The sequence below is a fragment of the Nicotiana sylvestris genome, chromosome 11 (genome assembly GCF_000393655.2).
Source record: "Nicotiana sylvestris chromosome 11, ASM39365v2, whole genome shotgun sequence".
Classification (NCBI taxonomy): Eukaryota; Viridiplantae; Streptophyta; class Magnoliopsida; order Solanales; family Solanaceae; genus Nicotiana; species Nicotiana sylvestris.
The window spans coordinates 125,280,233-125,351,644 of record NC_091067.1 but is presented as its reverse complement, the minus strand read 5'-3'; the positions used below and the strand labels follow the sequence as shown (position 1 = coordinate 125,351,644).

General features: G+C 39.1%; 4 protein-coding genes across 9 annotated transcripts; 2 read left to right on the top strand and 2 right to left on the bottom strand.

The window, feature by feature from the left end:
* Nucleotides 1-32,742: 32,742 nt before the first annotated feature.
* Nucleotides 32,743-33,204, bottom strand: LOC104243089 (uncharacterized). The gene has a single exon (XM_009798235.1). It carries the CDS (start codon nt 33,202-33,204, stop codon nt 32,743-32,745), a length of 462 nt encoding a protein of 153 aa, XP_009796537.1.
* A 4,101-nt stretch (nt 33,205-37,305) lies between these two features.
* On the top strand, nt 37,306-47,239 carry LOC104243087 (DNA repair protein RAD5A). 6 transcript variants are annotated; one of them, XM_070162569.1, is made up of 21 exons: nt 37,307-37,972; nt 38,947-39,080; nt 39,193-39,322; nt 39,518-39,571; nt 39,721-39,870; nt 39,949-40,100; nt 40,174-40,258; nt 40,345-40,617; nt 40,786-40,932; nt 41,067-41,222; nt 42,724-42,791; nt 43,410-43,532; nt 43,660-43,759; nt 43,848-43,960; nt 44,811-45,083; nt 45,173-45,373; nt 45,759-45,852; nt 45,937-46,008; nt 46,276-46,374; nt 46,566-46,719; nt 46,820-47,239. In XM_070162569.1, exons 1-20 carry the CDS (start codon nt 37,466-37,468, stop codon nt 46,686-46,688), a joined length of 3,054 nt encoding a protein of 1,017 aa, XP_070018670.1. In that variant the 5' UTR covers nt 37,307-37,465; the 3' UTR covers nt 46,689-46,719; nt 46,820-47,239. The 6 variants fall into 6 exon arrangements, with proteins under 6 accessions (XP_070018671.1, XP_009796535.1, XP_009796536.1 ...); XM_070162570.1 differs by having other exon boundaries at nt 37,306-37,972; nt 45,762-45,852; nt 46,566-47,239; XM_009798231.2 differs by having other exon boundaries at nt 46,566-47,239.
* A 12,216-nt stretch (nt 47,240-59,455) lies between these two features.
* Nucleotides 59,456-66,103, bottom strand: LOC104243085 (GABA transporter 1). The gene is made up of 7 exons (XM_009798229.2): nt 65,843-66,103; nt 63,804-64,034; nt 62,349-62,446; nt 61,621-61,807; nt 61,397-61,527; nt 61,069-61,302; nt 59,456-59,917 (listed from the first exon to the last, which is right to left on the bottom strand). Exons 1-7 carry the CDS (start codon nt 65,943-65,945, stop codon nt 59,537-59,539), a joined length of 1,365 nt encoding a protein of 454 aa, XP_009796531.1. The 5' UTR covers nt 65,946-66,103; the 3' UTR covers nt 59,456-59,536.
* Nucleotides 66,104-68,156: 2,053 nt separating this feature from the next.
* On the top strand, nt 68,157-70,116 carry LOC138881615 (uncharacterized). The gene is made up of 4 exons (XM_070161853.1): nt 68,157-68,291; nt 68,381-68,424; nt 68,615-69,212; nt 69,517-70,116. The coding sequence occupies exons 1-4, from the start codon at nt 68,157-68,159 to the stop codon at nt 70,114-70,116; spliced, it is 1,377 nt and encodes a 458-aa protein (XP_070017954.1).
* Nucleotides 70,117-71,412: the final 1,296 nt, after the last annotated feature.

The following is a 71,412-nucleotide window of genomic DNA, read 5'->3' as shown; positions in this document are numbered from 1 at the left end:
GAGGTGGAGAATGTGATGACCCAAAGGGCCATCACCTATTTTCTTACCCATTATGTGCTTCTGAGGCCTTGAAAACCTCATTTAGAGTCACTTCGATTTGCGTAAACAGTCCGGCTGTGTAGCCGAAAAGCTTAAATATGAAATTCTGTGAAAAATGCTAAGTTTTGATATTAAAATCAATAAAATTTGACTTCGGTAAATATTTTGGGTAAACTGACCTGGACCCGCGATTTGACGGTCTCGGAGGGTCCGTAGGAAAATATGGGACTTGGGCGTATGCCCGGAATCAGATTCCGAGGTCCCAAGCCCGAGAAATGAATTTTTGAGTAAAATTGTTTTCTGAAATTGTTAAGGAAAATTGAAATGAAAATTGATTAGAACGTGTTGGTATCGGGCCCGTATTTTGGTTTCGGCGCCCGACATAGGTCTGATATGTGATTTAAGAGGTTTCTGTAAAGTTTGGTTAAAATGGGACGTCGTTTGACGTGTTTCGGGCTTGAATTCCTAAATTTGAACTTGATGAAGTTTTTGAAAATTTCATTGATCTTGAGGTTTAATTCGATGTTCATGATGTTATTTTGGCGATTTGATTACACGAATATGTTCGTAGAATATTTTTGAGGTTGTGTATATACTTGGGTTAGAGTTTCGATGGCTCGGGTGAGTTTCGAGTAGGTTCCGGGATGCCTTAGGCTTAAAAAGATCAGATGTTGCAGGTTCAGGAAATATTGCAGGTCTCTGAACCCCCTTGCGCGGTCCGCGAGAAATCGCGTGCAGCCGCGGTCGCCTTTGAGCGGTCCGCGGTGGATGCTCTGCGGCCGCGGTCGGCTTTTTGCGGTCCGCACGGGGCTATGATCTGCAGGTCTTTAGGGAGGCCTGTGCGGCCGCGGTCCTTTTTGTGCGGTCCGCACAGGGAGTTTCAGAGGGGTATAAATTCACGTGGATTTCAGTTATTTTTACCCTTTTCAAACCCCCAAAATGTAAGAGGCAAATTTCTAAACAACTTTTCTTCTCCAAAACGATTGGTAAGTGATTTCTAACTCATTTTCTTCACTTCTTAACATCTTTTAACATGATTGCAACTTCAAATCAAAGATTTTCATGGGGAAATTGGGTGTTTTGGGTAGAACCTAGGTTTTCTAAAATTGGGGATTTGGACCTCAATTTGAGGTCCGATTTCAAAACAAACCATATATTTGGATTTGTGGGGGAATGAGTAACCGGGTTTTGGTCCGAACCTCGAGTTTCGACCACGTGGGCCCGAGGGCATTTTTTACCTTTTTGGGTAAAACCTTGTAAAACTTATTTTCATGCATTGAGGTTGACTCATTTAGCATTTATTGATGTAATTAAGTAACTTATGACTAGATTCGAGCGGATTGGTGGTGGAATCAAGAGGTAAAGCTATAATTGAGACTTGAGTGGTGTTCAAGGCATCGAGGTAAGTGTTTGGTCTAACCTTAGCTTGAGGGATTAGGAGTGGAGTCATATTTGCTACTTCCTTCTTGTTGAGTATGACATATTGGCATGGTGACGAGTATCTATACGTTGGTGTCGAGCATGACCGTGAGTCTTAAATTGAAAGTGGTTGTGTCCTTAAATGACATTTCAGATGCTTTAATTAATGATCTTCTATATTGCGCAAAGAATTGTTCTATCCTCGCAGATCTTATTTATGTTTGAGCATTGTCATTATTTGGGCTGAGTACAAGCTAAGTTAAGATTGGTTATAGCTGATTCTCCCTTGTCGGGATGATTGTTTCGATATCTTTGTTCCCTTGCCGAGAAACTATTATATTGCTTTTGTTCCCTCGCCAGGAGTTTATTATATCGCTTATGTTCCCTTGCCGGGATTTCTTGTAATTGTGTAATAAAATGGGAGCGGGTGGTACGCCTACCACAAGATATTATGAAATGGGAGCGGGTGGTACGCCTACCACAAGATATTATGAAATGGGAGCGGGTGGTACGCCTACCACGAGAATGATGAAATGGGAGCGGGTGGTACGCCTACCACGAGATATGAGAAATGGGATCGGGTTGCACGCGTGCAACAAGATGAAACTGAAAGTGAAAGTTGCCTTTATTTCTTCATTTGTGATAGAAGTTATATTGCTAGCTTCCTTATTATTCCCTGTTATTTTCTTTTAGCTGCTATCACGGAAGCATGTTTCCATTCCCCAACTTTAACTGCTTATTACTTGTTTACTTTTCCGCCATATATTGTATAACTGCATAGGTTATCTGGAGTCTAGTCCTAGCCTCGTCACTACCTCGCCGGGGTTAGGCTAGACACTTACCAGCACATGGGGTCGGTTGTGCTGATGCTACACTCTGTGCTCTTTTGCACAGATCCAGATCTTGGACAGCAACAGTAACGCGGGAGCCAACCTTCAGTCCAGTGAGATACCAAGGTAGCCTTGCAGGCGTCCGCAGGCTCGGCGTCTCCTCTATCTTTTATTTCAGTCTGTTATCTCATGTACTTGAGACAAACAGTTTATATTTTCTTTCAAATAGTTGTATTTAGTACTCTTAGAAGTTCGTAAGTAATGTGACACCAGTTCTTGGGTAGAGGCATATGTTGATTCTCGCATTATTGTTTCGTCTTCTTTAATTTGAGTCTTCCGCATAATTATTTAATTTTGTTGCTTTCATGTTATCACTAATAATTGTTAAAAGAAGTAATTGTTAATGAAGTAAGCAGTTAAGGATTGGCTTGCCTAGCTCACATTAGTAGGCGTCATCACGACTCTCGAGGGTGGAAAATCTGGGTCGTGACACTGCCGAGAGTGGCTCCCAGAGTTTTACCAAATCAAGGATACGCCAGTGCTATTGTTCCTACCCGAATTTGGGCGGGGAACTTTCAAATCACAAATGTTATGTTGACCTTGCTCGAGCAAAGAGGGTATTTCACGGGCGCCTCCGATCAAAATTCCTACAAGCACTTGAAGGGGTTCGTGAATACATGCTGGGGTAGCAAACAGACAAACGTGTCCGAGGATGCGTTGAGATTGAGGCTTTTCCCGTTCTCTCTTTGGGGTAAAGCATTGGATTGGTTAGAAAGGCTCCCCAATCATTCTATTACAATATGGGATGAATTGGCGGACAAATTTATTGCCAAGTTCTTTTCTCCAAGTCATATGGCGGCTCTTCGGGATGAAATTCTAGCCTTCAAGCAAGAGCCAACGGAACCTTTGCACGAGATATGGGAAAGATATAGAACAATGGTGAAAGAGTGCCCTAATAACGACATGACTGAGGCTATGATTCAACAAACCTTTTATCGAAGCATCAACATCACGAATCAATGCATTGTGAACCAATTGGCCGGAGGGAACTTTATGAAACTTTCTTACCAAGAGGCATGTGATGTACTTGATGACATGGCCGACACCTCTTAGGCATGGCAAAGTCGAGCAAATGTGCCCCAAGGTGACCCCACGGTCATCCATTTGCACAAGGAATTGCATGATCATGGCCAAGCTATTGCCGAGCTTACAACAACTATGAACCAATTGGCAAGGGCGCAATTGCAACAAGTCCAAAACCTGCGCCAAGTCAATGCAATGGAAGGTGTTTCTATTTTGAAAAGGAGGCAAAGAGGGAAACAACCCTAAGGTAATTGTGAACAATATGACAACAACAATGATGGTGGTGGTTATTCAAATGAGTGCTATGATGATCAAAGCGAAGAGGTCCAATATGTCAATAACTACCAAGGGAATAGAGGCAACTCTTCGAATCAACAATGGCGTGCTCAAGGAAATTGGGGCAATCAACAACAAGGTGGAGGTAATTGGAATAACAACAATCAACAACAAGGTGGTGGCAATTGGAATAATAACAACCAAAACAATAATTGGGGTAATCAAAGCAACCAAGGGAATTGGAATGGTAATAACAATAATTGGGGCAACAACAACAATCAAGGCGGATGGAACAACAACGAAAACCAAGGCAACAGGGGGATGGGCTTTCAAAGGCCCCCAATGTATCAACAACCGAGCAATCCACCCTCTTTCCCCTCTCAAGGTTGTAGTTCTTCTGGAGGTGATATGGGAAGAATTGGAAGCATGTTTGAGCAAGTGATGAAAAAGAACCAAGATTCCAATGCCCAATTGGCTTCTCATAATACATCTATCCAGAACTTGGAGGTGCAATTAGGCCAAATCTCTCAAACGTTGAATACCTGTCCCAAAGGTGCTCTACCAAGTTATACGGTAGTGAACCCGAAGGGTGGGAATAATAATTATGTGATGGCGGTTACAACAAGAAGTGGGAGAGGCGGTGATGTGAATGCCTCAAAGAAAAAACAAGTTGTGGATGAAGATGTTGAGTTGCGGGATAATGATGTACCTTTAATTGTTTATGATGTGGTTAATCAAAATGTGAACAATGATGTGCGGATTGATATTGATGATGAAACCGAGGTAGAGACTCAAGATGTCGTGAACCCGTCTAGGAAACACGCGATTAACATCCCGAGTAAGTTGTACCAAAGGCCAAGGAACCTTTGCCTAGGCCACATCCATCTTATCCTCAACGGTTAGCAAAGCAAAAGAGTGGCAGTCAATTCAAAAAGTTCATTGACATGATGAAGAGCCTCACAATCAATGTGCCTTTGGTGGAGGCACTTGAGAAAATGCCGGGGTATGCTAAGTTCATGAAAGATTTGGTAACAAAGAAGAGGTCGATGGAGTGTGAAACAATTAAAATGACTCATCAAGTGAGTGCCATAGTGCATTCAATGGCACCCAAGCTTGAGGATCCCGGAGCTTTTACTATCCCTTGTACTATCGGAAGTGCGAATTTTGCCAAGGCCCTTTGTGACTGGGGGGCTAGCATAAATTTGATGTCGTACTCGGTCTTCAAGACTTTGGGAATTAGACAACCTCGACCTACCTCAATGAAACTTCAAATGGCGGATCGATCAATGAAGCGACCTTTGGGCATAATTGATGATGTACTTGTCCGAGTGGATAAGTTTATATTGCCGTCCGACTTTGTCATATTGGATTGTGTGGACTTTGAAGTGCCTATTATTCTTGGTAGACCTTTCCTAGCTACGGGGAAGGCATTGGTTGATGTTGAAGCGGGTGAGCTGACTTTCCGAGTGGGGGATAAGAAGGTGGTATTCCATGTTTGCAAATCAATGAAACAACCTAATAGCACGGAGGTGTGTTCATTTGTGGACATTGTCACAGCTGTGATAGTGGATGACACAAGTTCCATGATCCATGTTGAAGATCCCCTTGAGGTCGTGCTTCTTAATATGGATGTCAATGATGATGCTAGTAGAGTGGAGTGCGTGAATGCATTGCACGGTATGGGTTCATATCCATATGAGCCTAGGAAGCTATCTTTGGATCTTGAAAACCGCAAAACTCCACCAACAAAGCCATTGATTGAGGAGCCACCGGTGTTGGAGTTGAAGCCACTTCCTCTACACCTCATGTATGAATTCTTGGGTTCAAATTCTACTTTACCTGTTATTCTTTCGTCTTGCTTAACTAACATGCAGGTTGACGCCACTTTGGTGGTACTTCAAAAGCGGAAAAAGGCGATTGGATGGACATTGGCCGACATTCGGGGTATAAGCCCCGCATTTTACATGCATAAAATCATTTTGGAGGAGGATGCAAGGCCTTCCTTGGAGCATCAAAGAAGACTAAATGAGGCGATGCAAGAGGTGGTGAAGAAAGAGGTTATCAAGTGGCTAGATGCTAGGGTGGTTTATCCTATTTCTGACAGTTCGTGGACTTCTCCGGTGCAATGTGTGCCGAAGAAGGGTGGTATGAACGTGGTGACCAATGACAACAATGAGCTCATTCCTACTAGAACGGTCATCGGGTGGAGAGTTTGTATGGATTACCGAAAGCTGAACAATGTGACTAGAAAAGATCATTTCTCATTGCCATTCCTTGACCAAATGCTTGATTGTCTTGCGGGTCGGGCATTCTATTGCTTTCTGGATGGTTACTCGGGGTACAATCAAATTCTAATTGCCCCAGAGGACCAAGAGAAGACCACATTTACATGTCCTTATGGCACATTCGCTTTCTCTAGAATGTCATTTGGATTGTGTAATGCTCCGGCGACCTTCCAACGTTGCATGATGGCTATTTTCACCGACATGGTGGAGGATATCTTGGAGGTCTTCATGGATGACTTCAGCGTAGTTGGGGATTCTTTTGAGGAGTGCTTGGTAAACTTGGATAGAGTGTTGAGCCGATGTGAAGACACCAACTTTGTTCTCAATTGGGAAAAGTGCCATTTTATGGTAGAAGAAGGTATAGTATTGGGTCACAAGATCTCGAAGCGAGGAAGTGAAGTTGATAAGGCCAAAATTGAGGTTATTTCGAGGCTCCCTCCCCCTACTTCTATCAAAGGGGGTGAGGAGTTTCCTTGGGCACGCGGGTTTTTATCGGAGGTTCATAAAAGATTTTTCTAAAGTGGTATACCCTTTGTGCAAGTTGCTCGAGAAAGATGCAAAGTTCTTGTTCGATGAGAGTTGTATGCAAGCATTTGAGCTACTCAAGCTCAAGTTGACTTCTACCCCCATCATCACCGCACCAAATTGGAGCTTACCTTTCGAGCTCATGTGTGATGCTAGTGACATTGCGGTTAGGGCTGTTTTGGGCCAAAGAATCAACAAGATGTTTCATCCGGTGTACTACGCAAGCAAGACCATGAATGAGGCTCAAAGAAACTATACAGTCACCAAGAAATAATTGTTGGCTATTTTGTTTGCTATGGAAAAGTTTCGACCTTACCTTATGGGGGACAAAGTTATAGTGCACACCGATCATGCTGCCCTTAGGTATTTGATGACCAAGAAAGACTCCAAGGCGAGATTGATGAGATGGGTGTTACTTCTTCAAAGAGTTTGATATAGAAATTATTGACCGGAAAGGTAGTGAGAATCAAGTGGCGGACCACTTGTCCCATTTGGAGGAGGAGGGGAGTCCTTATGATGGCCTTGAGATCAATGATTCATTTTCCGACGAACAACTCCTTGCGGTGTCAATGAAGGATATGCCATGGTTTGCCGATGTTGCCAATTACTTTGTGACCAGAATAATCTCGTGTGAGCTCTCTTCTAACCAAAGGAAGAAGCTCAATCGGGATAGTTTGGATTTATATTGGGATGAGCCATACTTGTTCAAGATTTGCACAGATGGTGTGATTCGTAGATGTGTCTCGGAGGAAGAACAATTGAGTATCCTATAGGCTTGCCATACTTCACCTTATGGTGGCCACCATGGTGGGGTGAGGACTGCCTCGAAGGTTCTTACTTGTGGATTCTATTGGCCCACCTTGTTCAAAGATGCGGGTGATTTGGTGAAGAGATGTGATGAGTGCCAAAGAGCGGGCAGAATTTCAAAAAGGGATGAGATGCCCCTCAATACGATTCTTGAAGTGGATATCTTTGATGTTTGGGGCATCGATTTCATGGGTCCATTTGTTAGCTCTTGTGGGAATACTTACATTCTCGTGGCGGTTGATTATGTCTCAAAGTGGGTTGAAGCCGTGGCTTTGCCTAATAATGAAGCCCGGAGTGTTGTTGCATTTCTTAAAAAGAACATCTTCACAAGGTTTGGCACTTCTCGTGCTATCATTAGTGATGGGGGGTCTCACTTTTGCAACAAGGCTTTCGACACGTTGCTTTCTAAGTACGATGTCAATCATAAGGTTTCGACCCCCTATCATCCTCAAGCTAGTGGCCAGGTGGAAGTCTCCAACAGAAAAATTAAGAGTATTTTGTCTAAAATTGTCAATGCTAATAGGACCGATTGGTCGAAAATGTTGGATGACGCTCTTTGGGCTTATCGGATGGCTTACAAAACTCCGATTGGTATGTCTCCGTATCGGTTGGTATTTGGGAAAGCTTGCCATCTTCCGGTGGAATTAGAGCACAAGGCCATGTGGGCCTTGAGGAAGTTGAACTTAGAATGGGATGTTGCGGCAAATCTTTGGGTTGAACAACTTAATGAGCTCAATGAGTTTAGATTCCATGCCTACTCCAGCTCGTCCTTGTACAAGGACAAAATGAAGTACCTTCATGACAAATATGCTCGGGGTAAGGAGTTCAAGGTTGGAGATAAGGTTCTCTTGTTCAATTCCCGGTTACGTCTGTTTCCGGGTAAGCTCAAGTCAAAGTGGAGTGGGCCTTTTGAAGTTGTGTTCGTGACCCCATTTGGTGCTCTTGATCTAAGGAACAAGAACGGTGAAGTATTCTGAGTCAATGGACATCAGGTCAAATATTATCTTGGGAAATTTGATGATAGCCACGTGGTGGCACTTCTCCATCTAAAGTGATGTGCTGGTAACATGCGTCGTGCCGCGACGTTAAATCAGGCGCTGCTTGGGAGGCAACCCATGTCTTTTTCTTTTTGTTGTTTTTTGTGTTTTCTTGGTAGTGTAGGTTTGATTTTTGAGCTAACTGATTGTGAGATGTTGCAGGGATTGAGTTGATACAGTGCAAAGTAGTTTGAAAAAATTTGAACCGTCTCTGAAGATCGCCAGTGCAGCCATATTGCACTTTGTGCGGTCCGCACTGGTGATGGTCAAAAGTAGTGCTCCCTAAAATTTGCCACCACGGCCGCATTCCATTTAGTGCAGTCCGCGGTGGACCTCCGCGGTTGCGGTCTGGTTTGTGCGGACCGCGGAGGTTGCCTACTCAAGCTACATTTGAACAAACCCAGCGCGGTCCGCGGTCAGTTTTGTACGACCCGCGCTGGTAGGTAAGACTGGGTCCTACATCATGTTCTATAAATAGAGATCAGGGGTCACCATTTACACTTTTCGAAATTTTAACACTTAGAGACCTAAAAGCTATTGTTCATACCCTCTTGTGACCATAATTCTTGCTTAGACTGACTAATTGCATTTCATCTTCACATATGGTAATATTTCACTCATTCCTTGTTCGTTTAATTGATTAATTTTGTTTTTATTTTATTACAATTAGACTGTAACTTCTTTTTCGTCCTGTTTTCTATATTTTTGTTAGCTTAGGTTGGTTTAAGTATTAGTTCTGGGGTGTTTAATTTGCATAATGACTGGGTAATTTGAGTAGGGACAAAGTAGGTGAAAACTTGAACAAAATTGCAAAACTTGGAAACCCTAACTTAGTGCATGTGCAATATACTCTCCACTGCCCCCGTTCGCCTTTGTGTGGTCTGCGGTGCCCTGACGCGGTCCGCATTGCCATTTTGCGTGGACCGTGGTGCCCAAGTGACTGAAATTGAACCTATGCCCAGCGCGACCGCATTGCACTTTATACGGTACGCGCTAGCCCACCGCGACCGCGGTGCTTTTTTGTGCGGGCCGCGGTGGTTGGATTCAGAGAGGTAGTGTTACAGACCTCACCTCAGTGCGGACCGTCATTGCTTTTATGTGGTCCACGGTGCCCCCAATGCGGCCGCACTACTTTTTGTGTGGGCCGCGATGGGGAGAATCAGAGAGATGTTATCTAGGGCCTTGTCCCAATGCGGACAGCGGTTGCCTTTGCGCGGTCCGCGGTGCCCCCAGTGCGACCGCACTCCTGTTTGTGCGGGCCGCGGTGCCATGTTCTGCAATTGTTTATGCAACATTTAATCTGATGTCTGCAATTTAATTTCAACACTTGTTTCACTGCCTGTGCTGATACTAACCATGTTAGATGTGTATGCTTGCAGATAATGGTCAAACAATGAGGTAGAGGTGCAAAACAACCCGGCCGAGGTAATTCCTCCCGGGGAGGGAAGCAACGGATGGTAAAACTCACTCCCCAGGCTAGACAAAACATAAAGGACATGAGGAAAGCAATCAAAGCGGCTGATAGAGCCCTTGACAACTCGGGGAGTGAGTACGAGCCCTCCCGGAAGATCTCTTCAGATTCAGTCCCTCTATACATCCCGTATCCGGAGAACACCATACATAGAGACACTCCCCCATCTTCCACCGATGCTCGAGCCTCAATCAACATTTCTTCTAGGTCGTTTGAGGGCTCAGCTTCAGGTAGTGGGGATGAATACTCTACCTCTCCCACAACGTCAATATCTGGAGAGGGTGCTAGAGGTGATGAGGGAGATGGGGAGTTACCGAGGGGTGGTGTGCCTCAGGTTGGGGGTGTTGACCGGACTAGAAATCCCGCTGTGTGGGAAGATAGATTCGTCAGCCAGGTGGCGTTCCACAAGTTTAGGGAATGGTGGTCGGCACGAAAGTTGATTCTCGAAAGGAGTTTCATTGACAAAGACCTTCTACCCCTACACCCCAATGTACATAGACAATTTCGAGCTCGAATGGGTTGGGAGCTCTTTAAAGATAATTGTGTAAAGGCGAATGAGCACATGGTCAAGGAATTTTATAGCAATGTGGCCCACATCTTGAAGGGCACTAAGGTGACCAAAGTGCGAAACACAAATGTGGTATTTACCGGGAAGGCACTAAATGAATACCTGGGGTTCAACGATGAAAATGAGTCCCTTTACAATGAAAAGTTGGCAATGGGCGAGGAGGTTCGTCTGTGGTTAGCTTCATATCTGACAATCCCGTACGGTTCCAGAGTGGTTGCAAGTAGGGGCCAAAATACTTCGGAGAACCTTTAACTTTGAGGCTAGAGGGTGGTTGACTTTTGTGTGCAGTCGGCTCGACCCCACTACCCATGATCAGACTATTCCACTTGCCTAGGTTGTTCTTGTTGCTTCTATTATGGCAAGATATCCTATCAACATGGACAATGTGATGTCTCGCATCATTTCTGCAGTGGGGGTTGAGCATGACCAGAATTACCTTTTTCCCAGCACCCTCACTATGTATTTTCGGGACCTAGAGGTGGAGAAGAGACTTTTTGACATCAAGGTCAAACTTGTGGCTCCGTTTTCATGGTACAGTTTGAAGGGGTCAGACAACCCCAAGGACAAAAATTACAAGCCATTTGCTTCTGTCCTAACCGGCCAGTCTGAAGAGTCGGTTGCGGTAGAGCCCTCCATTGAGACTACCTCCACAGTTGCTGACATGCCTCCCAGACCTTCCACTACTGCTGGTCCCTCTACTTCAGCTGGCCCGGGGATTCCATCTTCCCGGGCCCATCCTATCACCACCCACCAGTTGTGTCAGACACTTCATAGCTTGAATAACTTGATGGCAACTGCGTCATCCAAGTTGTCCACCTTGTCTTCAACCATTGCGGCTCAGTCGGCATCACAGCCAGTGCAGGTGCCCCAGTCTATCAAGGATTCACTTAAGAAGATTCTTGTCAATCAGCAAAAGATCCTTGATTCTCAGGCTACCTTAGCTAAGACAATGGATTCTCATGGCAAGGCCCTGAAGGATCTTGCCAGGGAGCACAAGAAGCTGCGCAAAACACGGGCTTCCAAGGAGTCTGTGAAGGCACTGAGGGAGGATGTTGACAAACCGAAGGCAGACCATCTGCTTTTAGACTTGCTATTCGAGGATCCAGCCCCAGCAGCAGCACTAGTAGCAAAGCCACAGTAGGAGCAGACACAGCAACTTCCAAAGAAGAAGAGGAAGCTCTCTAGTGCAGATGAGGCGATCATCCAGTTGGCGGACCCACCGGAGGCTTCCTCCAGTCAGCCACCGGATGTTCCTTATATTCAGCCCGTATAGGTCCAGGCCCCAGTCCCAACAGCTGAGCAGTAGGAGACCGGGAACTAGTCTGAGGTTCCCAACCACTCATGTTCCCATGCATACAGACGAGGCTTGGGGAGCTCTTATATACTTTCATCTTGATTTTTGATGCTTATTTGTTTAGTTGGCATTGGGGACAATGCCAACTTTCATTTGTGGGGGTGCGCTCTACCTTTTATCCGGATGATTGTATATATTAATTGACTTAGTTTATGTTTCTGTTGATTTTCTATTTGGTCTGTATATAACTTTATATTTAGTTACTTTTATCGCACTTTTAATCTTTTCTTTGGTCTGTATATAAAGTTACATTTTTGTATATATTCAGCCCCCGTTGTATATTCTAATCCCCTATTGTAAATATTTATTTAATTTCGATTTTCGTACAAATTTTTCATTTTTAGCTTAGTAGATAGGCTCACAGCCTTGTTGTTTCATTTTTGGCGCTTTCGATAAGCCCTTGGTTTTTTTAATGCCACGGTTCTTTCCAAGGGTGGAGTATTGTGCGAACCGGGTGGCTCTTCCCTATGATGGATGACGTGACAACCTTCTTAAGGGTTTGACTCCATTTTTTATTTTTCTTTTATTTTTAGTAGTTTATAGTTAAGGGTACCTCAAGCAAAGCTTCACTTGGGCCTAACACATTTGCCTTTGATCCCATGGTCAAAGACAAGTGGTTGTGTTTAGGATGGTGAAAGTAGTGACCTTGAGAATCTTGTTTTGACCAAAAAAACATCATGTGGTCTTTCGGGACTATTGTGTGCTCAATCGTGTCAAAGGTTGTTGTGGGCCCCTCGACTCTATGTCTTTAGCAATCCTTGAGTGTGTATGGTGAGAAATCGAATTGTGAGTCCAAGTCCCGAGCCAATAGTCTAGAACTTGCCCTGAATGTTTGTTGAGGCAAAATTTTGAGTGAAAATTCGACTTGAGAAATGATTATAGGCTCTCCTTGATCCAAATAATAGTCGAACAATTCCATAGCCTACCAATGATATAATCCCTAGTTAACCCTTTTGAGCCTTAAACCTTTTTTCTTTCAAGAACTAATGCTACAAGCCTATACCCATTCTAAATTATACCCTCTGTTGGCACCCAAATCGTCCCTTGAGTAATGACAAAAGTCTAAGTTTGGGGGGGGGGAGACAAGAAAGGAAACAAAGTGGTAAAAGATACAAAAGCAAAAGGAAAGGAAGGTAATGAAAAAGACAAAAAGAAAGAAAAAAAGACAAAAAGAAAGCCCAATGTGCAAAGAATAAAACGGGATTCAAGAAAAATAAAAGTGAAAAAGGTGTGGAAAAAGTAGAAAAGGGAGAAATGCTTTGAATTGCATAAGAAAGAGTGACAGTGTATCTCTCTAACCCCTTGAAAAGAAGTGAAATACTCAAAGAGTCAAAGAGAATTGTGCCAAAATGAATCAAAAGAAGTGCTTAAGGGAAGATGGAACCCATTAGACCAACAACTTTTCCTACCCTGAACCAAAAGCCTTCACATTGACTCCACAAAAGCCCTATATGATCTTGAGTTGGATGATGCTCGCATTAGTGGATACTTACATAAGGGTCAAGCATATGGTACTTAGAGCCGGACTTGTGACCTTTCCTTGAGAGAGACGAGTGAATTCTCATTAACCTTGGTTTGTGTGCTTATACTCTAAAAGGTAAGGTTTTGCTTAGGGAGAGTTGAGGATGTGTGAGTTTGGGTTCCACAGCGACCAAAGTAATTGAGATAGTTCTTTGATGTAATGAGTCAATTCTTGATGCTCTTGTGTCACACTTGATCCATAGTTTTTCAAAGTTTAAATTTTGTTAATGATCCATTCGTATTGAGGGCAATTGTTAGTCCCAATTGATGCTTGTTGAGGTTACTCTAGGACAGCTGGAATTACTTGGATTTTCCTTTAAGGGGTGGGTCTTATTTTGTTTGCTTGAGGACAAGCAAAGGTTTAAGTTTGGGGGAGTTGATAAGTTAGGGTTTTAAAAAAACGCCCCTACTTGCCTATGCTTTGATCATATATTGTTACAAAATAGTCCTAAAAGGCTCATAAGTTGTGCTTGATTGCAGGTTTGATCATCAAAGTGACGAAATGTCAAAGATCGGCTCAAAAAAAGGAGTGAAACCTGCTCAAGTATCAAAAACCAAGAAATCTAAGGAAAGAAGGCCCAGTGCAGACCGCGCAAAGTTGAATGCGGCCGCACTAGGAGGTTTAGAGAGTTGGTAAATCATGCCAGAAGAAGCGCGGTCGCGGTACACATCTTGCGGTCCGGGGTGAAGGCTCTGCGACCGCACTACTTTCGCGGACCACGCCATCTCCCTCCGCAGCCGCGGTCCATTCTACGCGTGACGCGCCATCTACCTCCACGGCCGCGGTCCATTCTACGCGGGCCGCGGAGTCCAAGTTTAGAGAAGCAAAAGTCAAAGTCAAGAGCCCATGGCGGCCGCGGTTCATTTAGTGTGGCCCGCACTGACCCCGCAAGGGCATTTTTGTCTAATTTTTTTAGCCTAGTATAAATAGAATATTTTACCATTTTTTAGGTAATCAGATATACCAGACAAGGGCTGCACTCGTGAGAACGAATTTTGTAGCCATTTTTGGCACTTTTGCTTTATATTTACAATAGATTCTTGTAGTTTAATTTTAGCAATTAATTAATATGCTTAGTTCTTCATCTATTTTTTTATTTTCTTCTTCAAGCATGAGTTGCTAAACCCATAAGCTAGGGTTGTGGTTCAACCCCAGTGTGGGTAATTTATGGGTGTTACCATCTAATGTTAGATTGACTATGAGTGTTTGCTATTTGGGTTGATTTTATGTTTTAATCTAGAATTGGTGGTTGCAAACATTGATTCAAGCTTTGTGGGTTTAACTCTTCTTGAGAAAGAGAGTCTATGACCTCAAAATTGACTCAACAAGGAATTGGGATGGACTCATGAGAAATGATAGTCCCAATTAACGGGTTAAACCTCGAGAGAGTAATTACCCTACTTGAACCCTAGTTGCTTGGTATAATTTGCCTACCCATTTGGTCTCTCGAAAGTCAATTGGGAAAAATCACTTTCTCTACCGAGAGGTGTGAGAGTGGGTAAAATTGTGCAACAGTTATAGCATAAGCCCCAATTATGTCAATCGAACCTTAGTAACATATACCCGTCAATTAGCACCTAGGTAGTGTCACGACCCTAGTGCCCTTCTTCCCATTAGATACAACTTAGCAATATTCTCGTAGAATTTTTTAATGTTAATCAATAATTTTATAAAAATAGTTATAATCCGAAAACCCAAAAATGTTTGAAGTGATATTAGGAGTACAAACACATCTCTAGGCTAGACAAACAATCCAACTCTACTACTAGCTCCCTGGGGAAATCGATCCCGACCCTCATATCGGGTAAAAACTATTGCGACCCGCTCTTCCTACCTTAGTGTAGCGTCGAGTTGGCAGCGATCATCTTGCCGAGGGGCTATTTATGATTTTCGTCATGTTTACTCTAAACTTCATTGAATCTTTGTTAAAACTGTTAGAAAGACATTTTTCAAAGGATTTTTACTGGAATTGGATTTTAATGAGATGATTTGATCTATATTCTGTTTTGGAAATATATTGTACTTACTATAGTGTTATGACGTGTATTATGTGTTTTCTTACTGCTCAATCTTTATTTACTGAGTTGGCGTACTCACATTACTCTCTGTACCTTGTGTGCAGATCCAGGAGTTGCGGGTCGTGATAGCGAGCGCTGATCTTTTATCCAACGGGTCATTTTGTAGTCACCAAGGTAGCTGCATGGCATTCGCAGCCTTGCTCCTCTCCCTCTTATCTTCCTTAGAGTGTTTTAGTATTTTCCAGACTGTGATAGCCTTCATTGTATTCAGACCTTAGTAGATGCTCATGACTTGTGTCACCCCGATGTCGGGCTTATGTTTCTTTCCGCACTTGATATTTAGACTCTTGTCATGGGATTTTTCTTAATTAATAGCTTCAAATGTTCTTTATTATGAAATATTGGTTTGATTTGGGATTGTGTCGGCTGGCCTAGTTTCACGATAGACGCCATCACGACCAAGTTAGTTTTGGGGTCATGACAAGTTGGTATCAGAGCCTAGGTTACATAGGTCTCACGAGTCATGAGCTGGTTTAGTAGAGCCTTACGGATCGGTACGAAGACGTCTATACTTATCTTCGAGAGACTGCAGAACCTTTAGGAAAAACTTCACATTCTTGAATTCCTGTCATGCGAATCTGTTGATTCTAGTAACTAAACTTTTGTTATTGTATTCTCTCACAGATGGTGAGGACACGTGCTATTGGACAGGACGGACGACCACTAGTACCACCAGTTGGGGCCACTAGAGGTCGAGATCGCGGTTGAGACCGTGGTAGGGGTAGGGGTGTAGCCCGCACAATAGTTAGGGCAGCACCTACAGATCCATCAGCCACCCCAGTTCATGACCAGGTCCTAGTTGTGGATGCTCCAACATGACCAGCTCAGGCACCGGTTGTGCCTATTATTATTTCAGGCCTTCAGGAGGCCCTAGCCCAGATTCTATCAGTATGCACTAGCCTGGCCCAGGCAGTCTCAGTTACTATGGCCGCAACTACTTCTCAGGCAGGGGGAGGCACTCAAACTCCCATCGCTCGAACACCTGAGTAGGTTATACAGGGACTTCAGACATTAGGGGCACCTCCAACCCAGTCGGTTGCAGCTGCTCAGGACTATGTAGCTCCTGTTATGACAGAGGACGAGCATCGTAGATTGGAGAGGTTTGGGAGACTCCAGCCTCCGTCATTTAGTGGTGCTGAGGGTGAGGAGGCACATGGTTTCTTGGATAAGTGTTAGAGGATGCTTTAGACCGCAGGTATTCTGGAGACCAGTGGGGTCTCATTCACTACTTTCTAGTTCTCTGGGGATGCACTTATTTGGTGGGAGGCTTACGAGAGGCGTAGGCCGGTTAGCGCAGTGCCCCTTTCTTGGTAGCAGTTCTCCGTTCTCTTTCTGGAAAAGTTTATACCTGAGTCTCGCCGAGAGGAGCTACGCTGGCAGTTCGAGCAGCTTTGTTAGGGTGATATATCTGTTACGAAGTATAAGATGCGGTTCTCTGAGTTGGCTCGTCATGCGGTCTGGTTGGTTCCCACAGACCAAGAGAGGATCATGAGGTTTATAGATGGCCTCGATTATCAGCTTCGATTGCTCATGACCAGAGAGAGCATCTGGTTCTACTTTTGATGAGGTTGTTGACATAGCTCGACATATTGAGATGGTTCGTGGTCAGGAGAGGGCTGAGGGGGAGGCCAAGAGGCCTCGTGGTCAGGGTGGATTTAGTGGTACTCCTCATGGGGGTCAGTTTCAGCACGATAGAGGTCGTACATTCAGGCGTGCTCAGTCAGCCTACCCAGTTTATCGTAGGGAATCATCGGGCCATGGTTCTCACGGTTCTCATCAGGGCCATTTATCACTTACCTCCCTTCCAGCCCAGGGTTCGTCCCGTGCTCCATCAGTTTAGGGCTCTTCCATGCCAGGTTCTTCTGCTAGTTATCCCGGTGCTAGGGGTTCCCTTCAAACCCTGTGTCCAGCACCAGGGGGTTGTTATAAGTGTGGAGAGTTGGGGAATATGTGGAGGCAGTGTCCTCGTCGTCATGGGCTCTACCTTAGTAGAGGAGTTAGCCATCGACTTCAGCACCAGTTACTTCACCATCCACCTAGTCAGCTAGGGGTGGTGGACAGTCAGCTAGGGGTCGCCCCAAAGGGGGAGGTCAATCAGATGGTGGTCAGGTCCGTTTCTATGCACTCCCAGCCAGACCAGATGCTATTGCTTCAGATACCGTGATTGCAGGTATTGTCTTAGTTTGCCACAGAGATGCCTTTATATTATTTGATCCTGGTTCCACTTTTTCATACGTGTCATCATATTTTGCTTGTTATTTGGATATGCCCCGTGAGTCTATTGTTTCATCTGTTCATGTATCTACTCCGGTGGGTGATACTATTATGGTGGACCGCGTATATCGGTCGTTTGTGGTGACTATTGGGGGTTTGGAGACCCGAGTGGACCTTCTGTTGCTTTATATGGTTGATTTTGATGTGATATTGGGCATGGATTGGTTATCTCCATGTCATGCTATTTTGGACTATCATGCTAAGACAGTGTGCCACGAATTGAGTGGCGAGGTTCGACGGATTATGTTCCCAATAAAGTGATTTCATTTTTGAAGGCCTAGCGTATGTTGGGAAGGGTTGTCTTTCTTATTTGGTTTTCGTGAAGGATGTTAGTGCAAAGACTCCTACCATTGATTCAGTCCCGATAATGAAGGACTTTCCATATGTGTTTCCTGCAGACTTGTTGGGCATGCCACTAGACAGAGATATAGACTTTGGTATTGATTTGGTGCCAAGCACTCAACCCATTTCTATTCCACCATATCGTATGGCACTGGCGGAGTTGAAATAGTTGAAGGAGTAGCTTTAGGAACTCCTCGATAAGGGGTTTATTCAGCCTAGTGTGTCATCTTGGGGTGCACCTATTCTATTTGTGAAGAAGAAGGATGGCACGATGAGGATGTGCATTGATTACAGACAGTTGAACAAAGTCATTATCAAGAACAAGTATCCTTTGCCTCGTATTGACAATTTATTTAACCAGCTTTAGGGGGCGAGAGTGTTCTCCAAGATTGATATCAGGTCAGGGTATCACCAGTTGAAGATCAGGGACTCGGATATTCTTAAGACAGCTTTCAGGACCCGATATGGTCATTATGAGTTCCTTGTGATATCTTTTGGGCTGACAAATGCCCCAACAACATTCATGCATTTGATGAACAACGTGTTTCAGCCTTATCTTAACTCGTTAGTTATTGTATTCATTGATGATATTATGGTGTACTCGCGTAGTCAGGAGGAGCATGCTGAGCATTTGAGAGTTGTATTACAGCGTTGAGGGAGGAGAAGCTTTATGCAAATTTCTCCAAGTGTGAGTTTTGGCTAAGTTCAGTGGCTTTTTTGGGGCATGTGGTGTCTAGTGAGGGTATTTAGGTTGATTCGAAGAAGATGGAGGCGGTTCAAAGTTGGCCCAGGCTGTCCTCAGCCATAGAGATTCGCAGCTTTCTTGGTTTGGCAGGTTATTACTATCGGTTCGTTTAGGGATTTTCATTTATTGCATCACCCTTGACCAAATTAACTCAAAAGGGTGCTCTATTCAGGTGGTCGGATGAGTGTGAGGCGAGCTTCCAGAAGCTCAAGACAACCTTGACCACAACTCTAGTATTAGTTTTACAATCAGCTTCAGGTTCATATACAGTATATTGTGATGCTTCTAGAGTTAGTATTGGGTGTGTGTTGATGTAAGAGGGTAGAGTGATTGCTTATGCTTCTCGTCAGTTGAAGACCCATGAGAAGAATTACTCTGTTCATGATTTGGAGTTGGCTGCCATTATTCACGCGTTGAATATTTGAAGGCATTATCTATATGGTGTGTCTTGTGAGGTGTTTACTGATCATCGTAGCCTCTAGCATTTGTTCAAGCAAAATGATCTCAATTTGAGGCAGCAGAAATAGTTGGAGCTACTAAAGGATTATGATATCACTATTTTTACCATCCAGGGAAGGCCAATGTAGTGGTTGATGCCTTGAGTAGGAAGGCGGTGAGTATGGGCAGTTTGGCATATATTCCTGTTGGGGAGAGACCTCTTACCGTTGATGTTCAGGCCTTAGCCAATCGGTTTGTAAGGTTGGATATTTCGGATCCCAGTCGGATCTTAGCTTGTGTGGTTTCTCGGTCTTCTTTGTTTGATCGCGTCAGAGAGCGCCAGTATGATGATCCTCATTTGCTTGTCCTCAAGGACAGAGTTCAATACGATGATGCTAGAGATGTGACTATTGGTGATGATGGGGTATTGAGGATGCAGAGCCGGATATGTGTGCCCAATATAGATGGGCTTCAGGAGTTGATTCTAGAGGAGGCCCATAGCTCATGGTATTCCATCCATCCGGGTGCCACAAAGATGTATCAGGATTTGAGACAACACTACTGGTGAAGGAGGATGAAGAAAGACATAGTGGGATTTGTAGCTCGGTGCCTCAATTGTCAGCAGGTGAAATATGAGCATCAGAGACCAGGTGGTTTGCTTCAGCAAATGGATATTCCATAGTGGAAGTAGGAGTGGATCACCATGGATTTTGTAGTTGTACTCCCACAGACTTTGAGGAAGTTCGATGCTATTTGGGTGATTGTGGATCGGTTGACCAAATCCACGCACTTCATTCTTGTGTGTATTACCTATTCTTCAGAGCGATTAGCTGAGATTTATATCCGAGAGATTGTTCGCCTACATGGGGTTCCAGTTTCCGTCATTTCGGATATAGGTACTCAGTTCACATCGCAGTTTTAGAGAGTTGTGCAGTGAGAGTTGGGTACTCAGGTTGAGTTGAGCACAACTTTTCACCCTCAAATGGACGGGCAGTCCGAGCACACTATTCAGATATTGGAGGACATATTGCGCGCTTGTGTCATTGATTCTAGGGGTTCGTCGGATCAATTTCTACCGCTCGCAAAGTTTGCATATAACAACAGTTATCAGTCGAGTATTTAGATGGCTGCATATGAGGCTTTATATGGGAGATGATGTAGATCTCTAGTAGGTTGGTTTGAGCCGGACAAGGCCAGATTTTTGGGTACAGACTTGGTGCAGGATGCTTTGGACAAAGTAAAAGTGATTCAGGAGCAGCTTCGTACAGTGCAGTCGAGACAAAAGAGTTATGTTGACAGGAAGGTTCGTGATGTGTCTTACATGGTTGGGAAGAAGGTTCTACTAAAGGTTTCACCCATTAAGGGTGTTATGAGATTTGGGAAGAAGGGCAAATTGAGTCCTCGGTTCATTGAACCTTTTGAGGTGCTTCGGAGGATCGGAGAGGTGGCTTATGAGCTTGCCTTGACACCTAGCTTGTCGAGTGTGCATCCGGTATTTCATGTTTCTATGCTCTGAAAGTATATTGGTAATTTGTCTCATGTTTTAGATTTCAGCATGGTTCAGTTAGACGGTTATTTGACTTATGATGTGGAGCCAACAACTATTTTGGAGCGGCAGGTCTGAAAGTTGAGATCAAAGGATATAACTTAAGTGAAAGTGCAGTGGAGAGGTTAGCCCGTGGAGGAGGCTACTTGGGAGACCGAGCGGGAGATGCGGAACAGATATCCATACCTGTTTGAGGCTTCAAGTATGTTTCTTGACTCGTTCGAGGACAAATGTTTGTTTAAGAGGGGGAGGATGTAATGACCCGGCCGGTCGTTTCCTGAATTACAACCCCGTTTCCCCCATTTCTGCTTCCTTGTGTGTTGTTCAGCTGTATTTTATCATTTGTGTTGGTTGTGTTGGGTTCGGAGTGGTCTTAGGGTGGAGTGAGACACTTAGTCTCTTAAGTTGACTTGTGGGTAAATGATCTCGAAATTGTGTTTTTATGGTTCGGATAGCTCCACTAGGTGATTTGGGACTTGGGAGCATGTTCGGAATGTAATTTGGAGGTCCGTAGTAAATTTAGGCTTGAATTGGCGAAATTGGAAATTTGGCGTTTTTCAGTCGGTAGTGGAAATCTTGATATCGGGGTCGGAATGGGATTCCGTGAATTGGAGTAGGGATGTAGTGTCTTTTTTTATGTGTGTGCAAAATTTCAGGTCATTCGGATGAGGTTTGATAGGTTTTGGCATCGTTTACGGGATTCGGAAGTTTGGAAATCCTTAGGCTTGAATCTGAGGGTGATTTGGTGTTTTGATGTTGTTTTGAGTCTTCCGAAGGTTGGGATAAGTTTGAGTGGTGTTATGTGACTTGTTGGCAGGTTTGGTTGAGGTCTCGAGGGCCTCGGGATGAATTTGGGTGGTTGACGAAAAGTTTGGCTTGAGTTGATGCTGCTGATTTTACTGCTTCTGTCATTTCCGCACCTGCGGATTGGGGACCGTAGGTGCGAGGCCGCAGAAGCGATTCTGAGATCGCAAATATAGAGTTTGGCCTTTAGGAGAAGAACTGCAGATGCAGTTATTTGGACGCATCTGCGGTACCGCAGGTGCGGTGCCTGGGGCGCAGATGCGGTCTTGGACGTTTAAGTGACTTTTTGCATGTGCTCACCTGGGACCGCAGGTGCGAGGAATTGTCCGGAGGTGCGGAATCCTTGGGGCAGAAAGTATAAATTGACCCCTTCGCGAAATTTTGCCCATTTCCACTAGTTTGAAGTCGGGATTGAAGCTTTTGAGGGATTTTGAAGAGGGATTCAAGGGGAAACACATTGAGGTAATGTTTATGAACCTAAAACTCAATTTTATGGTGATTTTCAATTGATTAAGCATGAAATTTGTGGGATTTAAGGGTGAAAATTGGGGAATTAGGGCTTGGAACTTGCGAGTTAAAATTGGACGATTGAGGGGTCAAATGAGGTTAGATTTTGGTAAATTTGGTGTGTATGGACTTGTGGGGTCGGGTTTGGCCAATTTCGGGATATTTTATTTAATTTGATAATTTTCGCATGGGCTTTGTTTCTTTAGCGTGTATTAATGATGTGATACTGATTTTAGTTAGATTTGAAGCATTTGGAGGCCGAGTCGAGAGGCAAGGGCATGGCAGAGTAGATTTTTGTCCGGTTTGAGGTAAGTAATGATTGTAAATCTTGTCCTGAGGGTACGAAGCCCCGTATTTCACATTGTTTCACTATTACGAGGTGACGCACACGCTAGATGATGAGCGTGGGGGCGTGCACCATTTGGGATTGTGACTTGGTCCTTCCCGTAGCGACTACTAAGATGAGTATTTGACTGAAAACTACTTGATACTTGTGTATTTTAGAAAATATTACTATGTTGTGGGCTGATTGCCATATTTGGGCCTCGTGCCAAGCTGTTTGGACCCTTACGGGCTTTTTACTACTATTCCGCACTGTTTTGATTTAATATTTGTACTCAGTCATGCCATGTTTTACTGATTTAATAACTCAGTCTTATTTGGGTTGAGCACCATGTTTTTACTGTTAGCCTGAGTGGCTTGAGAGGTTTCTGATTGAGTGAGGCCGAGAGCCTGTGTTGTGAGGATATCATGGGATCGGGCTGTGCGCCGCAGCATATTGTATTGATTTGTGATATATGAGAGGCCGGGGGCCTGATTTATTATGCCACGAGATGGCTTGTTTTAGTGCTTGGGCTGTAGGAGCCGCTTCGGAGTCTATACACCACCAGTGAGCCGGGTACCCAAAGTGAGTGATATGATATTGCCCGAGGGGCTGTTCTTGATTCGTGTTGTGCCCGAGGGGCTGAGTACGAGTGATTGTGAAGTTGCCTGAGGGGCTGGTTCTGATTGATATTATGCCCGAGGAGTGGTTTATGATACATGTCTTGCCCGAGGGGCTATTTATGATTTTCGTCATTTTTACTCTAAGATTCATTGAATCTTTGTTGAAACTATTAGAAAGACATTTTTCAAAGGATTTTTACTGGAATTGGATTTTAACAAGATGATTTGATTTATATTCTATTTTGGAAATATATTGTACTTACTGTAGTGTTATGACGTGGATTATGTGTTTTCTTACTGCTCAGTCTTTATTTACTTTTATTACTTACTGAGTTGACGTACTCACATTACTCTCTGTATCTTGTGTGCATATCCAGGAGTTGCTGATCGTGATAGTGAGCGCTGATCTTTCATCCAGTGGGTCATTTTGGAGTCGGCAAGGTAGCTGCAAGGCGTTCGCAGCCTTGCTCCTCTCCCTCTTATCTTCCTTAGAATGATTTAGTATTTTCTAAACTGTGATAGACTTCATTGTATTCAGACCTTAGTAGATGCTCGTGACTTGTGACACCCCTATGTCAGGCTTATGTTTCTTTCCGCACTTGATATTTAGACTCTTGTCATGGGATTTTTCTTAATTAATAGCTTCAAACATTCTTTATTAGGAAATATTGGTTTGATTTGGGATTGTGTCGACTGGCCTAGTTTCACGATAGGCGCCATCACGACCGGGTCGATTTTGGGGTCGTGACATTTTTGCACTGCAGATGCACAAGCCACGAACTAAACTTCCATTGTCGAAAAGGCTGTCCAAGTTTGTTTCTTACTTTTTCATGAAATAGCACTACCATTAAGTAATAAAGCATACCGAATATTGATTTTCTATCATTCCGTTCACCAGCCCAATCATCATCTTTATATTCTATATAAATCACTTTCATTATAATTTATGAATAATCTACAGTTCCTGTCAAGTATCTGAAAATTCTCTTCACAACTTTTCAATGATTTCTTCCAAGGTTGGATTGTAACTGCAAAATAGACCTACGGCATAACAAATGTCCGAACGAGTACACACCATAGCGTATATCAAGCTACTGACAACATTTAAATACTAAATAGTCTTTTTGAATTTCAACTCTACGGATATAGTTTGCCTCACTCATATCTTTCATGTCAAATGACTCTGATAGCTAAAACTTGATAGTTTTCAGATACTTCAAATTATTTCCGGCCAATAAAATATCATCCGCATAACGAGAAAGAATTATAAATATCTTATTGGACTTCTTTACATCGATCTAGTGGTCTTCATTGATCATGGTAAAATCATGCGAGTTTAGCTCCTTGTAAAATCTCAAATACCATTACCTTGAAGACTGCTTCGAGCCATAAATAAATATTTTCAATGTACAACATTTAACGATGAAACTTATAGGTTGCTCTATGCAAATTTTCTCATTTAGTTATCCATTGAGAAAAGTTGTCTCCGTCTCTATTTGGTGTAATTCTAAATCCAAACGTATAACAATAGCCAACAGTAAGCAAATTGAGGTAAACTTCATGACTATTTAAAATGTTTTCTCAAAATGTATTCCAGTTTTACCACAAATTGTGCCTTGTATCTTTTTATTGACCCATCTACTTCATGTTTAACTTTGAGAACTTATTTGTTCCTAATATCTTTATGCCCATGCAGAAGGTCAACTAAATCCTAGACTTGATTGATTTTCATGGACTCTAATTCTTCTTTTATTGCTTTCATCCACTCATCTTTTTCAAAGTTCGATAAAGCCTCGATCACAAAATTTGATTTATCCATTTATGTGAGATATACCAAGAAAATGTAATCTTCAGTATAATAAGTACGTCTATGTATATTTTTTCTGGTACTCTTTCGCAGTTGAAATTTGGATTCATCTGAAGGATTATAGGATTGAGAACTCCCCTTGGATCAAGAACAGGATCTTTGTCGATTTGATCATTAAACGTTCCAGAAGACACTTGTTCACTATCTGAATTCAACATTTCATAAAGAGACTCCATTTTCTATCTTGCCCTTCTTTGAAAAATTATTTTCCATAAATATGACGTCTCGTGATTGAATTGTTATCTTATTGTATTCAAAACCAGAAAATCAGTAAACGTTAGTTTAAGAAAATAAAACAGAAAAATTTCGAGCCCACAAGTTTCTTGTGTGTTTTTAAGGAATTTAATTCCTTCCCAGTTGCCTAAGGTTTCGGATTAATTCTTCCCAGGATAGAACGAAATAACTATTTTGCGAAGCAGCACTTCAAATTACAGAACTTCGACGGACTCGAATGGCGGATAAAATCACACAAAATGCTTACGTTTTTGCTTTTGAAAAATAATACAGAAGATAGAGGGGAGAGATGTTCAGATTTCAGTGGTGGAAATAAGGCTATGCCTATCTATTTATAACCAACAAAGTTGAGTCCCAACGGGTGCAAAGGTGTTTGTTCGTTGATAAGGTGTCTATTCAACAGAAATTATTTAAATTTTTGTTGAATGGAATGTTTGGTCGCGAACTCGACCGTTGGAAAATAATTCCACAATCTCCAAATTCATATTTTTCTGTGAAAAAATATTAGAAAAGAAAATATTAAATGACGGAAAAGAAAAAAAAATTTGGTCCAAAAAATTATCAATCATATCAATTGACCAAATCCGAATCCAAAGCCGAAGCCGAAGCCGAAGCCGAGCCGAGCGGGGGACGACGGCGTGAGGCTTGCTCTCTTCTCGACTCTTTAAGAACTAGAAGAAGTGCTTCCATATATAAGCACAAGAATTTTCCTCTTCCTATCCAATGAGAGACAAAGTTCCTTTGTAAAATGAACTAATTCAAAATTTTATTTCCCACCATTTTTCATTCATACCTCTTTTGTTTTTACTAACAAAACCCAACAATCCTCCACATGAATGAGGAATGGCTATCCGAAACAAATATGCATGAAAAAATTGTGTGATTCGCAAGTAAGAATTAATCGCACCTGGATAAGTAGGTTTCCCTTTGAACTTTCCGTAGTGAACATATGTCGGATATACTCGATCAATCGGTCGATTTGATATCTTTGAACCATCGAACTTTGGTGTATACCTAGACAACTATATGTCACACAATCAACCTTTAACCGTCTTTGGTTCTCATTGTTGTGTTCGTTTCAGCGATGAGCACCGTCTGGTTTCATAGGTGTGTAGAGAGTTGGCCTTACAACATTCTCCTTGAAGCGGCTTACACTTCACACTTACATAGGTGATTCCTAAACGTGTTGTCCCGTAGATACACTATTTGATATACCCCGTATCAAACTTAGAAATCATTAAAAAGTTTTAACGATTTATCCTGGGTACTGAACATTGTCTTCATCACGAGAATGGGCCAAAATTTTATTTGACAATGCTGAACGTCATTAATGACTTTGTTTGATCTTCTTGAACCTAGATCTTTAGATCTCCAGTCTTCTAGGTAGAGTTACTGCCACAGTGACTTGTCCTCGACCATAGTCCTATTCCCTTTGATGACTTCTCAACCGCCTATCTAGGTAGGCCTTTTGTAAACGGATCTGATACATTATATTTTGAATTTACATAGTCAATTATGATAAATCCAATAGAGAGTAGTTGTCTAACGGTATTATGCCTTCGTATGTGACGAGATTTTCCGTTATACATAGCGCTCCCAACTCTTCCTATTGTCGCTTGACTGTCGCAATATATACATACAGGTGCCAGAGGTTTGGGCCAAAATGGAATGTCTTCTAAGAAATTCCGGAGCCATTTAGCTTCTTCACCGGCCTTGTCTAAAGCTATAAACTCAGACTCCATTGTAGAGCGGGCGATGCATGTCTATTTGGACGACTTCCAAGACACTGCTCCTTCACCAATGGTAAAAATGTATCCACTTGTGGATTTTGATTCCGTTGATCTGGTAATCCAATTTGCATCATTATATCCCTCAATAACTGCGAGATAATTATTGTAATGCAATGCATAGTCTTGGATATATTCAAATATCCCAAAACTCGTTTCATTGCTATCCAATAAGCTTGGTCGGGATTACTTGTGTATCGACTAAGCTTACTTATCGCAGAAGCTAAATTAGGTCGTGTACAATTCATAATGTACATCAAACTTTCCACCACTCGAGCATATTCCAATTGAGACTTACTTTGACATTTATTCTTTACAAGAGTATGGTTTAAATCAATTGACGTTTCTACTTCTTTAAAGTCCAAATATTTGAACTTTTCAAGTACCATTTTAATATAATGAGATTGAGACAAAGCTAGATCTTGAGGAGTCTGAAGGATCTTAATTCCCAAAATTAAATCGGCAACTCCTAAGTCTTTCATATCAAACTTACTAGTAAGTATGCGCTTAGTAGCATTTATGTTAGCAATGTGTTACTCATTATCAACATATCATCCACATATAAACAAATAATGACTATTTGATTTGGAGTATTCTTAATGTAAACACATTTGTCACACTTATTGATCTTGAAACCATTTGACAATATTGTTTGGTCAAATTTCGCATGCCATTGTTTTGATGCTTGTTTTAGTCCGCAAAGTGACTTAACAAGTCGACATATCTTCTGTTATTTTCCGGGAACTACAAACCCTCCAGGTTGTTCCATATTAATTTCTTCCTCCAAATCTCTATTTAAGAAGGGTGTCTTCACATCCATCTGACGGATTTGAAGGCCATACACAGCGGCTAACGCTATTAACACCGGATAGATGTAATCTTTGTTACCGACGAGTATGTGTCAAAGTAATCAAAACCTTCTCATTGTCAAAACCCTTTAACAACTAATCTTGCCTTTTTTATCAATAGTACCATCAGCTTTCATTTTCCTTTGAAAATCCACTTAGAACTCAAAGGTTTATTTCCTGGAGGAAGATCAACCAATTCTCAAGTATGATTACATAATAAGGATTATATCTCACTATTGAATGCCTCTTTCCAATATTGTGCTTCCAAGAAAGACATTGCTTCTTTGAATGTTTGAGGCTCATTTTTCAATAAGAACGCCAAAAAATCTGGTCCAAAGGAAGTAGTCGTTCTTTAACGTTACTACGTCTTGGATTTTTCTCATCAAAAGTACTTTCCTTTGCTTCTTCCCGAGGTCGCTTAGATTTTTCACTAGACGACTCACAATCCATTTTATATGGATAAATATTCTCAAAAAATTCAGCATTATATGATTCAATTACCATATTAATATGAAGGAGTTTCTAATTTATGAACCAGAAAATGATATGTCTTACTATTTGTTGCATATCCTATGAAAACGCAATCAACGGTTTTTAGTCCAATATTTACTCTTTTTGGTTTAGGGACTTCCACTTTAGCCAAACATCCCCACACTTTAAAATATTTTAAGTTGGGTTTCCTTCCTTTTCATTTTTAATATGGAGTGGATTGTGTTTTGCTATGGGAAACTCGATTGAGTATTTGGTTAGCTGTAAGAATAGCTCCTCCCACAAGTTCTAAGGTAAATCAGAACTTATTAACAAGGCATTCATCATCTCCTTTAACGTTCTATTCTTTTTTTTTCCGCAATTCTATTAGATTGCGGTGAGTGACAGTTGTTTGGTGAATAATGCCATATTCCAAATATATTTCTTCAATAGGAGATTCATATTCGCTGCCTCTATCACTTCTTATCATTTTAATATTTTTGTCTAGTTGCATTTTAACTTCATTTTTGTATTGTTTTAATGCACCAATTGTTGCATCTTTACTATTAAGTAAGTAAATATAGCAATATTTAGTATTATCGTCAATAAAAGTTATGAAATACTTTTTTTCATCGCGAGATGGTATTGACTTTATGTCAAAAATATCTGTGTGAATTAAGTCTAAAGGATTTGAATTCCTTTCAACTGACTTATAAGGATGCTTAACATACTTTGATTCTGCACATATTTGATATTTCGAGTTATTGTATTCAAATTTAGGCAATGTTTCTAAATTAATTATTTTTCACCAAGTTTTGAAGTTGACATGGCCTAAACATTCATGACATAAATTATTTGACTCAAGCAAGTAAAAAGAAGTTGAATTTTTATTCGTATCAATGGCAGTTACATTGAGTTTGAAAAGGCCCTCAGTAAGGTAACGTTTTCCTACATACATTTCATTCTTACTAATTAAAACCTTGTCGGAAGAGAAAATACTCTTAAAGCGGTTCTTGACTAGAAGTGATGACAAGACTAAATTCTTCCGCATTTCAGGAACATGAAGGACATCATTTAGAGTCATAATCTTGCCAGAAAGTCATCTCCAAAGCTATCTTGCATGTTCCTTCAATTGTTGCAGTAACAGAATTTGCCATAAAAACTGTCTCGTTGGGTCCAGCAGGAGTATAAGTAGTAAACAACTCCTTGTTGGTACAAACATGATGAGTTGTCCCCGAATCAATCCACCATTCTCTAGGATTTTCGACTAGGTTGCATTACGAAAGCATGACACATAAATCGCCTATTTCATCATTCTTCTCAATCATGTTGGCTTGGCTTTTCTTCTTATCCTTCGTTGGTGCATGATATTTAGTAGCCTTGTGTCCAACCTTTCCAAAGTTGTGGCAATTACCTTTGAACTTCTTTTTGCTTGGGTAATTCTTTGGTCCAGACGGCTTCTTTCCCTTTTTGCTCATCGAAGCTTCCTCAACAATATTTGCACCAATTATTGTTGAGTTTCCACGAGACTTCTTTTCTGCAGCCTTGTTGTCCTCTTCAATCCTTAAGCGAACAATAAGGTCTTCCAACGTCATCTCCTTGCGCTTATATTTCAAGTAGTATTTAAGTCCTTCTATATTGGAGGCAACTTTTCAATAAATGCCGCAACTTGAAACGCTTCATTTATGACCATACCTACAATCATAAATTTAGAATTAATAATAAAATCAATATCTTTAATAAAAATATTAATTTGATTTACTCCTTCAGCAAAGGAGGTCAGATGACTTGCAGTTCTTGAATTTGAGTTGTGACAGACTTATTGTCAACCATTTTAAAGTTCAAGAACTTTGCGGCAACAAATTTCTTAAGTACGACATCTTCCATCTTATACTTCTTTACAAGAGCGTTCCACAACTCTTTCGAAGTTTCCATTACACTGTAAATGTTGTACAAGACATCTTCCAAACAACTAAATATATAATTTTTGCATAAGAAGTTAGAATACTTCCATGCCTCCGTGACCACAAATCGTTCATTAGCCGGAGTCTCTTCTCCCGAGACTGGAACGTCCTCCCTAATAAAGCGCTGCAGACTGAGTGTAGTCAGGTAGAAGAACATTTTCTGCTGCCAGCGTTTGAAGTCCACGTCGGAAAATTTTTCGGGCTTTTCTGCCGGTGCAGGCATTATGCGACTTGAAGACACTGTAGCCATTGCAGCAGTAGTTATTCTAACAGAACCATTTTGTTGTTCCGTACTTGTTGTCATTTTTTTGTAAAAGAAATTGACACAAACAGAATTAGTATCTCGATGAAGTTTTTATATCTTCAAACCGAATACAAACAACCGACTAGAAAATCACAAGGATTTTAATCTCGGATTGAGTAGAAAGTCACAAAGACTTTAATCTCAAACTGGAGTAGAAAATTCGAAAATTTTAATCTTCAAAATGGGAGTAGAAAATCACTACGATTTTAGTCTCCCAAAACAGAAAGTAAGATGAATACAAAAATAATTATTAAATTCCTTAAGCTTGTTATCTTATTGTATTTAAAACCAGAAAATCAGTAAACGTTAGTTTAAGAAAACAAAATAGAAAAATTTCGGACCCATAAGTTTCTTGTATGTCCTTAAGGAATTTAATCCCCTCACAGTTGCCCAAGGTTTCAGATTAATTCCTACCAGGATAGAACGAAATAACTATTTTGTGATAGCGGCACTTCAAATCACAGTACTTCGGCGAACTCAAATGGCGGAGCAAAATCACACAAAATGCTTAAGTTTTTGCTATGCAGAATGCAAAAGATAGAGAGGAGAGATGTTTAAATTTTTGTGGTGGAAAATGAGGCTAAGCATCTCTATTTGTAGCCAACAAAGTTGAGTCCCAACAGATGCCTGTTCATTGATAAGGTATCTATTCAGCATAAATTATTTAAATTTCTGTTGAATAGAATGTTTGGTCGCGAACTCGACCACTTGATCTTCCAAATTCATTTTTTTTCCGCAAAAAATATTAGAAAATAAAATATTAAAAGATGGAAAAGGGAAATAAATCCGAAGCCGAAGCCGAGCCGAGCAAGCGATAATGACGACGGCGCGAGGCTTGCTCTCTTCTCAACTCTTTAAGAGCTAGAAGAAGTGCTTCCATATATAAGCACAAGAATTTCCCTATTCCTATCCAATGAGGGACAAAGTTCCTTTGTAAAATGAACTAATTCAAAATTTTATTTTCCTTCATTTCTTTTCCCATCATTTTCTATTCACACCTCTTTTGTTTTTACTAACAAAACTCAACATTTCAGTATCACTTTCATCCTCTAATTTACTTATGAACACATACCCTTTGGAGTGTTCTAGGTGTCTTATAAAGGCATATTTATTGCCTTTTGGACCTAGTTTTCTAAACTTACTAAAAGAATTTTTTTACATATACAGCACAACCCCAAGGTCGCAAATCATTTAAATTTTGGTTTATGACCAGTCCAAAGCTCATAAAAAGTAGATGAAATTGAGTTAAAAGATATTTTATTCAATATGTAGGTTGCAACCAATAATGCATCTTCCTGAAATGAGATAGGTAAATTTGCCTGCGCCATCATGGACCTTATCATGTCCAATAGTGTTCTTTCCCTCATTTATACTAAACCATTTTGTAAAGCTATGTAAGATATAGTAATTGTTGGTGATGCCCTTTTTATTACACAATTCTACAAATTATTCTGATAGATATCCACGCCATCTATCAGCTATTAATGCCTTAATCCTTTTGTTTAATTAATTCTCAACTTCATTCAAATATCTCTTAAAGCATTCAAGTGCTTCAGATTCACGTAAAATCAAATAGACATAACCAAAACATGTGAAATTCTCAATAAACATACGAAATATAAAGCACCAAATCTAGCCCTCACATTCATTGAACTACATATATCATAATTGATTAATTGCAAGGTAAAATTAGCTCTCTTAGTCTTTCCAAATGTTTTACATGTATCTTTCCGGCAAGATAATTTATACACATTAACATTTCAATTTTAGAGAAAGATCATGTCCTTTCTTAGCCAATCTATTTATTCGATCTTGCCCTATGTGACTTAATCCTGCATGCCATGTAATAATATCAACATCATCATTATTAGAATAACATACCATAACACAACAGTCAACATAAGAGTTATATGTAGAAGGATTACAATTTAACATAATAAAACCATCATAACGATGTCCAAAACTATAAAAAAATAGGCATAATACATACGGAGACACTTAAAGTTGGCACGATCTTTCATTTAGACACCTGAACTTAAGAGAGTTCCTATTGAGCACGTACGTTACATGAACTTTGTTCCAATTAAACACTTCTTGCTGAGTTGGCACATAAAGTGAGTTTCACCCAATATGGGCGCGTGAAAAGCCCAAAAAAAAGTTTTTTTTTTGTTTTTTTTTATTTCCTTCTTCTTCTTTATGTCCACCACCATTTCCACCATTGCCTCCTCCACTTTCCGTCATCTTCTCCGACTCAAATCGCTATTCTTCTTTCGAATCCCATACCAGATTCAAATTCAGCCGAAAACGAAAAGGTGAGTATTTGTGATTGGAAGAAAACAAAAAGGATACCACACACACTCATAAATCATTTCCGCTTAGCTGACATCATCCTCACTATTTTCATCTTCATTAGTCTCAGAGGGAGGTGAAGGGTCAAGCCTAGCAGCATCAATGGCCCACTTAATCACCTTCTCAACTTCATCGTCATCCTCTTCATTCTCCTCCGCAACCTGTTGGTTAGCCGAAGAAGAATAAGCGGGAAATGAGCTTTTGAGAGCTGCAAATCTGGGAAACAAGTTAACATCGGAAGCTGTAGAGGTTGAACATGGTTGTTGGGGAATAGGGTTTTTGGTTTTGGGGGTTTGCTTGGATTTGAGGGCACGTAAACGTTGATCGAGATCTGGATTGATGAATTGGGTGGAAGAACCACGAGCCATATGGGAATTGAGGCTGAGCTTGAGGAATACGTCATCCTCTGCCTCCCACAACAGCTCTTCAACCTCGTCGTCTTCCGCCTTCTTCTTCCTCCTATTGTTGTTGTCGATACCTCTGCTCATTCTCTTCCTGTTGATGACACAGTACCACGCTTGGCCAATTCAAACTTCATTATCTATATTTTAGTGGAAATAACACTATATAGCTGAGGTGGACAGTGAGGTGGACAAATAAAATGATGTGGCACGATTTATAATGGTTACTTTTGCCACATAGACGGAAATTGCAGAACACGCGCTTGGTTAATTAATAAGCCAGCAAAAAACATGTCTAATTGGTATGAGAATTGCCTAAGAAACGTGTCCAATTGGAAAGAGGTCTAGTTTAAGTGTCTAAGTGAGAGATCGTGCCAACTTTAGGTGTCTCCGTATGTATTACGCCAAAAAAATATTGTCTAGAGTAATTGTGACACCATTGCGTCTCAAGTTCAAATTGAAACCTAAATCTAGAATAACAAACACAAAGACTAAGTTTCGTCGAATCTCTAGAACATATAGAACGTCATGCAACATCAAAGATCGGCCACCACACATGTCCATTCTGCAATTGCGTGTTCCCTTAACTTCAATATTTGCGTTATTTCTCACATGTACATACCTTGATCGAAGTGGAACTCGATAAAACTTTATAAACTCTTCTCTATCACGGCTCATATGGTTGGTGTCCTGTGAGTCTATAATCTACACATGATAAGTTTCACTTGGTAAAATGGGGCTATAAACATATATAACACTTAGATATGCGTTTTGAAATGCTACATTTTTCGGCTCAGTGCACTCATGAGCAAAATGGTCCGGAACTTAGAAATTGTAGCACTTCATCTTGCTCTTGTCTTTCTTCTTGTAAAATCATTTTTCCTTCTTGGAATTTGACTTGTTTCTTTTCTCGGAGGATCCTTCTCCAATATCCTTACTCTTTCCGTTATTTTTCTAGTTTCTCTTGCGCTTGAAGTTTGAAGTCTTTGTACCACTTGATTCTGCCACAAAGGCACTAGGTATAGCTTTAGCAACACCAAGTCACTTGTCTTCAACCTTCACATAACGGGTAACGTCAGCAAAAATTTTGATGCTATCGTTATAAGTCAAGTTAACCTTTAGATGTTCTCAATTATTGAGAAGAAACCAAAGTACTACATGAATCTGTTGCTCGTTAGAGAGAACATGACCAACACTTTTGAGTTGAGCAATCATGTTTGACATCACCCTTAGGTGTTATTTGGCACTGTGATCATGCCGCTTCCTATACGTGTCAAACTTGATTGTCAGCTATCTAATGTGAGTTACAGTTATACCACCATATGCCTCTTTTAAGTGTGTCCATATAGCTTGAGTAGTAGGGTATTGCTCACCTTTATGAATAAAATCATCAACCATTGAACTTACAATAATTCCACGCGCAGCGGAACCTTTCCTTTTCCAAATATTACAAGTTTCAAAATTATTTATATTTTAAGTAGTCTTATCCTCCTCTGGGTGACTCATAACATGATTTATTTCTTCAAGAACGTCTTGCTCTTCCTGCACATACCACATCTTACGACTCCATACATCGTAAGTTTCGGCATTCAGATTGTCACCCTCGTTTAAGTTAGAAATGATACTTATCGATGCAATGTCTAATATAAGAGACAATTTTACTAGTTTTACTCATCAATATATATGTCAATCAATTTATGCATGTGATTACACACTTAAGCAAAACGATTAAAATGTTGACTTTGCATTTAGCATGCAATTAAAAAGTTAATATGTTCTACTCATATCATCTATATCTAAATGTTTAACCAATATTAGAATCGTTTTTAGTGTGTTTACAATCATGTCAATGAATTTTGTTTCGTAAATTCATTAAGTCTCAGCATAAAATAATAATAAATAGGACATGAAATTAAAGAGACAAAGAACATGATTTCAACTTTTATAAAAGATAACATTTACAATAATAAGTTGTATGTTTCTAAGACATATATATACAAATAGTGTACAAATTTCTGTACATAAACGCGAAAAGGTGCACTTAACCAAATCTCATGATAATTATTAGTGAAATGCCATCCCAAGGCTCTCAGAGAGAGTATGTTAAAACGGTTATAGCTTGCCAATCTGAAATCACTATACAATTAGATAATACAACTTGTTATGTCTAAAAAATCTGAATATGATAAGGCAAGGAAATATTAGGAGCCATTTTGAATTCCTTAACTATTTAATTTTTTTTAATCTTTCCCATGCTCAGCCCTTCGATCTCTTACATAATTTTGCATCGCCCTTGGAACCCAAACCTAATATCCAATAATTCTTATTTTTGAAAACTAAATTTTTGGGTTTTGTTGCTGATTTTACCATCAATGATAATTTGAAAGGTTTTGAAAAAAAGAAACTAACCCTAGTGGGATTAAACTTGAGTTGTTGTAGTGTATATTGTGAGGCTACCTAAAAGTTTTATTTATACTATATGAGTTGTATGAATTAGAAGTTTAGATTAATTTAAATGTCATGAAATATTCGTTGAAATATTTCTCTGTTTCGCATAATTATCAAATACTATATAAATTTCTCTAACTTGAAATATTTGACGATTATTTATTTAAATATGATTCTAAATGTTGATATCTTGATAATTGATACCAAAATAAATCAATTCTACTTTGTTTACTTTGATGCTTGAAAATTTCAAAAAAATGAAATAGACTTGCAATTCTAATTAGTTAATGTGTTTTAATTTTTCTGTTTGGCAAAATATGTAGCGCATACGAAAAAAGAAGAGAGAAAAGCATAATTATAAAGAGAAATCCGGAAAATATGACTTCAAAAAGGAAAACAAAATATAATATGTATGTATCTCTTTTTAAAAGTTGTCCTTTGTGGCCACTTCTTTCCTTGTTATAAAAAAATTGTACTCTTTTCATTACCAAATTCAACATTTTTTGATTAAAAGATTAAGGTAAAAATTAATTACTACTACTAAATTTTGGGGTCCCAAGAGCTTGGGGCCTAAAGAAAATGCTTTATTTGCTTGGCCTTTCAGTCGCCCTCTTATGTGTGGTCTGATTCTTTTTCGTAAATTTAACACGTGAAGGAAGTAGATGACACTAATAGCCTGTTTGGCCAAACTGGAGAAATCAGCTTATTTTGAGAAGTGTTTTTGAAAAAAGTACTTTTGAAGAGAAACAGTTTGTGTTTGACTAATCACTCTTAAAAGCACTTTTGAGCAATAATTTGTGTTTGGCCAAACTTTTCAGAAAGTGCTTTTAAGTATCAAATTACGTATAAGGACATGAATATGTTTACTTAATAGTTAATATTATAAGCAAATAAATAATCTCAAAAATTTGTTATTACATGCAATAATTAAATAATTTTATTTTATTTAACTAAAATATGAAAATAAAATTTAAAAGTACTTGATTTTTTTAATATAAGTTAAATATATTAAAATTCATTCAACAAATATAAAAGCGTTTACCCCTAAAGTCACTATATATTAGAAAGCTATCATAAAAACAAGAAGAAACACTTATACATTAATATATTAAGTATTAGGTTTAATGGTTATTTTGGTATATACTATATTTTATTAAGGGTATTTTAGGTAAGAAGAAAAGTCAAAACTGCTTCTGCTTTTGGGAAGAAGCTACTTTTTTCTGCTTCTCAGAAACTGCTTCTGCTTCTCAGAAACTGCTTCTGCTTCTTCCCAAAAACACTTTTTCCCCCCCAAAAGCTTGGTCAAACACCTCAAGTTACGAAAAAAAGTGCTTTTGAAAAAAAAAAGTACTTTGCCTCTTAAGAAGGTTGGCCAAACAGGCTATAAGACTTAAATTGAGGATTGTTGCCTATTATAATACTATATTAAAGTGTGTCATCATTTCATAGATATATATTTATACTTAATTATATCTTCAATAATTACTACTACTATTTTTATTATTATGATTTAAATTTTTATATATTTTTATATTATTATTATTTAATATATTTTTATACTTAATTATATCTTCAATTATTATTATTATCTTATAAATCAAATTTTCATACATCTTAAATATTTTAAAACATACTAAAGCAAAAAAAAATAAAAATGGAGACTTTTTATAAGCTGCTAAATAAACATTAGTAAGAAATTGAGGGACTTTTAAGGCGGGAACTTATTCTATACCCCGCATGCATCTTCTTTGGAAACAAATAACAAACCAACCCGCCATTTCTAAAACCCGTCTAGGGTTTCAAATTTTAACTATTCTTCTCACCAATCCAATTGAAATTCAAATTCAAAATTCAGAAGCGAACCAAGAAAAATTACCCCGTTTTTTTTGGAGTCACTGTAATGGGGAACAAGATCGCAGAGGAGCTCGTTTCTACGGTACGGTCCATTGTTGGCGATGAATATACAGAGATGGACATAATTAGAGCACTTCACATGGCCAAAAACGACCCCACAGCTGCAATTAATATCATTTTTGACACCCCAAGTTTCAAGAAACTCGAAATTGTAAATGTAATTTCAAATTCAAGCAGTAATAATACTAGTGAGATCCAAAAACTTGAGCCTAGTACAGTTTCTTCAAATGAGGGATTAAATATTAATGAGAGTAGAATTGAGAGTGAGTGTGACAGGGGGAGTGAGTGGTGGTATGTGGGGTGTGGTGAGGTGGCGGGTATGTCAACATGTAAAGGAAGGATATTGAAGGCTGGCGAGGAAGTTCAATTTACGTTCCCTGTGGAGAAGAAGAAATTGAGTTCAGCTTCACCAGCTGGGAAGTTTGGACGAGGGCGTCAAGCGGCTGCTGCTTGTTCTGAAATTGTAAGGTTTTCTACCAAGGCTTGTGGAGAGGTACTCTTTTCTTCTTTTATGTTCTGAAATTTTAAGTTTCTTCTGCAACTTTTATTGCATTTTTGTGGAATTCCTCTAGCCCCCTGCCCTCCAAAGAAGAAAGAAAAAAAGAAAGAAAACAAAGGAAGTTGCTAAGGTTTTGCTCCGTTCAAGTTGCATTCTAGACCAATGTGAATCTAGGACAGTGGTTGTGTCCTCAAGGGGAGGGTCTAGTGGTTGAGGCGAGTGGCGGATGTAGAAGGCTTATGTAGCTCGGCAAAACCCACGAGACCTTAGGCTCGAAACATTTGTAGATGTTTGAAAAAGAAGTATAGATAGAGCTAGATAGGAGTAAAATTAAGCAGAGGATCGTGGTGGGATGTATGAGAACCCTCCGCCCTTAACCGGCAGTCTCAGGTTCAAGCTGCGGGAATGGGGAAATTCTTTCGCGGCGCAAATCTGGATTAGTTGGGTCAGTGGGTGCCGAATACTAGATGGTTATACAAAATCAAGATATATATTTTAGAACTCACTGCTTCTAAATCAGTGGGGCATGTGAGTGACAACTTAGGGATCCCATGTTCAGATCCAAGCTACAACACTTGTTGTGAACCCATCTATTACCTTGGAAACTTGTGCTCTTGGGCTGGACAAGCTGCCCGGTGGATTAGTTAAGATGTGAGCAAGTTGGTCCAAAGAAAACCCATATTTGAAAAAAGAAGAAGTTAAAAGCTGTGGGTGCACCACTTTAATAGAAGTACTTTTTTTTTCAAGTCTTAAATTTTCTGTATACAAAAATATAGTTTGAGCTCGGGCCAGTGGATGCACCTGCTTCTGCTTAAGAATGTGATGTCTGAATATAGAGTGAAATCATCAGAAGAAAGAATTTGCTGCCAATTAGTTTTTTCTTGGTGTGATAGGGGAATACTAGATCTTTCTTGAGGGAATTCTGTATAATAAGCCTGATTTTTTGGTTGTTTGTTGTGGAGTGACAGATGGGGCGTATTCCAAATGAATGGGCTCGATGTATTCTGCCGTTGGTGAGGGATAAGAAGATTAGAATTGAAGGGTGTTGCAAATCAGCTCCTAATATATTGGCGATTATGGACTCTGTTCTTTTGTCCGTCAGGTACTCTGGGCGAAGTTTTAGTGTTATAGTTTAGTATTTGAGGTGAGGAATCCAGTTTCATGAGATACGATACAGACGGTGGTGATTTTGATCAACTTTGTCTTGTATGCAGAGTGTATATTAATAGCTCCATGTTCCATAAAAGCCATCAGACATCACTAAAGGCTAGATCTACAGATGATACAGTTGTTCACCCCCTTCCAACTTTGTTCCATTTGCTCGGACTTACTCCTTTTAAGAAGGTGATACTCTCCTTTTGGTTTTGTATGTTGTAGGGAGTGGTTGAGGTTTTCTGACCATGACTATCATGGATTATAACCTTCTTTGTACAACTTGTTTATCAGTTGGGATCTGCATATTCTGCCTAGTTATAAGAATTCATCTCATCGATGATTGAATGACATTAATTCAATAAATTCTTTCTTGATCATTATTAGGCAGAATTCACTCCAGCTGATTTATACACGAGGAAGCGGCCTTTGAGCGAACAGGTAAGACAAGAAGAGAGTTCCTACTCGTTTTCCCCTCTATTCTCAGTTCACACTCCTACTTCACCCTCTTAAAGTCAGAGTATCAAGATGTTACAGTTTCTCTTAGTTTCCGCTGCTCACCCTCTTAAATGCTTCATTTTTCTTCACAGGACAGCTCTGGTGGTCCTGCCTCAGTATTGCACGCGAACTTATCCAAAAGCTCTTCATCTGCAGATGGAGATAAAGTTGAGAATGATGAGACAATTTCTGATACTGATCTTGATTATATTGTTGGTTCAGCTGATAACTCGGAGATACAGGTATGGCCAGCTCAAAATTGTTTGTTTTGTCTATGGAGTTCTCTATGTGTACCAAATACTTTTACATTCACATTTTAGGAAATGGAACCACCAAGTACACTCCAGTGCGAACTGCGACCCTATCAGAAGCAGGCACTTCATTGGATGACACAACTGGAGAGGGGAAGAACCACGGATGAAGCGGCAACAACTCTGCATCCATGTTGGGATGCTTACCGTCTGAAAGACGAGTATGTGAATCTTGACATACATGTTTTTCTTCTCCACTTACTCTCGCATTCAGTACACTAAAATTCATTTCAGGAGGGAGCTTGTTGTTTACTTGAATGCATTTTCGGGTGATGCGACCACTGAATTCCCGAGTACCCTTGAAATGGCTAGAGGAGGAGTATGTTGCCGCTCTGCTTCTTTTTCTCTTTGGGATATTTTGTTTTTATGCAATTTTCCATTTTATGACTTGAGAGTATGTTGAAGATTTTGGCAGATTCAATGGGGTTAGGGAAGACTATAATGACTATAGCTCTCCTCCTCAGTCATTCTGAAAGAGGTGGATCATCAGGGAGCCAACCTACAAGCCAGCTGTCTGGTGAAAATGGTGAAGCTAGTAATATTTTAGGTCAATCTACAACTTTTGCAAAGAAATCAGCAAAATTCTCTAGTCTTGATAAGCTCCTGAAACATAAGCCCACACTTATCTCTGGTGGGAATCTGATAATATGTCCAATGACACTACTAGGTCAATGGAAGGTACTTCAAATCTGCTTCAGCTGGCAACATTAGTTTTGCTATGTTTTTTAGGAACTAAAATGGCACATTAGGCATATTAAGCTTTACATACAAACAATTGTCAAAACCAAAAAGGAAAAGATGAAGGATTTACATATAGATATCTGAAGATGAATCCGTCGTTTGTAGGCAGAGATTGAAGCCCATGCACAACCTGGTGCTCTATCTCTTTATGTTTACTATGGGCAGACAAGATCAAAGGATACAAAAGTGCTTGCTCGAAGTGATGTCGTGCTGACAACATATGGAGTGTTGGCCTCCGAATTTTCTACAGAGGTATTATTTTGATTCTTCAAATTATAGTTTGACATTTAGTTTCTGTGTCCACCTTGTTTGCCTATCAGTACTTCTTTGCGCTAACTCGGTCTAGATCCTCTTATATTCATTTTTGTGTTCTGTTCTTGGTGTAGAATGCTGAGGACAGTGGGGGACTTTTCTCTATTAGATGGTTTAGAGTGGTGCTTGATGAGGCACATACTATCAAATCTTCTAAAAGCCAAATCTCCAATGCTGCTGCTGCTCTTATTGCTGACCGTCGGTGGTGTCTTACTGGTACCCCTATCCAGGTCCGTGTTACAGTAGGGAAATTTGTTAAGAAAAGATTATTAGCATTATTTAGAGGTTAAAGTTTCTATTTTCCTACAAAGTAAAAAATACCGCTTTTTGCTATTTTCATAGTTCTTCTCAGAGAGGTAAAAAGATATATTAATGTTTAGAATTCATAAAAGTGGTATATTATTAAGATTTTTGGCCATCTCTTTATTGCTAGATTGGTCGCGTGTCTTATTCTAATGACTTTGTAAGTTTCAAGCATGCCTTGACCCCTGAGTATTTATCTTATGTGTTTCAAAGCTGAGCTCCGGATTCCTAGTTTCTTGCCGTAGTTACTGGCTGTTACTATTGCTTTTTCCATCTATTTTTCTGGTTCTTAGGTTGCTGGTAGTATCTTTCTATCTTTCTGGCCTTTGTTGTTGTTACTGTTCTATTGTTTCTTTTCTCTTCTTGAGCGGAGGGTCTATCGGAAATAGCCTCTCTACCTCCAGGGTAGGTGTAAGGTTTGCGTACACACTACCCTCCCCAGACCCACTTGTGGGATTATACAGTCAAACCTCTCTATAACAGCCTCGTTTGTTCCGAATATTTTTGGATGTTATAGCGGAGTGCTGTTATATAGAACATATATTATAACATAACATGAAAATTGGTTCCAAAAAAGCTTGGCTTTTATAGTAAAGTATTGTTATATAGGGATGCTGTTATAGAGAGGTCTGACTATATTGGGTTGTTGTTGTGTTTCAAAGCTGAATCAATTGTTTAAACTTAAATTGTTCCAACTGATTGTAAGTGCTAGTTTTTCTCTGCATAAGTTCAGATACAAGTTCATGCCACCCTTCTTTCCCTACGTTGCAAAAGAGAAGAAAATAGATATTTTCGTATTGGAAAAGCTGGTATTTTCCGGTGCTTGTCTTTTATCAGCTGATCTGGACATTCATATATTTTATCCATTATGCAGTCATAGACTCTCAGTAGATCCTTTTTGGCTGGCCCTGAACACTGTCGTTGAATCTCTATGCTACTAATGCTGCAGTTTTGGTTTATATTTAGCCTTAGTGAATTATCTTATCAAAGACTCCACAAAGCTAAATACCTAGTGAAGTACTTCTATTGACTAGAACAATGGAGGTAAAGGATTTGAGAGGCTGCTGCAGTTTCGTTAAAAAGCTCCTCGAAATCCTAGGACGAATTCTTAAGAGTTAAATTAGGTGATCAGACCCTCCAACAAGCTTCATCATACATGACATTAAGATACCTTTTACTCGGTTAAGTGTATCATCAGCTGATCATTACTAATACACTTGAGGATACTACTAACCCGATTAGGTAATCATGATGCTAGTTTCTTCAAATTTGGTTTGTACATTTTTTGGACATTTCTTCTTGAAGTCTAGCATTTGTTGCCATCTTATAGTGGTTTGCCATTGCTCTTATGCTTTTTCAAGAGAAGGTTGCTATTGATAGGCACCTAATTTTGTTATGTGACTTTAACTTACTATTTTCCCGTGGCAGAACAATCTGGAGGATATTTACAGTCTTCTTAGATTTTTGAGGATCGAACCATGGGGAAGCTGGGCATGGTAAGATATGGATTCCTTGCATTAAAATTTAACCCTCAAACTTATTTGTCGTCATGAAAACGTATCAGAAACTGTGGTGGGTGCTGGTAATATTGAATGTTATGACTGGATGCTATTTGTGGAGGACATGCTTTGTTGTAAGATTCTCTACCTTTGGACACCTTGTATGCAAGGTTTCTCCATCACTAAATGAAATTTTAACCTAATAAAAAAATGTTGTGGACGGGAGACTGTAGAGAGTGTAGCACATATCTTTTACTGTGACTTTGCCCCAATTTGTCAAATGATCCACAACAGCTTGATTTATTCATTCATATGGTCTTGTTATCCTATTAAGATTTGTAAATGACTATTAAATAACCCTGTTTTGAAGCAGCTATTCATTGATATGATCTTCCACTAAAACCTCACTAATCTTTCTGGCATCAGTCTAGATCCTTACCATTTTAGTTTGAGGACATCCTTAACAGCACTTGCTGCTACAAGTGCTGTTCCTTTTTTGTATCTGGTGAAATATGAAGCTAAGTTCTGTGTGAGAAAGTTATTTGCATAATTGATTGAGTTTTCTCATGTTACTGTGATGCCATTCAACATGTTGTCTGCTTGGTCATATTAAAGGTGGAACAAGCTTGTTCAGAAACCTTTTGAGGAGGGAGATGAGAGGGGGCTAAAGTTGGTTCAACAAATTTTAAGATCGATCATGTTGAGAAGAACAAAGTCTAGTACAGACAGGGAAGGCAGGTGAGTATTCCACATAGGATTCACTAATCTTATTTTTTTGATGTCTTCTTTTGTTTGGTTTTGTTTGTTATGGTTACTTTTAGGTTTATTGAACTGTTATATTGCTTCTGGTGTTATTGGGTTGCAGACCAATTTTAGTTCTACCACCAGCAGATATTCAAGTGACATATTGTGAACTAACAGAAGTAGAGCGCGACTTCTATGATGCATTGTATAAAAGATCCAAGGTTTTACCATCATCACTCTGTCCATGAAATTCTCGATTATTTTTGCACCTTTATTTCCTTTCCCATAGTCCTATATCTCCAATATCAGGTGAAGTTTGATCAGTTTGTTGAGCAAGGGCGAGTTCTCCACAACTATGCTTCTATATTGGAGTTGCTTTTGCGACTTCGTCAATGTTGTGACCACCCGTTTCTTGTAATGAGGTGTGTACTTTCATCCGTGCACCTATTTATCCTTTGAGTTTAATGTTGTGTGGTTTGTTCTTGTCTAAATGAACTTATACTCCAGAAAAAATATTGCGTGACTTTCCAACAAGCGCTTAGTTATTCCTTATATTGATGATTTGGAGAGACTTTGGTTTGATTTCTAATTTTATTTTGAATGTACGTGATTCTCATTACTCCCTCTGACCTAAATTGATAGTCCTGTTTCTCATATTGTCAACTTGACCAATTACTGTAATTAGACTGATTAATTCAAATTATGAATACTTCACATAGATATGTAGCAACTATGTGTAATACTAGTACTAAATTGCATATCTTAGTTAAGGAACATTTCCAAGACTATGGGAGCGCGAGATAGGATATGGAGAAAAGGGAGTGTTTGTTTAAACAGATTTTTATTAACTTACAATCTGTGTGCCAACTCTTAGATTAAATGGAAGCGCTTCTTTTTGCCTATTTAATGAAAGAAAAGCAAGGTGGATCTTTCGAAAACTTTTCAAATGTGGATCCAAGAATATTCTACGAAGTAAATACAGTGTCCAGAAAGCTTATTGACTCCAGTTTTTCTAGAAAGTGATCATTGTTTGTCTTATAGTTATAAACGCTATTCAGATTGTTTATTCTTTCTTTCCAGTAGTCTGTTATCATCTGGCATCATACCTGACTTATATTATTAATAGTAGGTCTTATTGTTTTTGTAGTTGCTCTTTTGGACTGATTACCCACCTTGCTTCTCTGTTTCTGGACTCTGGAATATCTAATAACTAATAGTTACTAGATATTATCTTTCAAGTAATATTTGCTGATGGGGTTTATTCTTGGCCAGTCGAGGTGATACCCAAGAATTCTCCGATCTAAATAAGCTTGCTAAACGTTTCCTTAAGGGTGGTAAGGAGACTGGAGAAGGCAAAGATGTTCCTTCACGTGCTTACATTCAGGAGGTTGTGGAAGAGTTGCGGAAGGGAGAACAGGGAGAATGTCCTATTTGTCTTGAAGCTTTTGAAGATGCAGTCTTGACTCCATGTGCTCATAGGTTATGTCGAGAGTGTCTCTTGGCAAGCTGGCGAAGTTCTACTTCCGGCCTTTGTCCTGTTTGTAGGTACTTTCCTACAGGTGTTTATTGAAGAACGAGACTCTATACAATGAGATCAACTGCATGTTTTTTATATAGATATTCCACTTTTGCAGAAACACTGTCAGTAAGCAGGAGCTTATAACGGCCCCGACAGATAGCCGCTTTCAGATTGATGTTGAGAAGAATTGGGTGGAGTCATCAAAAGTATCAGCCTTGTTGGGTGAACTAGAACGTCTTCGTTCCGTTGGCTCCAAAAGCATTGTTTTTAGTCAGTGGACTGCCTTCTTAGATTTATTGCAGATTCCTCTTTCTCGGTACACCCTGTTTTTGTTCATGTTAGATTCTGAAGAACTTATAAGCTTTTGAGCACTCTATTCTGCAACTTCTATGTCTTTTAAGGTAACTGTACACGAAGAAGCTCAATGAACATCGTGGTATTTCCATTTATGGCAAATATACTTGTAGTAGTCTTGGTATGCATGCTCATAAGGGTAAGGAAACTGAGAAAGATTTCTGGTTTGTGTAAATGATTTGACCCTTGTCTCTATCTGGACGACAATTCTTTTCCTCCCATTAGTTGAGTCCTGTTAAACATTTGAAGTTATTGATTTTGTCAATTGCCTTTTGCAATAGCCTTGTCCATATTTTGTGTACTTTATTTTTGAGTTAATATATTTATTGACGTCCATACTTGTGCAGTAGTAATATTCCATTTGTTCGCCTTGATGGGACGTTAAACCAGCAACAACGTGAGAAAGTAATAAAGAAGTTCTCAGAAGAGGATGGCATATTGGTTTGTCGTGGCTGCTGCCTCTTTGTCTTATACATTTATTTTTAAATTAATTATGTTTCCATAGTCAAATTGAATATTATACAGGTGTTGCTAATGTCATTGAAGGCTGGTGGTGTTGGGATAAACCTGACGGCTGCATCTAATGCTTTTGTCATGGTACTTGTCTGCCTTTAGAAAAAATTTAGATGATCACAGACTATTGAACTCTCTGAATTTAATTGTTTGTGTTGTCAAAAGCGGGTTTGCTCTTAGTAGAAGACTCTATTTTCTTTTTAATTCCACACGTTCGTATTAATAATTTGATCTAAGTGTTGCATAGAGCGAGAGAAATGTTTATATAATTATATGTACTATTTGACACTTTTCTGTGACTCTATTGTTGTCAAATATACACAATGTTCATCTTTGCCTGCTTATCTCTAGGATCCGTGGTGGAATCCAGCTGTTGAGGAACAAGCGGTCATGCGTGTTCATCGTATTGGACAAACTCAGCAAGTAATGATTAAACGATTCATTGTGAAGGTATGCTCAACACTTTTCTCCTTATTACGGCTTGTTAACCAGTTTCCATGTAACAATATCGCCCTCTCTGGGAAGTGCTGGTGCTTGTTCCTTGGCGCTTACCTGAATATCAATATGCTCTATCGCACCTTGAGTGCACATCATGTTAAAAAAGTCATTGGACCCTTGCATGCATATTTTTCTGATGGCAGGGTTCAGTTGAGGAAAGAATGGAGGCAGTACAAGCTAGGAAGCAACGGATGATTTCTGGTGCTTTGACGGACCAAGAAGTTCGGACTGCAAGAATTGAGGAACTTAAGATGCTTTTTGCATAGACAATACGGAACAACTAAATCATGCCAATGAGTTGGGGCCTCTGCCTCCTGAGATTGTAGATTCACGATTGCCATATCAGATGGTATAGGTGTCTGGAAAAGAGCTGAAAGCTTCATGTCTCATGCTGCAGGCGCGCAGGCTTATTTTGGAGGCCTCGAGAATCTCAAGTGTTGAAAAGTGATCATTCCATTGGCTACAACTGGTTTAATTTTGGAGGAACCTTCATTTTTCTCAGTATTCCAAGTTTTCGTTGAAGCAGTTTCCAGAAGCGCAAATGTAACTAGCATCTGGGGATGTGCATTTGTACTTCACTGTTGTAAAACTGAATCCTGGCATCACGAGTAATATGAAGATGTGGGATCCGACTTCTAAAACAGTTCTTGTAGAGTAAACAAATTTGTAAATAATATATTTCGTCAATGCAGCTTGCAAGCTGCAGAGAGGAGAGTCATATGTAACTTTATAACTTTTGTTTCAGTTTACAAACCTTGTAAATTTTGACCATATTGAAGTTCTCCCTTCAGTTAACAAAGCTTGTAGTTTATGAGTACCAAGTTCTCCAACCCAAAAGTGCTTTACGGACCAATGACTTAAAATAGATAGTCGACTTAGCAAATTTTATTTTATTGTTATGATCGATAATAGGAGTTGGGCTTAAAGAAAGAAATAAAGATTCATAAGGGCGACTCCAATTTGTTTGGGACCGAGACATAGTTATTGTTTGTTGTTTTTTGGCAACTTCGGTCCATCTCGGGTGCCAATAGTAAAATTATTTCAAACTTGGAATAATCAGTTATCAAATGTACTCAACATTTCAAATTTAGAATAATCAGATACCAATAGTAATATACATTCATTCACTTGATATGATGAGTAGGTCTTTACTAGATGGCTATATTTATTAAGTAATCTGATATTAAAAATGAAGATTTCATTTTAATTTATATGCTTAATAGGACATGACACAAATTTGTTAATATATCCATTTAGAATCTCATAATTAAATCATCAAAATTAATTATATTTTCTATTAATTGTTCATTTTTTTTAATTATTATTAAACTAGATTACAACATGTATAAGTAGTCAAACATTCCTCCAGTTCTCTTCTTTATTTTTCTGAATTGCCCTTTCAATTTTCAAAAATAGGAACAATAAGGGGAAAAAGTTAGAAAAACCATAAAAGTGTAATATGGAAATAAATGAATAATAATCCTATATAATTGTGCTTAAGAAAGCTTTTCCTCCTCTTCACCACCAGGTTTTGACGTTCATAAAACTTTGAAAGGTTTGCCTTTTCATCTTTTTCCACAGTTAAATTTTTCATTCCTCATTGCTATAAGTGTGTTGGTTTTGGTGTGTGTATTTCTGTTTTTTTTTTGTGAGCACACGTACTTTGTTGGTAAATCTAAGATTTAAAGTTAGTGAATTTTGCTCTCTATATACGTGTGTTTCAATTTATATTTTTTAAACACGCATACATATAAAGTTTGAGCTAGACAGAAATGAGATTCTGTCAAATTTATTGTGTCTAGTCAAGATTACCATGGTAAGCACTCGAGATATACTCTTTTGTATATGTACTATTTATAAACACCAATTTTTCTCCACATACGAATACGTACGTAAAGTTTGAGCTAGACAGGAATGAGATTTTGTTAAATTTACCGTGTCTAGTCAAGATTACCATGATAAGCATTCAAGATACTTTCTTTTGTATACGTACTATTCATAAACACTAATTTTTTTTCCACATACGTAAAATTTGAGCTAGACAGGAATGAAATTTTGTCAAATTTACTGTGCCTAGTCAAGATTATCATGGTAAGCACTCGAGATACTTTCTTTTGTATATGTACTATTCATAAACATCAATTTTTTTCCACATACGAATACATACGTAAAGTTTCAGCTAGACATGAATGGGATTCTGTCAAATTTATCGTATCTAATATAATCAAGATTCTCACTCGAGATACTTCTTTTGTATATGTATTATTCATAAACAATAATTTTTCTCTTTCTCTCTCTCACACACATTTAAAGAGCTAGATAAGTCAAATTCATTGTGTCTAGTCTAGATTAATTACCACAGTAAGCATATCCGAGATACTTCTTTTGTATATGTATTATTCATAAACAACAATTTTTTTCTTTCTGTCACACATACATTTAAAGCTCGAGCTAGATAAGATGAATTCCGTCAATTTCATTCTGTCTAGTCTAGATTACTACAGTAAGCATACCCGAGAGAATAGGTATTATATTCGTAACACTTTCTTTTTTACATATGCATACAATAAAGTTCGAGCTAGGCAAGATAGATTCTATCAAATTCATTGTGTCTAGTCTAGACTCCCATGATAATTAAAGACTCGAGATATGTATGTGTTATCTTTTTTCCACACATACATACATGTAAAGTTCAAGCTAGACAAGATAGATTCTGTCAAATTCATTGTATCTCGTCTAGATTCCCACATTAAGCGCTCGAGATATATATACTTTCTTCTGTATATGTATTATTTATAAACAAATAATCTTTTTCTTGCTTTTGTATTTCACAGGTGTATTTCTAGACAATCTAAAAATACTCTACAATTATATTAATATAATAATGGAGGATATGAAGTACAATGGTTTTTCTGCTCAACCATTGGAATCGAATGAAGTGAAGCCCTTGACACAAATACCAATGGAAGAATCTGTAATTGAAGACAGATTAATAAGCAATGAAAAAGGAAAGGAGCCAGAGGTGGTGAATGAAGAGGAAAATCCTAAACTAGTGAATGCTCACAAAAAAAGAGGTAGAGGAAGGTCTTTGGGCAGTAGTAATAAAATTAATCTACTACAAGTTTTAGCTTCTCAAGGTGAATTTTCTCTCTACAAGTTACTCATATCGAGTGGTATATATTTTTTTATTTTATTTGATTTGGTTTTTTTTTTTTTGATATCTTCGATTATTGTGGTACGGAAAATACTTACCTGCACCGAGTGTTTACACCAAATTAATTATTCAACTTATTATGTTTAAGTGATTTTATGTAGTGAAAATATACGTAAATTAATCACGGTTAATTGATATAAGTGTATGCACAAACGCATGTAATGCACACTAGGATTGGTGTAAACACCCAATGAGGATAAGCATAGATAGAATAGGGAGCGCACTGGGTCCTTAAAATAGATAAAATTCTGGTAGGAAGTACTTTCTCCTTAAAAGTCTTATACGACACGAATAAAGATTAGTCGGAACACATTGCAAGTACTGAACACCGAATGTGAGGCCAAAAAAAAAGGTTTTTGATTACTTGGTAAAAGTAATCAGTCAATTGATTTTTAAAAAGTCTATTGCATTTTGCTCCATCCTATTAATCTTCGTTTTAGAAGAAAAAGGAAAGTGGCTTATTTGGGGTTGATGTATATAGTATTGGTTGTTAAAAATTTATTTGATTATATCTCAACTTAAAAGACTAATAATAATAATGTATATTTTTTGTTTTTTCTGGTGAAGGTGGGATAGCAGCACTAACAATGGGGAGTGAGTTCACTCCTGCTGTTGTTATAGTGGAGCCTGGAGAAGTAAGATATATTTGATGGTCAATACAGTAATTTGTTAATGTTTTGATTGCTTGGAACTATAATCACTGAATTAATTAATTATTACTTTTTGCAGGATCTTGTTGAAAAAGTTTGGTCATTGAGTAAAATAAATGGTGAATCTGTGTGTATTTTTTCAGCTACTGGGACCATTTCAAAGGTTGATCTTGGTCATTCAATTGGTGGCATCCTCAAATGTGAGGCAAGTAACTAGTTGTTAGTATTTTTTTCTCAACAATTTCCTCGTTTTTTTTTTTTGGCTTTCCCATTTCCACAAATTTCTCCTTTTCTCTGTGTGTGGTTTTCCATCGCGGTACCCATTTTGGCCCCAACTAATTCGGATATGCTCTGCGTAAGGCCCATTAAAAAGAGGAAGCGTTCCCTATAAGGATTTTTTTTCCGAACCGAAAACCTTTGTTAGGGGTAAAGAAATCATATCTGTCCCATCACAGCCTTGATGGTCGCACATCCGTTGTTTTGTTTAGGTGCGTCTCTATATGGAGGAGTATGGTGCACATGAACCTAGACTCTTTTTCTCTATACTATGTATAACAATGTTATACTTTTTTAAAATTACTTAAATAAATATATATATGCGCACCCAAGCTTAAAGAGTCCTATAATGCAATGATTATTCGGTGCACCTTTACAATTGAAATTGAAGTTAGGAGTTCAAATCTCATGGTTGTAGGCATGTCTAGTCTCACCACTTTTGTTTTAATCAAGTGTTTTTCGTTTCCTTTCTTTTTTTATTTGTTTTATTCATTCAAAATCCCCAAATCTAATACATTAAAATTTTTATTCTTCTATTATTATCGCAAAATTTTATATAATTAAACTAAATGTTCATATTTAAGCTAATAGTAGTGGATGATATAACATATATTCAATGGGGTTCAATGATCCCAGCATTTTTTATATGGAGATAGGTATATATGTTCAAAATGATTAACATTGCAAGAACCTATAGTTTCTAAATGGTAATGGATTCATGGTAAGAACCTATAGGTTGAACCAACCAAATATAAATTCTGGATTCATCTCCTTGTAATAATGTACCCATCTCTTATTGAAATTTTGGATCCGCTTCTGATTTTGTTATTGCATAATATAACAATGTCATTTACTTCCTAGGTGCAAGAAAATATAGGGGAAAAACTTACTCGCACCCGAAATTTAAACTTTGACCTTTATACCAAATATTACTTACTTTTGCAGCATATGACAAAAATATTTGGTCCATCCATATATTTGCAGGGGTTCTATGAAATTTTGTATGTGAAAGGTTCACATGTAACTGTTGAAACATTGGGTGTTCGTCGTGAAGTTGCTCAGCTTAAAATGTCCATCGCAAATGCTGAAGGAATTGTCTATGGTGGTCTTGTTTGTGGTTCAATAATTGCTGCTGGAAAAGTTCAAGTAAGTGGCTCTAATTTTCTTTTTTTCTTTTTGCCAAAAGAATACTATATTTATAATACTAAGTTAAGATTATTTTTACATTGGGCTGTTGAGGAGTTAAGCTCATCATACCAAACAGTGAGTAGTCCAAAGCTGCATTTACAATATTACAACTTTTAACGTTTCTTTCAAAAATAGCTCCTAAAGTGTCTGCCCATAGTACTTCATCGACGAACACCGGAGGAATTGCCAATAAGTTGATTCCTGCCCTCAACTGCTTCCCTGCCTCTGTTGACAACTTGTCCGCCACCCTATTTGCCTCTCTAAATGTGTGATTTACTGGTGGATGTCCCAGCGCTACTAGGAGAGACCTGCATTCACAAATCAGGGGGTCATATATCAGATGACCATTGTTTATGCATTGTATTACCTCTGTCGTGTCCACAACGGCCTCTAAGAGCACTAGATGGTTTGATATTGCCATTTTTAAGCTATGCAAGAAAGTTGTTAGCTCATAATGGAGGATATTTGTGTATTTGATTTTCCCCATGTATCCTGTGACCCAATCCCCATTGCTATTTCTAATTATCCCTCCTATCCCCTATGTGTTATCTTTTTGATGGTAAGCACCATCAATGTTTAGCTTGTAACAACCCTTCCTAGAGGGCTGCCATTTAATAGAGACAACAATATTGTGTCTGGGCTCTTTTCCTCTTATTGCTATGTGCATGAATTTTGCAGCCTTGTTAATGACCACTCTAAAGGGGACATGATCCTTCCTATGGTTGAAACTGTTGATGTTCCTGGTTATCCAAAATTGCCAAAGGCAGAAAGGGATTAAGTGCCTCCATTTGAGTATGTCATTGAAGGGTTGGTGCTTTACCTTGTTAAAAGTGTGCACTCAGTTTGTTTGGCTATTACAATGTTTGGGATGCTGAGATTGAAATGGCTTTGGTCGGCTAACTTCTGCCAGCATTGATTAGCATTGTCACATCTGAAGAGAAGGTGTTCAATGGTTTCTTCCTCTTTGTTACCGAAGAAGCACATAGGGTTAAGATTCATACCCCTTGAGTGGAGGTATTGAGTTGTGGGGAGCCTAGCATGGGTTACTAACCAAAAAAAATATTTTATCTTGTTTGGCAGTTTTTAGCCCCAAACCTAGTTGAAGTTTTTCCTGGAATTGTGATCTTGATGATGGTTTAGACTTCTTATGAGGGTATAGGCAGTTTTAGTTGAGAAGATGCCACTAACGGTTTGGTTCCAAACTATTCTATCCAGATTGCTATAATTAGGATTAACAAAGATAGAATTAATAGTAGTAACTACCTCCCCAGGGAGGTCAAAGGACATATTACCAACGTCCCAGTGACCCTACTTGTAGCATGAGCCTATATTCAAACTCTCCTCATCCTTGTTGAGTGGACCACTGATGATGCTCCTAAGGATCTCCATACCAGGGATCCATTTGTCACCATAAAGTTTAGTTCTATCTCCTTACTATAAACATACCAACCATTTTTGACATTTTGCCAAGTCTTAGAGGCAATGTGCCTAGAACTAGTACAATGCTTCTGGAACATAAGCCTGGCCCACAGGGCATCGGTATTGTTGTACATCCTCCGGTCCAGGCTAGTGTGAGTGGCAATGTTTTTGTTACCAGCTGTCTGCACTCACAAGCCACCCTCCTCCTTAGACTTTATCATAGTTTTTCACCCAACTAGGTGTATTTTTCTTTTAGCTGTAGTGGTACCCCAGATGAAATTTCTCTGAATCCTGTCAATTTGGTTGCACATCTGAGCTGGGAGCTTAATTTATTGCATGACATAGCCAGAGATGCACCCAAGAGAGGATTTAGCTAATGTAGTTCTCTCAGTCATATTCAGAAAATGGGTTTTCCAGCCTGCATACTATCAATGATAAACTGATAGTCTATATTGGTGGGTCTTTTGTGAAAGATGGAAAAGCCCAGGTACTTACTAAAAGAGAGACTAGGTTTAATGGTCAATATCCTGGCTAGTCTATTTACTTCTCTTGGTGGCAGTTTGTGGAGAAGATAACTTTGGGCTTGATGTTATTTACCTTTTGGCCAGACTTACAGCTAAACTCCTAGAGAGTTTCTATAATGGTATTGCAGTTCTTAATGTTTGTTCTAGCAAAGAGAGTGAGATCATCTATAAAGAAGAGATGGGATATTTTTTGCCCCGTTTGACTGATTTTTATAGGGAATCAATTCCCATTATGCACTTTTGCATCAATACTTCTAGATAGTCTCTCCATACATATGATGAAGATATAGGGAGACAAACAATTTCTCTGTCTGATGCCCCTACTAGGCTTAAAGTACACAGTCCTACTCCCATTGACAAGCATAAATATAGAACTGGTGGAAATGTAGGACATAATCATCTTGGTAGTGCTGCTAGGGAAACCAAAGGAAAATAGTGTGTCTCTGATGAAGGACCATTCTAATCTTTCAAAGACCTTCTCCATATAAATCTTTAGGATCATGTTGGCATTTATACCTTTCATTTTCTTAAAGTGACTAATGTATTCGTACACAATAATGGCATTATCACAGGCCCTCCTGTTAGACAAGAAGCTGGCTTGGCTAGGGCCTATGAGCGATGACAATATAGGCTTTATTCTGTTAACAATGATTTTAGTGATCAATTTGTATATTGTATTGCATAGGCCAATAGGTCTGAAGTTCTTCAGCACAGTTGCATTTGCACATTTAGGGATTAGGCTCAGATGGGTAGTGTTAACCTCAGGGTTCATTTCAAGGGCGTGAAAGACCTACTTACAAAAACTGGTTAACTTACCCTCAAGGATATTACAGTACTTTTGGTAGAACATTGGGTGTAGGCCATCAGGCCTAGTGGCTTCGAAAGGTTTGAATGAGAATAAACAATCTTTATCTCACTATTCCTCAAAGGAGCACTAAGAATGTTCTGATCCGTATGTGAAAAGGGTGTGAGAGTCGTAAGGGGTGGTATCTCTACTCTTGGTAGAAGATTGATGGTCAGTGATGAATAGGGATAAATAGAACTGGAATATGGCATCTTCAATTCCCTTATGGTCATCTATCCAATCCTCTGCCTCATTGTGGAGGGACAGAATCCTATTCCTTCTTCTCCTATTGAGAGTGGAGATGTGGAGGAACTTCGTGTTAGCATCTTCCTCCATTAGCCAGTTTATCCTAGATTTAATTTTCCAGAATTCCTCTTCACTTCTCAGAATGACTGAATAGTTTTCTAGGAGTTGACACTCTAGATGTTGAAGGTAAGGGTTGAAGGGATATGCATTGGATTTCTGGATACCTCCTAGCCTAGCTAGAAGATGTTTCTTCTTATGGAAGATGTTATCTATCTTGTTCCAAGTAGTAACTTGGTCTTGGAATTTGATAGTTCCCTCAAGTAGGTTACAGTTACTCTCATAGGCCTGCTACACCACATTGGTGATGGAGGGGTGGCTGCACAATATAGGCTCAAATCTAAATGGTTTAGAGAGGCTGCTGGACCTGAACCAAGATTGATTAGCATAGGGTCGTGATCAGAGTGAGTTCTAAGAAGGTGGATAATTATACTAGAAGGGAATTCTTGGATCCAATCCTCATTAGCAAGACATATGTATAGTCTTTCCAGGATTAACTGACTTCTATTCCTATATCTCATATTAGTCCTGGTAAATTTGCTACCTTTGAAACCAAGATCAATCAGCTTACATTGATTTATGCATTGCTAGAAGATATTAGCCCGAGGAGCAGAGATACAATTTCCCCCATACTTGTCTCTAGCTCTCAGGACTTCATTGAAGTCCCCCTACTAGCTAGCTTCCATGATAGGTATCAGGTATAGTTCTGAGCTGCTACTAGAGGTTTCTTCTAAGTGCATAAGTGTTGCTAGCATAAACAATAGTGAAAAGCTAAGAGTTGAAAGATTGGATTACCTTGACCATGATATTAATGCCCTGGGATGTGGTGAAAACTTTATCAATTTTGAGCAGATCATCCTTCCACATGATGACTATGCCTCCAGACAGGCCAATAGCTGGGCTTTGGATTTGCCCAGAGAATTCCAGTTCATGAATCAGGTGTTTGTGCTTAGTCATCCTAGTTTCTAGGAGGACTAGCATAGCAGGCTTGTGCATTTTGACCATCTCAGCTCAGTGCCTCCTAAACTCACTACTGTTGGCACCCCTAGCATTCCAAATGAAGAAATTCATTAACAACTTGTTGTGTGGTGAGGACGTCCTTTTCAGGCATTTAGCCTTCCCTTTCACAGGATTGTCCTCCAAGTTCACTTGTAAAGAGCTGGCTTGTTTGTCTTCCTATATCAGAACTGGGCTTAGTCTTATAGCTGAGTCTCCTGAGTTTGGATTTGAGGCTAATCTTAGGCTTACCCCGCACAATTTCATACTCTTTGGGCATAGTGCGATAAGTATTTCTCCCCAGGTCTTTTGAACTCTATTAACTCCTCTTGTTGTAGGAGCATTGCCTTTGTTTTGGTACTCCCAACTTTGCAATCTGGGCCTCCAGCTCTGTGTTGGAGGCTTGTAGGTGCTCGTGGACATTTTTTGATCCTGCTATTTGGGTTTCTCTAGATGGTGGGGTCATGGTCCATGTTGGTGTCCATTGGGAGAATGTGGGGCTTACAATCTCCTCCCCTGGTGTTACTAAGGGGAAGAAGGGAAGGGAGTTGTTGATCTAATCCATCAGGGCACTCAGCTGGGTTGGTGTCATTGTTGTTAGCTGAGTGCCACCTCAGCTTGTATCAAGGTTGCCAGCCATAGTTGGTGCCCATAGTTCAACATTGCATGATTGAGGCATATAATGACTACCTTGGCTAAGTAATGAGGGTTATGGATTACCACAGTGATTAATAAGGACCCTATTAAGAGAGTCAGTGGAATGGATGCTCCCTCCAGTACCATTTCAATCCAAGAGGTGGGAAGGTGGTCCGGTAGTAGTAGGGTTATTATCACCATTAGAGGCAATGGTTCCCCTTCTAAGATCTGGGTCTGGAGAAACGGAGGGGAGTTTGCATGTTATTTTGATTGTTTACCATCGGAGTAAGGGGGGGGGGGGTAGAACAATGTTGGATTGTAGAAGGCATCCTTTAGTAGTTTTTAAGGCTTCATTTGCCTTAGTTGGATTTTGTGCACAAAGTTTTCTCATCATTACAAATATTTCAGAGGTGATGGGTACTGCCAATTTATTTGAAGGGTCAATATAGTGGGAGGGGAGAGGAGAAATAGAGTTCTAAGTAGGTAGTTCTCTTAGAGAGAGAAACTCTCTTTCTCCTTCAGCAAATCTGAGGCTATCACATGTAGATTTGACTCTAGTCGTGGAACCCATGATATGATCCTTAGGGAAGATGGATGGTATCATTTTTGGATTGGGCGAGTATATTAAACTTACCTCTATTAGCAATTTCCACTTTCCATTAGAACATATGCTCTTTTAGAGAGGAGCGTGTTTGGTTTTGGTATGTGGGTTTCATGTGAGCATTCTTAGTATTGGGTTTAGGCACGTGCCCAGGTTGTAGGTTAAATGCCTTAACCTTAAATGGGTTTAAAACTCGGTCAAGGTTTGTTTGACCATCCCATTCTCGACCCAAGTCCTTTGGCCCATCTAGGCTCAAAATCTTGGCCCCATTGTCTTTTCGTTGGTCCTGGGCTCTTTGGCTCGTTAGGGTTTCAGCCCTGGCCTCACTTTCCCCCAAGTCCCCAAGGACGACAAACTTACCTGTCGCCAATGATACATGAATGTTTTCCCTTCCACTTGCCTTCTCAACCGTGTGTTATTCTTTTGGTGGATAGTATGCTCTTGCTTTCCTTCTGGTCCATCTTAGGAACTCCACTGTTATCCAATCGTTGCCTCCCTTTGGTTGTGGTTCCGCCGTAGATGATTTCGGCTTCTCAGATGGTTCCAGAGTTTGTGTAGCCGTGCATTTCCCCGTTGTGTGGCCTATCTTCCCACACCTCTTACATAATATTCCCTCCCTCGTATTCAATTTGCTGCATGTGCTCTCCAATTACGACGGAAGTTCTAAGTGGGATGTCTATGGGGAGATGCAAATCCGTGCATATTTGCCTCTGAAAATGTAGATGTGAAAGGATAGACCTTCAATAGTATCCCCACTTTTCTTTCCACTCTTTATAGAATCTCCTTGTCGAAGAACTCGGTGGGTAATTGGGGCAACCTGATCCATATAGAGGTTGATTGGATCTTGGACTTTTTCGGAACAAAATTGGGTTCCCAATTTCGGACCGAGAGGAAATGGCCTATAATGAACAATGGGACTCCATGCAGGACCTTTTCCATATTAACTTTTTCTTGAAACTTCACTATGAAAAAGTACCAGGCCAAGTCAATGATCGTTAGGTGCTCACTGGGCACCATAGTTGTTGTAGCTTTGGTTTGGGTAGATGATGGAGAATTTTCTTCCCAAATACTTTGATGATCACTGAGAATCTCCAAGAGTTGTAGATTCTCATTTTTTGGTCATGGGTTAGGAAGGTTTCCTCAGTATTTTCTTCTTCCAATGGAGCTTTTAGAGCTACCTCCACTTGGTGGTAACTTGGGTGCTAGACGCTTGACTTTGTCAAGTGGTTGTCCGCTAGGACTTCTTTGAAGCAGTTCTTCATTGAAGAAGCTTCTATATCCATTGGTGCTACTGTGGGATCCAGTGTGTAGGGCGATTTTCGTAGTGGTGAGGGGAGTGGGTCCAGTACAGGGGTGGGGGTGGGACCATATTAGGAGGATATAATAATTGAAGAGAGAAGTCAGAGCCTCTCTCACCTATCTCTCCTATACTTCTACACTTTTTTAAGTAGCTCTAGTTTGACTCTTCCTATATCTTAAACTATTGTCAATAGTAAATTAAAGAGAAAATGATCAAAATGATCCTTAATGTATGAAGATTGGACTACTTAGGTCCTTGATATATGCCACCTAAATTTGATAAGGAGAATTACTTGTTATTGTAGGCCAATTAAACTTGATAGAATAAAAATTGTTTACGTGCCAACGTACAAATATAAACCCATATACTAATATACCATTTTTTATAGGTTATTGCCGGTACATTCAAAGAAAACACGCAAAGGAAATATCAAGAAGAGCAATCTGAACCTCAAGGGATGAGTTTGAACCATCCCCAAGAAGAAAACTCTGAACCATTGCCTCCTTTGAAATTGGAGAAAGAATGATCATGTTAGCTTCTGAGCAGAAGCGTATTCAGGATTGAAATTTAATGGCTTCAACTTTGCACAAAATTGATTATACCATTAAAATTATGGGTTCAAATATAATATTTATTGAGATTTTAGTAAGTTTTTACATACATATCTAGCTATACTTCGTGTCCAAAGTTATGGGTTCAAATGAACCTGCAGCCAAAAGGCTACATTCGTTCCTGCTTCCGAGATAGCACGATGAAGAATTCTAATGATTTTGGGGATGTCTTCATCACTCTTCTAATTCTTTCTTTCTGAAGAAACATTCATTTGGTAATTTGTTTGAGCCATTTTTCCTAGGTATTATAAGTCAAGAATGCTCTTATTTGAATTGATTTTTTTTGGTAGCTATGATCCATTTCTAAGTAATCAACACTCAAAAGAGTGGTAACTTGCTTTAAGACAGTGGAATATGAGCTACGGACAATATCCACCAAGTCAAACTGTATATGATACAGGTTCAAATTATATTCAAGAATGTGTTTGTGCTCAATTTATATTATATATTTCTTTTCTACATTATAACGTATACGTAGGCAGCAAGATGTCCTACGACTAGTTATAATTTGAATAGAAGAAAATGATACTATCATAGGACTAGTTCATTTGCTTAGACATTTGCGAATAATCGATATGTTTTGGCATCAAGACTAATTTGTCTGACTGCAGCAACAGCAGCTATGACTCCTAAGACTGAAAAAACAAGGGCTATTGCCATGTTAAACCAGAAAATAGGTCTTCTCTTTGATGGTTTGAATGTCAAGTTGTAGAAGATAACAGGCAACACAAAGTCAAGAGGCAAGAAACCAAATGCTCCAATCACTGCATTTATATCTCCAAAGAATGGAAGCATTGCTGCTATTGTAGTCGATATGATTACTGAAACTGATCGAGATATTAGTCTTGGAATTATATTTCTGGTAGAAAATTCACTGCTCTTTGGATCAGCAAATGTTCTCTCTAGTACTTCATTTGTTGGCTGCAAATACACCTGCAGCAAATAAACCATACCATGACACCAAGTATTAAAGTGAAATCCTTTATTTCGGATTTAGAAGGGGAGCCTTGGCGTAACTGGTAAAGTTGTTGTCATGTGACCAGGAGGTCACGAGTTTAATCCGTGGAAACAACCTCTTGCAGAAATGCAGGGTAAGGTTGCGCATAGTAGACCCGTGTGATCTGGCCCTTTCCCGGACTCGGCGCATAGCGGGAGCTTAGTGCACCGGGCTGCCCTTTATTTCGGATTTAATTTAACTTTTATCCGTGGAAACAACCTCTTGCAGAAAAGAACTTTTATATTCTTAAGTCACCTATAGATAATAACAAGTACTTGTTACAAAAAAAATGGAATTAATAGTCTTAAAAATAAGGCAGGTTTTGTGCGTCACAATAGATAGCGCAATATTCTTTACATATATAAGCTAAATCCTCAACTTCTATATACTTACAATGTAAAATTTTCTTATACTATCATTATAAATTATCCTGTTAAAGCAGTTATAATATGCCTTAAGTTTTAGGAAACTAAGGGCTTTTAACACTTTGACCCTTTGGCCAAAATATTTACAACCGCTAGCCAATATACATATATTATACACTAATATATACATTCGCCCGCTATTTATGTTGGGTGGGAAACTATTTAATAGCATGTTTGACCAAATTTTTAAAATTTGCTTATTTTGAAAAACGCTTTTCTCAAAAGTACTTTTCAAAAAAGTATTTTTGGTGAGAAGTAATTTGTGTTTGGCTAATTAATTTGAAAAGCATTTTGAGCAACAATTAGTATTTGGCCAAGCTTTTAAAAAGTACTTCTAAGCGTATTTTTCTCAAAAGTGGTTTTCAAAAAAGTGTTTTTGGAGAGAATCTATTTTTCTCTGATTCTTCAAAAATACTTCTGCTTCTACTCAAAAGTATTTTTTTTCCTTCAAAAAGCTTGGTCAAACACCTTAATTTTGGCAAAAAAACCTTTGACTACCACTTATTACAAGTGAATTACCTATAATTATATTTTAAATGACCTAATAAAATAAATATTATTTTATACTGTAAATATATAAAAGTTAAATTCTTTTCTTTTAGGGGCATGGAGAGGGGAAAGTATTTTTTTTCTTTTTCAGAATGCATAGAGAATGTACATACCACAGCAACAGCGGACAATTGGAGAATGGTGAAAATGTTAGTGATGAAGATAAATGACTTTGGGACAAGATTCTGGCCATTATGTGTAAAGTTGCTGAGAATGAGGCCCTCAGCTTTGTTCCCAAATGCCCAATATCCAGAAATGGCTACACTGAAAAAAGTTGTTGATAGCATGGCGTAACAAATGCATAGCCCTTTAAACATCTTCCCTTTCACCGGCGGCGCTATTGTTGCCTGTAATCACATTGCAACGTATAGTACTTTTCGTATAATTTTTAAATATTTGAATTTCTCGAATATCTTAATATTTATTCTTGTATCAACTAACCTGAATTTCAGGAATTATGCCATTTCCAAATGTGGTGGCAATAATAGCAATTGCATTAAAAATGCCAAAAATGCGCGTTTCCTTATCGCTATTGATCGAATAGTCTTTCTCTGGTCCCTTAGATGAATTTCCTGGGAAATATATTAGGAGTTGTTACATAATTATTGCAAAAATAAGTGTTGGTAAAAATAAATGTATAAGCCTTTGCAATAGAAATAAAATACCTATGTAAATGGAACCAGCTGTGGCACAAGCACTATAGGCAAGGCAAAGTAGCAGAGAAATCAAGTTGATATGCCTAAGTGAGTGAAAAGATGGCATTTGAGCTAAGACCAACATTAGGCCTCCAAATATGACTACAAATTCATATAGCTTCATAGTCCCACTTGGGTTTAACAACAAATATATTGCCTGCCAAAAGAAAAAAAGAGAAAGATAAAGAGTTACTTATAAGAAAATTATTGCTATTCTTTATGTGGAATCAGGAGGTTACGGGTTTAAGCAGTGGAAACAGTCTCTTGCAAAAATGTAGGGTAAGGTTGCATACAATAGACCTTTATAGTCCGAACCTTCCTCGGACCCCGCGTATAGAGGGAGCTTAGTGCACCGAGCTGCTCTTTTTGCCCTCTTTATGGGATTTATGTTATATCCACTGATAATATAAAGATTATTGTATCATCAGTATGTAACTTGTACCGATAAAACCGACATATATAAATCGAACCTATAAAAAACCTAGTTAATTGGTTTAGTTTGGTTCTAATATTTGAATAACCGATTTAAATGATTTGATTTTTTAAAAGGAAAACAGATCCAAACCGAACCATGAACGCCCCTTTGTGTAAATACTTTTTATACGGTCAGTGCCTAAAAATTAAACCTCCATCCTTGTGATAATTACTTAATTTAGTATCCTCCCAAAAGTTGGCTTAGTTTTGGTTCAAGAACTTACTTTCATACATTGTCCTCCCAGAAGAGTGGAACCTATGACAGCACCATAGCATACCATAAATTGAATTGGTCCCACATAATATTTGCCCCACCTTGGTCCTGTAATATTTCATCGCTATTGGGTAAATCCAGATAATTACCAGTAAATAAATACGTAAGAGCTTTCAAGAAAATGTACTGGTTTCATACAGGTATGCGAAGTTGGAATTGAAAAAGAATACTACACCGTTTATCTTAGTCCAAAAAGAATATTTTTTACTGACATATAAATATCTGACAGTAATAAAAGACTTTAAAAAGTCATTAGATGTAATTAAAGTAAACATACTAATATAACTAAACTTAATCTTATCAATTGATATCGCCTATATTATAACTTTTTTTGTTCTTCAATTGAAGCAATTTATTAAGGACGAACACTTCAACTTTATCTGCAAATTTTCTCGTTGGTGGTCAAAGAGAAATTATTAAATTGGAAATATAATGTTCCAACACTTCGTGATCACTAATTTCATTAGAAAATTCTACAATCAAGTAGCAGTTATGGGCCCAAAGATAAGACATGAAAGGAAGAAAAAGAAAAGTCGATTTGGCCAACGGAAAGTGATTGTGCTAAATACAGGTGGGGGCTAAATTCTGTTAAGAAAATCAACTCACGAGTCTTATTCGGATTACATATTTAAAGCAACAAATTTCAATATAAAAATTATTCAAAACTATATAACGAGACAACAAACGGAGGAAAGAGGTATAAGAAGACTGATTCACTCGCTTTCGAGAATTAAAATTTGCAGGTTATTCTCCGTCTAGTTTGACTTATGGTAACTTATTATAAATCCTTTTTTTAATGATTACAAAAGCTTATAGCTCATGAAGATTAATACTCCTTGTTAAGCATGACTCTTCAAACTTGGTGGCTGCTCAAAATTAAAGGAAATCTCAAAAAGGAAAGAAAACGAAAAAGAGAAACACAAAGCAAAGAAGAAAAGATGCAGGCAACTCAAAACGTTGCAATATTGGATACATCAAATGTGAAAACACATTTGATCACTTACAATAAATTTTGGAAACAACTTTTTTCATATAGAATAATCCTACTTGTATATCAATATTTCTTTTGTGCAAATCTTCAAATACTATAAAAAATTATTAAATTTTACTGTAGCAATAACTCAATTTCTTAATCACACACCAACGACTCGCAAGTCGCAATGACCCCATTCTGGTTCCTTTAATGTACATCACATCACATCACATAAATATGAAACAAACATACAAATTTCTACTTTTTCTTTTCTACATTTATCATATTATATGTTTATGTATTGTGGTAGGTTACTTATTTTTAGGTTAATATTCTGCATTTACTATATAAAATAGTTAAGTAACTGAATTTTAGATTTAAAAGTTTTATACGTCGAATATCAAAGTTTAAGGTGTAAACGTCGTTACATACCTAAAATGTCGTTGGCCATGTCGCGGAACCGGAGATGGCGGCGGCCGAGCTGAGCGTGGTGTTCGAGAACCCTAGACAAGAGGTTATATGAGTAAAATGTGACCAGAGCTCCGATGACAAGACACAGGATACCGCCCCACCATCCAAGTGAAACAAAGGCAAAAGGAAGACTTAACAAAGGAGGAGCTACTATTGAAGTTGTCAAGTGGTAACCACAATGCACCCATGATCCTGCAACAAAATTAAAACCTTAATTCCCGTTTAATAGGAAACTCACTTCAAAACTAAATATTGGCGCTACACATAAAAATGGCGGTCCGATGCACTAAGCTCCCGCTATGTGCGAGGTTCAGGAAAGGGCTGGACCACAAGGGTCTATCGTACGCAGCTGAGGCAGATCCAGGATTTAAATCCTATGAGTTCAACTTTAAAGGTTTTTTTTTGCATTGAATTCATTATATTTTTAAAGTTTTGGGTTCATATCTATATTTTTTTTTGCAATTTTAATGAATTTTTACATATAAATTCTTACTCCGCGTCAAAAATTATGGGTTCATTGAACCCACCGACAGAACACTATATTCGCCCTGTACGCACCTTTAATCTGCATTTCTGTAAGAGGATGTTTGTGATGTTTCCTTAAGATGTATAACTTGGTCAGACAGTCAACAATATTGACGATTAGCTTAGCTAAGTCTGACGATCGAAATTTTTTAATTCAGTTGTGGTAGTAGGTGAAGTTTATTAGAGTTGTCCCACTTTAATAGTATTTGAATTTTCTAACAAATAAATTAGAGGAAAAAATCTAATGGACTAGTTGTGGCAAGAACCCTAGCCAACTCGAATCAAGCTGGTCAAGAATAAACTATGAAGTACTTCTGCTGAGATTCTCAAGTACCTAGATAGAACTAAACTATTTATTTTTTAAACTATAAATTTCTTGGTATAACTAAAGGTCATGAATCAAGTTTTATAAATTATATTCTTGCTTTTTTTATATAATAAGTTCATCTATTTTGTGTATCACAATTTTTTTTGTCAAGTATATATATGGAGGTAATGACGGGGCCAGAAATTCTTACAAGAGAAGTCAAAATACTAATAATATAATATGCATCACTTGATATTTGAACGTGTACTTCTCTTATTTTAAGGGGATTCAAATATTTAAATATTCTTAAAAAGTTTGTTTAGATCATATTTATACAGTATAAATTTTAAGAAAAAACATCAATTGAGTAGGTATTATATGGCAGCAATAGTAAGTGCGTGGCTCAACAACATCATATCCTATCAATTAACATATCATGTCATAGAACAAGACATATTTGGTTATATAAGACCATCCTTATTATATTTCTTTGTCTCTGACCATCAAAATTTAAAGCTTTAGCACATTAATGATTGATAGTAGTTGAGGACTACAGTAAGTATATGGAATCAGAGAAACGGCCAAAAGAAACCCCACCATAAAACAAGAAAGTTTGAAACTATGGCTTAAATTGTTTCTTGTTCCAATTATAATATGACATTAATTACAATAGTGTTTAAAGAATCTTTTAGTTATGTGATGACTTTTCTATTAATTGAAAAGTACTATGTTCAGCTTGTTTGAAGGATAGGTTGGAAATAGACATAGAATTGAAGACAGTAAACTTAAAAAAAAGTTTGAGTCAAAGCGATACAACTACAAAAATAAAAAGGCAGCCCGATACACTAAGCTCCTGCTATGCACAAGGTTCGGGAAAGGCCGGACCACAAGGGTTTATTGTACGCAGCCTTATCCTATATTTCTGTAAGAGGCTGTTTCAACGGTTCAAACCCATGACTTCCTGGTCACATGACAATAACTTTATAAGTTATGCCAAGGTTTCCTATACAACTATTTTTTTTAAAAAAAGAAGAAAAGAAGGAGAATGATAAGGGATGGGAAATAAAGCATTACGATTGGGAAATGTAAGAAAAAAACAAAGAAAGAAAGGGAAAAGATATACATATGAAATATGGAATATATACAGAATATAGATATAAGATATAACCTTTGGATTTAAGAACAAAGAGGGCACCAGCATCAAGCTCTTTTCCATGATCATGTGAAGAAACTCTACTGATCTTAATATCTTTTTCTCCAACTGTTCCCATCTTCTCTCTTTAGCAAATAATATGTGTATATATAATTATATGTACACTACTATTTGTTTATATATATCTTCTCCAAAACACCACCTCTCCCTTCTCTTTTTAACAACACCACCTCTCCCTTCTCTTTTTAATGTTTTTGTTCTTTAAAGGAGTGGAGATGATATGGAGATGATTTAAGAAAATTATGACAGTATGGAAGTTTATATATAGCGGTATCTACTTCCATCTACCCACTTGTTTCTTGATAGCCCAACTGAAAAAGAAAAGGAGTCTAGCTGGAGTTTTTTTAAAATTTTGGTTTCTCATCTGTTGTTCGGTAACTGTTGTTCGGTAACTGCAATGGACGTTGACTAATTCGGATATGCACCTCGTAAATGAATTCCTTTTCATGATTTTTTTATTATCATGCTCGAACTAGAGACCACTAGCTATGGGTGGATGGATCATCTATCCCAGCAAAATTCTTAGTGGGTAGTGTTTGACCAAAAAATGATAATCTTTGGCTAAACTAATTAATCGGTTATTTAAGAGGTTAATCCTAGTTGAATATAATAATTTCAAATCTAAGATAAGCAATGTAGGAGATGTAGGCAGGGATGAAGCAGATCTAATGCACTATACATTAAATGCTTCGAATGCAATAATGTGTTAGAAGTATGAAATATTAAATGACAATAAATGACACCAAATGTAAATAAAGAGGAAAATTCACCCAATATTGAATGAGGTAGATGATTCCTCCCGCTGACAATGATGAGTGACAAGAAACTATAAGAATATTGAAAACTTTCTCGGATCCGGTGGAAATGATAAGGAATAATCCAAAAAGACGAATCTCTTTAGAAAGGTGTTCTTTGTATTTATCTTGAGAGCTTGCTTTTCAAAAGAGTTCTTATCACCTAGAACATTACATATATTTTGCCTTATCTCTCATTCCTTTTATATGGGACATCCCCCAAAGTACCCTAAAAGTACAAATACAGAGAATATTCAATGGAATATTCTCTCTGAGGATCCCAATACAAAACTAGCCGCTACTACTGCTCGTAATACTCGACCTCAGCCGTGACTGACTGCTTAGCAACAAGTTCTGTTAATCACTGGTCGGCCTCGGCCAAATTGCTCATGATAATCACGAATAACTCATGATAATCACCTCTTCGTGCTGAATTTCCTCAGTCGAATTTTGACCTATACAATTAGTCCCTCCGCTTATCGAGGTTGTCTTTTGGCCGACCTCGGTGAGCGGACTTCACTAGTCGTAGTCAAGAAATTCATGTGGGCAGGTCGAATAGTAAAGACCACGGTTGAGATGGTGATGTGGCGTTTTGTAGGCCACACTTATCGTGACGTTGGTTCAGACTGACGTCACAGCATCACAGGTCATTATTATTCATGCATCGCTTCCCGCACCCCGTCGTTTCGATATTTGCATATCAGTGGTTGGTTTTCTCGGTTAAGGTGTCTGTGTTCTCTATAAATAGGGATTGGAAACCCTTGGTATGGTCCTTTATGTTTTTTGGCATTTGAACTTTCATATTTTCCTCTCTTCTTCTTCTTCCTGTACTCTTGCTCCCGTTGCATTCATTTTTTCACCCTTGTTCTCTTTTCTGACTTGACCGATTTCTACTACTCCTACCTCTCTCGAGTTTGTACTTTCTGCACTTACATGCAACTAAGAATGGTCAACGCATCTTCTAGCTCTGCTGAGGCTTCTAACCCAATCCCACTAGCAGTGAGAATGCCTCCTCTTGACGATGGGGCTACCATCGTTGCTGAGGACGAAAGCTTTCCCACTGTAGAGGAAATAATTCCTCGTAATGACAAAGCCAAGTCGGACTTCTCAAAGCTGCCCGCAGACGAGTCTGAACCTGTGGAATCTGAAATGGACACGGTCGCCTTCGCTGAGATTAGGGCCAAGTTTAACATCCCGGCCCACATCGATCGAATCTCGGCTGGTCGCGATACGGTACAGGTTCATCGCACTGGATATTGCGCGTTCTATGCATATCTGTTTTATGTGGGCTATTCTCTTCCTCTTTCTCTGTTGGCGGAAGAATTCTGCCGTTATTATGGCATCTGTCCAGCTCATCTCCCCCTTACATTTATAAACTCTTCTGTATGTTGGTAAAGTATGCGAAAATGGCCAACCGCGGGATCTCTATTTGCTATCTACTGCACCTCTTCGCGCCAAGTTTCTATAGGGGTACGATGTTACACCTTCGCCAGTGTGGGAGCAAAGAATTGGTGGTGAAGATGGACGATAAGGCCAATCGTCGATTTTGGTGCAACTTTTTCTATATCAAGACCGAGCACGTGATGGCAAACCCCGATGGGTTCCCTGAAGTATGGAACTTTGCCCATAAGTACTTTTGCCAATTGTTGTTTCGTTTATCTCGATTTTAGCGTATTTGTTCCTCTTTTTCTTTGTGTAGCCGAGAAAGATCCACCTTCATTGGTTGCAGACATTCATGACTGGGTAAGTCAGGTCTTGCCCTATACGGTGGGGGTCCATGAATGGTCGACGTTCCACAATAAGTTTGGGCGCAAGCCTTCCGTGCCGGTGAGTCATTTATTTTGAACTTAATAACTCGACCTTCATGTTATTTTATTTTCCTTCTATTTTCTTTTATAGTGGAGTTGGCTTAACTTCTGCTGTTATTGTTAAGTCGTAGAGCTTCGAGAAGGGTGAGGGCTCCTACCCCTGCCTTCCGTCAATCGAGCACTATGACGGGGTCTTCACTTGCTGCGACTGCGGGCAAGTCAGTTCAGACGGTCACTTCTTCTCAGACCCTGGTATTGCGTAGACCTAGTCGTCGGTCAGCGGCCCCAACGGCAGAGATTCCAGCTTCTCCCGTGTTACACTTGGTAGATGAGTCATCACCGAGTGAGGAGGAACCGGTTCCACTTAAAAGGAGGAGGGTGAAAGTTGGCGGCGAGATAACTAGAGCCGAGAAATCAACAAAGGGCGACTCTGGGCTAATCGTGGCTGCATCGGAGAGTGAAATGGACTTGCCCACTATGGCTCCGCCACTTACGGAGGTTGTGGGAGATGCTCCTTTGACCGAGGTCATTGTTGAAAAAGGAGGGCTACCTAAGGCTGCAGAGGCCGTGTCGAGGAGCGATCCATCACCCTCAAGACGGGCTAGCGTTCCTTCGTCAGCTGAGGAGAAAGGGAAGAGTATGGCTGTGGACGACTATAAGACCGGTTCTGACGTCGACCCTGAGAAGGTGCGGATGTTTACTAAAGGGTTTACTCGGGTGGAGGTAAGGTTAGCGGGATCCACTCGCACCATAGTCGTCCCCTTGGACCGCGACTTACTGGTGGATATAGAGAACGTGGTTCCCTCTTTGGGTCCTCTGTGCTCTAACGCCGAGGGCATGATATTATAAACGTTCAACAATGCTGCCCTATTGTCGGACATAATTGTAATCTCCTTGAGGGTAAGTTTCCGATCTCTCTAGTTCTCTTGCCTTACATTCTTCTTTCTTTTTATACTGATTTCCTCTTCTGCTTTCTCTTTTTCATTAGACCATCATTTTGGGGATTGAAAGTGCCCACCGATAATAGAAGCGGAAAGCTATTTTCAAGAAAATAGAGAGGAAGTACCATGAGTACCGTGTTAAGAATCGTGAGATCTACAAGCGGTTCAGTGCAGACGACAACTTCCAGGCCCTTTGGGATGAGCTGAAGCAAAAAGACGATGAACTTATGAGAGTCATCGATAGATGCAGCGAGCTCGAGGGGGAACTTAGAGTCAAAAAGGACGAGCTCGAGGTGAGCAAGGGGGTCGAGGCTGAGTGTGCAGACCTTCAAACCCAAGTGGCATCTTTGCGGGCCGAGCTTGAGCAGAGTTCGATTAAAGCTAACAATTTGAGTGACGAGGTGATCGAGAAGGTGTTAGAGTTGGAGAAGGCCGAGAAGACCAGGGTGACGGATTTGGTGAAGGTAGTGGCGTTGGAAGATGCCATTCGTGTCCTCCAGTTCGAGCAGATGAATGATGCGGAGATGGTCGCGCTAAGGGAGGCACGACTTGATGAGCGAATTGGGGGGCTTGAGAAAGATGTTTCAAACCTTAATGATCAGATTGCCGCTCTTGAGGCCGAAAAGGCACAGCTGTTGGCTCAGCCGTCCTCCTCTCACACTTCCACTTATCCCGATGTTTCATAGAATTTGTACGAGAAGTGGATCCATGCCGAAGCCCAGTTAGACATATTCAGGGATTTGATGACGGCGAAGAGAGTTTCTGAGGCTGAGTTTGAGGATGCTCGTGCTAAGGCGCGCGACTCGGGTCGCTTGTGGTTATGATCTAGGTACGCCGAGGGCTGATGATGGTGATGAGGACTTGGACGGGATTAAGCAAGATGCCTGGTATGGGGATGAATACTCTAACGGCGAGGACGGTGCTATTGAGTAGTTGTGCTTTTTTGTAATTTGTGTTTTACTTTTGTGGGCGTCTATTCAGCCCTTGTAAAGGTTATCTTTTGGAATTGGAATGCTACTTTTGCTATTTGTTTCTGAATCTTCTATTTTCTCTTGGATATTTTCCTCGTTTGGTTGCCTTGATTGGAAAAACTTTGGATTTAGTCGTGACCGTGTTGGTAGACGTTAACTCGAACATGGTCGAGTGTGACTTAATTCGAGCTAGATGGAATGTGATTTTTATTAATTCAAGCAAAGTCGAATGCCACCTTAATTAATTCGAACGAGGTCAAATGTGAGTTAAATTCGAGCAGGGTCGAATGTTACTCTCAGCTAGTTCGAACGAGGTCGAACATGAGTTAATTCAAGCGAGGTCGAATGTTACTCTTAATTGGTTCGAGTGAGGTTGAACATTATTTTGATTGATTCGAACGAGGTCGAATGTGAGTTACATTCGACAGAGGTCGAATGATACTCTTAGTTAGTTTGAATGAGGTCGAACGTGACTTTGATTGATTCGAACGAGGTCGAATGTGAGAACCTCGAGCAAGGTTGAATGTTACTCTTAGTTAGTTCGAGCGAGGTCGAATGTTATTTTGATTGTTTTAAACGAGGTCGAATGTGAGTTAATTCAAGCGAGGTCGAATGTTACTCTTAGTTAGTTTGAACGAGGTCGAACGTAATAGTTATTGATTCGAACGAGGTCGAATGTGAGAAATTCGAGCGAGGTCGAATATTATTTTGATTGATTCGAATGAGGTCGAATGTGAGTTGTCACACCTCCTTTTTCTACCCGGAAAGGGGTATAAGGGAGTTTTTCCAATTAAAGTGACAATAATCGAAACGAGATTATTTATTTAAGTTCAGAGTCGCCACTTGGGATAATTTATGGTGTCCTAACTCACCGATTTAAAATCCCGAATCGAGGAAGTTTGACTCTATTTTACAGTCCGCGGAACACAGAAATCTGGGCAAGGAATTCTGTTAACCCGGGAGAAGGTGTTAGGCATTCCCGAGTTCCGTGGTTTTAGCACGGTCGCTCAA

What these genes read in the sequence shown, in the direction of transcription:
- LOC138881615 (XM_070161853.1), top strand. Translation starts at nt 68,157, where the DNA reads ATGTTACACCTTCGCCAGTGTGGGAGCAAAGAATTGGTGGTGAAGATG. An exon ending in TTGCAGACATTCATGACTGG is followed by an intron (nt 68,425 to 68,614) that starts GTAAGTCAGGTC and finishes GTTATTGTTAAG; the next exon opens with TCGTAGAGCTTCGAGAAGGG. An exon ending in AAGGGTTTACTCGGGTGGAG is followed by an intron (nt 69,213 to 69,516) that starts GTAAGGTTAGCG and finishes CACCGATAATAG; the next exon opens with AAGCGGAAAGCTATTTTCAA.
- LOC104243085 (XM_009798229.2), bottom strand. Translation starts at nt 65,945, where the DNA reads ATGGGAACAGTTGGAGAAAAAGATATTAAGATCAGTAGAGTTTCTTCA. An exon ending in CATGGCCAACGACATTTTAG is followed by an intron (nt 62,447 to 63,803) that starts GTATGTAACGAC and finishes GAAATATTACAG; the next exon opens with GACCAAGGTGGGGCAAATAT. An exon ending in TGGGAGGACAATGTATGAAA is followed by an intron (nt 61,808 to 62,348) that starts GTAAGTTCTTGA and finishes TTCTTTTGGCAG; the next exon opens with GCAATATATTTGTTGTTAAA.
- LOC104243089 (XM_009798235.1), bottom strand. Translation starts at nt 33,204, where the DNA reads ATGAGCAGAGGTATCGACAACAACAATAGGAGGAAGAAGAAGGCGGAA.
- LOC104243087 (XM_070162569.1), top strand. Translation starts at nt 37,466, where the DNA reads ATGGGGAACAAGATCGCAGAGGAGCTCGTTTCTACGGTACGGTCCATT. An exon ending in AGTACAGACAGGGAAGGCAG is followed by an intron (nt 43,533 to 43,659) that starts GTGAGTATTCCA and finishes ATTGGGTTGCAG; the next exon opens with ACCAATTTTAGTTCTACCAC. An exon ending in TTAAACGATTCATTGTGAAG is followed by an intron (nt 46,375 to 46,565) that starts GTATGCTCAACA and finishes TTCTGATGGCAG; the next exon opens with GGTTCAGTTGAGGAAAGAAT.